The 72,089-nt window shown below is 39.9% G+C and overlaps 2 protein-coding genes across 7 annotated transcripts; one reads left to right on the plus strand and one right to left on the minus strand.

Annotated features, from left to right (window-relative positions):
* The first annotated feature begins 5,091 nt into the window (after window positions 1-5,091).
* LOC127434971 (interferon regulatory factor 5-like) lies at window positions 5,092-18,169 on the plus strand. 5 transcript variants are annotated; one of them, XM_051688042.1, is made up of 11 exons: window positions 5,092-5,332; window positions 8,150-8,289; window positions 8,724-8,846; window positions 10,201-10,387; window positions 10,897-10,922; window positions 11,019-11,046; window positions 13,761-14,204; window positions 14,940-15,329; window positions 15,894-15,946; window positions 16,373-16,491; window positions 17,660-17,824. In XM_051688042.1, exons 2-11 carry the CDS (start codon window positions 8,239-8,241, stop codon window positions 17,685-17,687), a joined length of 1,449 nt encoding a protein of 482 aa, XP_051544002.1. In that variant the 5' UTR covers window positions 5,092-5,332; window positions 8,150-8,238; the 3' UTR covers window positions 17,688-17,824. The 5 variants fall into 5 exon arrangements, 4 of the variants coding, with proteins under 4 accessions (XP_051544002.1, XP_051544003.1, XP_051544000.1 ...); XR_007896110.1 differs by lacking the exon at window positions 17,660-17,824 and having other exon boundaries at window positions 14,940-15,794; window positions 16,373-16,464; XM_051688040.1 differs by lacking the exon at window positions 15,894-15,946 and having other exon boundaries at window positions 5,093-5,332; window positions 17,660-18,169.
* Window positions 18,170-19,182: 1,013 nt separating this feature from the next.
* LOC127434959 (transportin-3-like) lies at window positions 19,183-49,788 on the minus strand. 2 transcript variants are annotated; one of them, XM_051688019.1, is made up of 23 exons: window positions 49,361-49,788; window positions 47,592-47,792; window positions 46,771-46,844; window positions 46,505-46,661; window positions 44,034-44,177; window positions 43,763-43,938; window positions 43,087-43,225; window positions 42,562-42,708; window positions 40,595-40,702; window positions 40,309-40,400; window positions 39,112-39,251; window positions 38,807-38,998; window positions 37,985-38,076; window positions 37,822-37,898; window positions 37,238-37,298; window positions 36,991-37,131; window positions 36,743-36,859; window positions 34,232-34,326; window positions 33,992-34,148; window positions 33,689-33,856; window positions 22,869-22,981; window positions 22,138-22,230; window positions 19,183-19,897 (listed from the first exon to the last, which is right to left on the minus strand). In XM_051688019.1, exons 1-22 carry the CDS (start codon window positions 49,487-49,489, stop codon window positions 22,170-22,172), a joined length of 2,781 nt encoding a protein of 926 aa, XP_051543979.1. In that variant the 5' UTR covers window positions 49,490-49,788; the 3' UTR covers window positions 19,183-19,897; window positions 22,138-22,169. The 2 variants fall into 2 exon arrangements, with proteins under 2 accessions (XP_051543979.1, XP_051543980.1); XM_051688020.1 differs by lacking the exon at window positions 49,361-49,788 and adding an exon at window positions 48,810-48,963.
* Window positions 49,789-72,089: the final 22,301 nt, after the last annotated feature.

Raw genomic sequence — 72,089 nt, forward strand, 5'->3', positions numbered from 1 at the left:
CACCGCGAGCCCCTCAATCCCTATGAAGTGCATGTTTTCCGATATGCTATGGGTGAGACGAACTCCGGCCTTCTGAAAGAACAGGCGGCCTCGTCTCATTCAGCGGTTCTGACGCTGGGGGATAATAATGACAATGTCATGTCTCTCGCTGCATCAGGCAAGTGGTCAGTGGATGATGCTGCCCCCCCAGCGAGGATGAGGAACATGCAAGCGCCACTGACAGGGAGATGCTCCACATCCTTACAAGGGCAGTCGATGGAACCTGAACAGTCTCGCCTTGATGAATGGTTCCAGCAGTCCGAACGCCGTCAAATGGCAGTGTCCTGCAAATCTGCCCCATTTTTCCCGAAGTTCATAATGAATTGTCCTGGCACGTGCCCTTCTCGGCGTGTTCACGCAGTGATGCCATCCTCTCTAATGTGGATCACGGGGAAGAAAACGGTTATACCCATCTAACCCCTGTGGAGGAGGCGATAGCGGCACACCTCTGCCCAGCGAGTGACAGGCTGTGGAAATCACGGCCCATATATCCTTCCAAACCGTGTCAACAAACGTCCGCACTGGCGGGAAAAGCTTACTCAGCAGCAGGACAAGCTGGATCAGCACTCCAAGCAATGCCGGTGCTCCAGGTATTTCAAACCACACTGCACGCGCAGCAAAAGCACTACCTTTTGAAGCGGAAAGCAGAGCACACGGTTCCCTCTTAATTTCTTGTCCCAAAGAAAGATGGCGGGCTTCGGCCCATCCAGATTCTGAGACATTTAAATCGTGCACTCACAATGCACCCATTAAAAATGATTACTCAGAAACGGATCTTATTGCATGTACGCCCACACGATTGGTTTGCGTCGATAGATCTGAAGGATGCGTACTTTCATATCCAAATTGTACAACATCACAGGATGTTTTTGAGATTCGCATTCGAAGGAACAGAGTATCAATTCAAAGTCCTGCCCTTCGGACTGTCTCTGGCTCCTCGCACATTCACAAAGTGCATCGATGCAGTTCTCGCCCCCTCTGAGACTGAGCGGCATGTGCATCTTGAACTACCTCTATGATTGGCTCTTACTGGCGCAATCAGAGGCTCTGTTATGCCAGCCTGCCGCCTGAATTACGGTGTGGACCTACTGTCACACCAAGGGGTGATACCGGGCAAATGGAGACCTCATCCTCAAACTGTATTGAGGATTTGGGAAATATTCGGCAAAGCAGAAATCGATCTATTTGCCTCAGTGGGGAATGCCTACTGTCCCCTCTGGTAATCGAAGTCATAAGCCCCGCTGGGAGCGGACGCAATGGCACACAAATGGCCTGCGAAACGCAAATATGAATTTCCCCCGGTATGTCTGATTCACTCTGTCATATGCAAAGTCCGAGAGGACAAGGAAACGATTCTGTTGGTTGCGCTGAAATGGCCCAAACAGCCATGGTTTCCAGAAATGATAGAGATGCTATACAGCTCGCCATGGGAAATACCGCTGAGGAGGGATCTCCTCTCTCAGGTGCAAGGCACAATCTGGCATCCCCAGCCCCAGCTGTGGAACCTGCATGTGTGGCCCCTGAACGGAGCACGCTAAACATGCCAAAATGACACATTCAGTAATGAACACCCTTTTACAGGCCAGAGCGCCATCCACGAGACACATCTACATGCTAAAATGGAAGGTATTCACTGTCTCTCACATAGCAATGACCCAGTAAACTGCCCCATTCATGAAATTCTCATATTTCTTCAAGAGCAATTAGACGCAGGACTCACTCCGTCAACACTCAAAGTGTATGTGGCAATTATATCTGCGTATCACACACATGAAGCCGGTGCCTCTATAGGCAAGCAGGATTTAATCATAAAGTTCCTTAAAGGAGCAAGACGATTAAAACAACCTCGCCAGGCTACAGTCCCAAATTAGGACTTAACTTTAGTCCTAAAAGCTCTCGCAGGGCCCCCCTTTGAGCCTTTGGATTCCACATGATTTGCACATGCTCTCCGTTAAGACCGCACTACTACTGGCTCTGGCCTCAGTAAAGCAGGTCAGTGACCTGCATGCAGTTTGGCCCCAGCCTTTCAAAAGCCACTGTCAAACCCAGAAAAGGCTTCGGCGATCTGGAGAGCAAACAATGGCTGATGCTGTCTAACACTTGATCCTTCACATCCTGTGCCATGTCAGAGATGCACCAACCCACTGTGTTGTCAGAGAGTGGAATAGAATCAAGCTTAGAAGCCTTGGGACTTGTAAAATGTAAAATCTTTGATAGTATTATTATGCCTATTGCTCTGTACGGATGTGAAATTTGGGTCCACTCTGTCTAGCAGATTACTATAGACGGGACAAACACTCCATAGAATCCCTGCATACAGAATTCTGTAGAAACATTCTAAGAGTTCAGAGAAGAATGCCGGGCCGAACTAGGCAGATACCCCCTAATTATACATATTGATAAACGATCCCTCAAATTTTGGACGCACCTAAATTCAAGTTCCCCTAACACACTGCAACATGAAGCCCTTAAAACCCAAGAGTTGAAGCTTAAAACCAGTCCCTTTTGTCAGCTGGCTCTGAAACTCACAAACCCACTAACAACTAACAAACACCAGTTTCAGACCAGCACTGCTGAATAAAACCAAATCAGAATAAACCAAATAATCAAAGAAAGCAAAAATTCATATTTGGACCACTGGGAAAATGAAAGTAAAAACCAAAGTAAATTGGAATGTTATCGGGCCCTAAACAGAAAGTATAATCTAGCAGAACATCTCCACACTGTAATAGATCCAAAACAGAGATGGATTCTCACCAAATACAGGCTCAATGATCACAGTCTGGCCATAGAAAAAGGCAGACAGAGACAAACATGGCTTCCAAAGGAAGAATGAGTCTGTGCTCACAGTGACACTGGTGAGGTCGAGACAGATACACACTTTCTCCTTCACTGTGAAAAATTTACAGAGGTGAGAGAGAAATACCTTGACAAACTCTCAAACCTCATTCCACAGTTTTCCAGTTCAGCAGAAACAGATCAAATGCAGGTGTTACTGGGGGAGGAGAATCATGCATCAGTAGCAGCAAAATTCATTTTTGAAATACACACCCTCAGAAACCAATTACTGCCTTAATGTACTTCAGTCACAGTATTTTATATATATATATATATATATATATATATATATATATATATATTATATATATATTATGTTCATAATGTCTTGTTAAATGCTTATTTTATTTTATATTGTAAAGTGTATATTGTTATTATAGTTTTTATTTTATTCATTACCTGGCACCTTATTTTATTTCTGTTGTTTTATTATAATTATTTGTCTTGTCATTATCTGTTTCATGTATTAATGCTTTGGCAATATTGTATGTAAACACAATCATGCTAATTAAGTACTTTAAATTGAAATTGAATTGAGAGAGAGTGAGAGAGAGAGAGACTGTTCACACACACACACACACACACACACACACACACACACACACACACAAATAAGCAGCATTGACATGTAGCATAATTTATGTTAGTTCAGTCAAATAAAATGTAAAATCCCAGGCCGATTTCTCTTCCCAGTCCGCCCCTGCTGCTCAGGAAGCCTCGGGAGCTGAAACTCGGTTATGGTAAGGGCCGTTACATTTCTGACACACGCTCAAAGCGGTTGACCAATCACAACAGACTGGGCCAGCTGACCAATCAGAGCAGACTGGGCTTTTCGGAAAGGGGGGCTTAAAAGAGACAGGAGCTACAACAGAGCGTTTCAAGACAGAGGGTGAAAAGAGGTGCTGCAGCAATGTACAGTATGAGAAAAATCATGTGTTTTTTGAACATTAAAGCATGTAAACCTATTCTAGTAGACCCCCAAAATAAAATTATCCTGTAAATGAGCATAATATGGGCTCTTTAAATGAATGGGAGGAATTGGAATGCTCAACCAAGGAGCTCTGAGCACACAACAGTCAACGGATGTACAAAGAAACTCCCACCTTAAAGTTAAAAGAGCCAATCACCTTTTAGATACAGTCATCATCTGTCAATCAACTCTAGAACGCGCATGCGCATTAGCTATACAAGCCGGGAAACTTGTGTTTGCGTTACGCCATATAAAAATGCAGCTCTCACCTAGATCCATCAATGCCACAGGGAGCTCTCTCACACAATCCGTCAACGCAAAACACAGCTCTCACATGTGATCTGTCAATCCGTGCATCTTATCACGTGGCTTGCTGTGCGTGACACCGCAGAGACTCCCAGCACGTGGAGGCTCATGCTACTCTCTGCGATCCACACACAACTTACCACATGCCCCATTGAGAGCGAGAACCACTAATCGTGACCACGAGGAGGTTACCCCATGTGACTCTAACCTCCCATGCAACTGGGCCAATTTGGTTGTTTAGGAGACCTGGCTGGAGTTACTCAGCACACCCTGGATTTGAACTCGCGACTTCAGGGGTGGTAGTCAGTGGCAATGCTCGCTGAGCTACCCAGGCCCCCTAGTCAAAAGGTTATTAACCCTGGATGAAATCCCACGATGAGAGCTGCCTGTGACGGTGAGAGGTTAAGTAGCCGAATTCAGTCTTCTGTGACGGTGAGAGGTTAAACAGCCGAATTCAGCCTTCTGTGACGGTGGCAGGTCTCCCTGAACTAAAGTTGGTTAGCAGTTAATTTCTAAAGATTTTACCCCTTCTCCACAAAACGTATACACCACCTAGTGAAAAAAGAAATGAACTGCTGTTTAATGTCTAACCAACTTTATTGCATGTATACGACATAAGAATACAGCTAAAGAATAGACTTTTTAAATAAGTAATTGCCCGAGGTTTGCATTTTTATTGTGATATTTAGTCAATGTTTCCAGTTTGGAGATAGACACGCCATTTCTCCCCAAATGGCACACAAAGACTATCAAACTTCAAGCATAATCAGTCTGAAAGCAATTTAATAATTGAATTGCATTGTGACAGTTTCTTACACATATGTCAGTTGCTTCACACATAATAAACGCTCTGGCAGGTTGTGGATGGTTCACAGGCAGTGCATGTATGAAATGAAACACACCACTTCCGTTTACATTAGCCCCTGTCATCCGGAAGGGTGGTACCTGTTCAACTTCTGCAAATACTCTTCTGTCGCCTCATGCCAGCTCAATCAAAAACAACATGGATATGAGAGAGACTCCCAGTAGAGCGCTGCGATCAACCCGACCGTGAACGTTTGATCTTTTCTTCTTCTGTTGAGGACATAAAAGACGCGAATCAGTATTCTCACCTGGATCTATGCGCCCGTCAGGTAACGCTGGTTTCACGGAGCCAGTCTCGGGAACAAGTTATCTTAAGTAAGTTGTTTAATCCGTTTGCATCAGATATAACGCGTGAAATCTTGAAAGTTTGCGCCTCTGTGTCTGTTTAGGTATATGTCTAATATATATATATATATATATATATATATATATATATATATTATTATTTTTTAATTATTATTATTATTTTTATTTTATTTTTTATTTTTTTTTGTTGCTCTGGGCGCTTTATTTAATATGTTATTTATAGGCAGGTGGGAATTTTAGTACCAAACTCGTTCTTGCGCAAAAAGTTAGGCGCAACGCAACGTATGGAACAGTGCGCAGGTGTCTCGAGACGCGTTCTTTTAAAGTTCCGTTCACACCGACAACGTTTTTGTTTGACTGTGGCTCCGCGTCCAGCTGTTTGTTTGATTTTCAGGTCTCGCGCCGTGTCAGAAAATAACGTAAACTTTTTAAAGCTTGTCTCGAGACACCTGCTTTCTGTTATGTGCGTTGCGTCTAACTTTTCAGCGCAAGGACAAGTTCGGTTTGAACGGCGAGACGCAGCGCAACGGTTAAATACGTCCGTCTCGCGCATGGTTACATAGAAAAATGATTGGGAAACAGCGCGGACGGACGCAAAAACAAGTTCGGTGTGAACGGCCCACAACTTCAACAGTAACGTCAGCAACAGACAATGGATAAAAAAATAAAATAAAAATTACTCTGCTCTTTTGGTTTTCTTTTGTTATGTCTTTGGTTCTAACTTGTACTTTGTTTTCACAAATAAATAGAATAGCAATAATAATCAAAACCCAGAACATTAGTCTTTATATTCAGTATGGATCTCAAAGAATCCCAAACATTATGATGTACAGCAAATTCCTCATATATGACTTTGAAGGAACTAAACACTTTTTATTTATCACCTACTTCTCCAGCTTGACTCAAAATCAACGTAAAATTGTATCATTTGGTCAGTGTTGTTCCTCTTATAAACACACAATGAATGAATTTGCTAGTATTTAGCCTAGAAGAACTTCCTTCATGGGAGTGCAGTGACAAGACACTTTTTTTAACACTCATTCAAGAAGTCTCATGACTGTTGGCATAATGTTAAGTCAGAACAGAAGATGCGTCCCACGAGGTTTCACAGCCCATTTTTCATTTTTGAGAAAAATCAAACCCAGAAAAGCTGTCACAAAAATATATCCTCCTCCCCCTCCCCTCATCACTGAATAGACAGCAATACTGGTAGTGTTCACGTTTTGCTGTCATGGTGCTCAGTCATGTTGTCATTTATTTACAAAGGTAACATGACCTCTCCGCCGCTGAGCTTTTTTTAAAACTGAATACCTGCATGCTTTCTGTTTTCCCACGAACACCTGCTTTGATAGCAGTGATTCGATGACTTGGCAGAGGCCTGGAGGCTCACGTCTTGTTCCATTTATCATTGCACTGCTTTTGTGCAGAAGATTTATTCAACCTTTTGCCCTGATTCTGGGTTGAGGATGCTTTTATTAAGCATTGAAACCTATAACTATAGTTTTTCTCAACCTTCATCAACACCAAAACAGGAAAGTGTTCCATCTACCTCAGAAAATACTGGATATCATTTAGCATTATCAGTAATATTATGTAGTAAAAACAATCAATAGTTATGCATGAAAACCAGATGGGATGTTTAATAAAAGTAATTTGCAGTTGTGCATGGTCAAATTTAATTATCAAAGCTTAACAATATCACTTATGAGTGAACAAAGCCCAACACTTGCCTGTTTTGTTTTCTTTTCTTAAACGAACTGATCAGAGATTAAAAGCCTTGCAATAAAAAAAAAAGGGATTTTTGCTGCTTGTTCAGTTTACTCAATTCAAATGAACTAAAGCATTACAATTGATTTCATTGCGTTCTATTTATTTAAATTCATACAATTGAAGTTTCCTTAGTTAATCCATTTGAGTTGGGACTACATGAATACTTTTTGTGGTGTTAATGTTGCATTTAGGAAACTGGGCCAGGGATTTCCATTTCCCTGCATGATTTGAATGGGACTCGATAGGGGTATACATGTTAAAATTAAGTCTTATTTTATGTGTTTTTGTGCAAGATGAATATAGGGGTGTACTTGTTAGTCTTTAATTTTTAATACTGAGGTTTAGAAGAGTTTCTGTCATGTTGGAGTTTTGGGGGTTACCATTATGGTGAAAAGTGGTGCTTGAGCTAACGATGAGGACAGGTAGATGTCACACATGAAATTGATTGCTTGGTTCATTGAGCAATTTCTGTGTTAACCATAGTATAGTATAAACTACACTCTGTAGTACTTCCAACCAGTATGTATTTAGCATGCTGACTTTCACTGTTTAGTACATAAAAAATGAAAAGAGATTTATTTGAGTTGCATTGCACATCTCATTTTGTTGGGTTTACCATCCATCCATTCATCCATCTTCTATAGCCGCTTGTCTTATGTATGGTCACGGGTAGTGCTGGTGCCTACCCCAGCTGTCTAGGGCCAAAAGCAGGGAAATACCCTGGACAGGTGGCCTGTGTTGGATTTACCCAATTCAACACATTTATTTTTACAAAGTGTTTGTGTTGGGATTACAAAGTAATTAAAAAAAATTATTTTCAAACATGTGGAACCACTGTTTTATAGGTTTACAAAGCAAAATCTTTCTAAGTACACCCTGGGGCACATGTATCCCTGTTTAGGAAATCACTGGACTAGATTGTTAGTTTTTAGCTCAGCCACCCCAACACATCTCTTTGGTTGCGTAAACTTTGCTGATTCAGATTGTATTTATGTGCCTTTCTAGTAGTATCTCCCAAACTGCAACATGCAACTTTCATTCCTCTTTTTGCTCTAGAAATAGCTCACCCTTCCAAGATCAACAGGCTACCAAAAGAATAGGGTTCACCATTACCACCTCCTCCGGCCCCCTCATTTTCCAGCGTCATGAGTGTTCAACCACGGAGGATCCGTCTGAAGCCATGGCTGCTGGCACAGGTGAACTGGATAAGAATCTTATTGATGACACCAAAAAACAGCTCACAATAAAAACCATAGAATAGTTTAAACCGTGATTGTCTGTTTTAAGTAAAATAACTTTTGTCCTTTTGAAGTGGACAGTACAAATTTGTCAGATTTATTGTTGGAACACTTTAAATGATCTTCATCTATTCATCAGTGCGGATCCTTAATCAAACAACCAGATGCCACCTTGCTTTCATCCATCTAGCACTACCAGAAATCATAATGTAATCTATAATTAATATTCTAATCCATTATATCCATTGTTTCTATTAAAATCTTCTTCGCACCATTTACGTTTGGTGTGAAAGGCCTAAAAATGGAGGGAAAACTTAGAGGAAGTTCATTTTAAATCTTTGCAGTGCACAATGGGCTTGTTCTAAATTAGTAATCATTTCTCACTCTACCAGATTAACAGTGGGAAATACCCTGGATTGCATTGGCTTAATCAAGAGCACAGGCTGTTCCGGATCCCATGGAGACATGCCACCCGCCATATGCCAACACTGGAAGAGGAGAACACTATATTTAAGGTAAATATTGTAATTGGTTTTTATTTTGTGGTTAGCGCAAAATTTTTATACAAATTTTTAGGGTATTTAGGTAATGTATTTTCTTACAGGGCCACTTTTTTATTTTTATATTTTTATGCCTGGATCCTTACAGGGGCTGTCAAAAACCCCTCTATATTTCTGGCTCTTCTAAAGTTAGCACTGTCGTTTAGGGGGAATTCTTTGGTTCTTTTAGATTTGGGAGGCACTGAAACACCTAGCAGTTTCACTTTTCAGTATTTATTTATCTATTATTAGCAATAAAATAAAGGTATTGACGATGCAAACTAGGGTGATTAACCTTTAGTTCACTGTGCGCTCATGTCCTTATAAGACCTGTTAAAAATATTGTTAAAAACAGTTTTAAATCATGTCTGTTGCAGAACATTGAGTGCTTTCAATATATAGCTTTATTTAAAAGTCCTAGTGATAGTTTGGAGGATAAGCTTTTCAGTAGAACTTTTCTAACCACGCTTGGAGAACTAAAAATGGAGCGAGTTTCAGTTCCACTTGACTTCATTGCTGTGAGGTTATAAGTAAGAGGAAGTCATGAAAAGTTTAGAGCCGTGTGGCTAAAGACCCCATGACATCAAAATGAAAGTTTTGTAGAAGATATGCGCTTTAAATTTTATTATAAATGTCATCTAGGAAAACTGGCTTATCTTGGACTACAAAGATTTTGGTCCAATCAGATGCTCTTTTGAATGAGAATGTCTCTCCTCCTAATACCACCTGCAGACGACTAGCAAGTAAGCAAATCATGGTTACATGCTATGATGTAACTAATTTTTAATTAAATGTGACTAATTAAAAATCAAATTAAATGAAATTTTATTAAGGAAAAAAAAAAAGGACGAGCCCTTCGATATGTCCCGTCCAGACTTGTCAAGCGATTTCATGGGGTCTTTAAAGTTAAAGTATGTAACTTTTTCAGTGTTAAAATACGTTCTTCTTTCCCAGCTTAATACGCAGAGACAACTATAAGCAAGCCATTCATAGGTAAATTTTCTCAAAACAGTAAACACTGTCTCTGTGTCGCTATGAAAATTCCTGTTTGTTTAGAGTGACTCGCTTAGACCCGCCTCAACAACATTACTCAACCAGTGGTGTGAGTTGGGGGACTATCTGACTGTTTGAACAGCTGAAGGTGAGGGCCATATTCAGAAAGCTGTTTTGAAACCATTGTTTATTTTTGCAATTCCATTCAGTGGCGCTAGTGTCGCAGAAATTTCAGCTTTAAGGCTGGGCACGGTGGCTTTGGAACATACAAATGGTCAAAATGTCTTTCATTGTAGTTATGCTTTTTAGTCCCTTTTATTAATTTTGCTCTCTGCAGGCTTGGGCTCTGGAGACAGGAAAGTATCAGGAGGGAGTGGACGAGCCAGATCCAGCCAAATGGAAAGCCAACCTCCGCTGTGCACTAAACAAAAGCCGAGAATTCAGTCTCCACTATGATGGCACTAAGGACACCCCCGTCCTGCCCTATAAGATCTATGAGGTGTGCGACCAGTCTGTCAATGGAGGTATGGACTGGGAATGTGTGCCTTCAAGCCATTAACATGGCATACAGTACACCTCTTAAACTGTAAATTGGCTCCAAAATCAAAGTAGTTTTGTTTTAATTGTGCTGTATTGAAGCAATTTACATTTTTGGTGGTTGTTGTACTACCACTAATGACCTGCAAGTGAATTTCCAAAATGTAATATTGCAGGGGAAGAATCATTTTTATTCATGGGGATTGAATGAATTAGTACCATTCATCTGACTGAGCAGAAAAAGTATAACCCAACCATAAACTTACCCCTAAACCTAACCAATCAGGTAGCGCTTTCCACATAAATATGAATGAGTGTTCCCCTACTATCCCAAGTTTAAAAAAATTAAACTGCAAGCTGCAGAACTTGCAAACGGCCTGCAAGCTGCAGAACTTGCAGATATAATTTTTAACTTTTGAAAGGGTTATTTGCCCACATTTTCTACAAGGGGAAATTGAGTTCAGACAATACAAATTTTCTCTTTTGTTGATTTTAGATGCAGGAGAGGACGAGGAAGAGGAGGTAAATGTTAATAGCTCGATTTACTGCAGGTCAACAGAATTAAATCCATTGTAAAATGCTGACTTCATATACTAATTGATTAACTTTTTATTTCAGCTGCCAAACTTTGTCAACCTCTCCATTGGTAAGATTTCATTTGGTTGGATTTTGTACTTCTGAATACCAATATCTTTTTGCTTTAGCACTCGATAGCTCTGTTCCAAAACCTAGTGAGCTGCCTACATAGGCAGTTACCTTCTAAGGCAACATCCTAACTGAAATCATTGTAGGCAGCCCTCCTCATGTGAAGCTTGATTCATGACAATTGACTTCAATAGAGTTTGACGTTACCATGTTGCTATGTTAACAACACAAACATTGAGTAAAATGGGCCATTTTGTATAATATTTTACTTTTTTGTTATAAGTGCTTTTTAGTATTGAATGAATTCTATGCATACTTAAAATTGTTATTTCTCTCAATTCGTCGGCTATTTTAGATTGCCTTTTTTACAAAAGATACATGTGATGCTGCCTAACATTATGTAAGCGACTGGCGAAATGAAGACATCTTAGAATGCTGCAGGATTATGGCTACAGTATACATGGTATTTTCGCATTCACACACTCAGTTTATTAAAAGTATACTCTTTAGAACTTTTTGATATGCATTACGACTGCTTGTCATACTCTTTAAACAGTCGACAACACCAGGCGCAAATGCGGACGATGTGCAATGACACGGACTGTCTGCATGTCTACAAAAACTAAGCCGCACACAGACAGTCCGAGCGTACTGTGCAGATGACGAAATCTGAGTCACAAGTACTGTGTGCGAGAAATACCGTCACGTGGAAAACTGAAGTATACTTTTGGTGTGCATAAGTCCTCCAGGGAAGTTTGGACTTCCATAGTTGGAGATTGAAATACGATGTGATGTGCGTTCAAGTGATTTTAGTCAGAAACAATGGACCCGTTTTGCAATTTCATATTTCTTTTAAATCTTTTTCCACTTACTTGCAAAGACCGGAAGCTTTTTAGCACCAGCGCAACTAAATGAAGAGCTAGGCTGTGCATTAGGTGTGTAAATAAAACCTCTTCAACCTGCCGACGGGTCCAAAAGGGGGCGCTATGTCACGAAAAAAGTTTACAATAAACGTTAAAATCCCTGGATACGTGAGTCAGACATATGTGGTATCCTCTGAAAGCTTAGAATCTGAACTTTTCATAGATAAACATCACTTCTGCATTTGTTACATTTATTAACAAAATAAGGCCTGAAAATATCCGTGTCACAAATAAGTGCCACCTAGAAGTATATTAATATAACATATATCAAATGAATGCTCTCATTCTCAGGAATGCGTCTGTAAAAAAAAAAAAAGAATCACAAAGTGAAATGTGATACAAGCAAATACAAACTTCTCTTTTATGTGCCGATTACTGCTGCTGTAAGCCCCAAATAGCTACAAACTTTATATCTGCTTTTACTTTAGGCAGTTTTCTACAAAATGAGCCATTTTTACTTGTCTGTGAACTTGCTTGTGTGAATAATCCAATGTTATATCTTAGATGTCCAGAACAAAACATGCAGTCTGTTGATGATAAAATGTTAAATATCATTGCAAAGCAGAGGATCTCCACTTTCTAATGACACTTAGACTGTGCTTCTAGTCCACTCAGTTAGACTGAATGTCTATGGCGAGCACATCTGTGAGGGCTAAAATGCGTTAGAGCGCTACCTACATTTTATATCTGCATATTGTGATGGATAGGTAATGAGAGGAAAAATACAATTCTAGTACTTGCTGCCGTCTAGTGGAATAAAATAAGACATTTTGGTGGGAGATGCCCCAGAGTTAAAGAGGTTTATGCTTTGTCTATCTATTTTATCATTCTTGTGCGGCATCAAATAATGATGGGAAATTTAGTTTTGTTGCACAAGCCTGTCGCTCAATAAACCAGCTGAATAAGGGGCATGGGTAGCTTAGCGAGTATTGACGCTGACTACCACCCCTGGAGTCGTGAGTTCAAATCCAGGGCATGCTGAGTGACTCCAGCCAGGTCTCCTAAGCAACCAAATTGGCCCGGTTGCTAGGGAGGGTAGAGTCACGTGGGGTAACCTCCTCGTGGTCGTGTTAAGTGGTTCTCGCTCTCAATGGGGTGCGTGGTAAGTTGTGCGTGGATCACGGAGAGTAGCATGAGCCTCCACATGGAGTCTCCGCGGTGACATGCACAGCGAGCCACATGAGATGTGCAGATTGACGTTCTCAGAAGCAGAGGCAACGGAGACTTGTCCTCCACCACGAGGACCTACTAAGTAGTGGGAATTGGGCATTCCAAATTGAGAGAAAAGGGGATAAAATAAATAAACCAGCTGAATGGGTCTTTTTTTTTTATTGCAAGCATTTTTCTTCATTAACAGTACAAAAACTATATACAAACTAAACTGCACAGTTAAATTCCACAAGTAAAACTGAGTTATTAACAATAACAATTTGCTTCTGCCATGATTCTTAAATCGACACGTCCCCAACATGGAATGTCTGGGATCAAATAAAATCCAGAGTTTCCCACTCATCATTATGAATTCTTGTTGGTGTTCATCTGCGCTCATCCTGTAAATACGATCATTCTGACATGACCTGAATGGACCATTAGGCCTTTATGCTTTCTACCTACCAGCCTTTATGTTGGGAGCACTATGGTGCCTTAAAATGCTGCCTATATAGGAAACTCACTAGGTTTTGGATCACAGCTAAAATGTAGTTGAATACTATGTATATTTTGGATTTAAATTGGATTTAGTAACTAACCTATTCTTTTTGCGCTGTATGTATGTTGCTTATTTTAACAACAGATCCGAGAGCTGGTGAACCTCCCAGTTACCCTGCATACCCTCCTAGAGTTGATGTTCCATTCACCTCTCCTATTGGCGACAGCTTTAATCCCACTCATCATAACCCTCCAATGAACATTTTAGAAGTAGTCCATAATAACACAAATGGAGGTGCTCCTATGACCACTCATCTTACCCAGCCTGGTAATGCCCCTCATGAATTTCCCAGTCATGGTCCAGTCAAAGTGGAGCAGGGGACATATCCTGTTCATGGTGGAGGACTTCTGAATGATTTGGGAATGGAGACTGGAGTCATACCCCCTTCTGTCCTTCAAGATGTAGTTTCTCATTCTGTTGGCCCTCCAGCCATAGTGGACAGCCCAATGCAAGAGGTGCCAGCCCAAGTGGAAAACCAGATCCATCCCTGTATCTCTGAATTGCTGAGCAGTCCTCACATGTTGCCCTGTAAGCCTCTAATCCCTTTTGCAATCACAATTATTGCCATCCTGGATTAACAACGCAATTTATTTTGGATGAAAACATACTTAAATCTCATAAACAACCTAGTCCCACCCATCTATTTTCAGTAATGTTGATGTTAAATGACCAAGAGGTGTGTATGGAGTCACTATAACCAGGCTTTACTCACGCTTAGCTATCAGTGCACACCTTAGCTGTGTTAATGTGAGAATCTGGAGTGGTAGTCTGTTATTAAAGGGATCGTTCACTGAAACATGAAAATTCTGTCATCATTTACTCAATCATGTCATTCCAAACCTTTTTTTTTTTCTATTAATGTTTTCTTTTGTTGGAACAACAATGGAGATGTTTAGCAGAATGTATGAGCTGCTCTACTCCAAACAGTAACAGTGGATGGGGACCAGGGACTGTCATGTTCCACAAAGGACAATAAAAGCACCATTAAAGCATTATAAAGCGTTATTTTCCAAGTCTTCTGAAGCCAGACAATAGCTTTGTGTTAGAAACTGGCTAAAAGTAATTATTCTTCGAAAATCTTGCATTACAGCCAAGGTAAAGTGCAGCTTGGAGATTCTGCAATAAATGACTATTGTTTGTCTCATGGAAGACAAAGTGATATTGTTTTGGGACAACATAAGGGTGAGTAAATGATGACAGTTTTCAATTTTGGGTGAAGTATTCCTGTAATTCTGTTTTTCCCCTTTCTTTTGTCATCTCTAGTAACTGATCTTGATATCAAGTTCCAGTACAGAGGTCGGATAGCTGGTTCTTTGACTGTCAGTAACCCTCAGGGTTGTAGACTTTACTACGGTAACCTGGCACCCACTCCAGAGCAAGTGGAGTTGTTCGGTCCAGTCACACTGCACCAGGTGCTGTTTCCCGGAACCGTTGAGATCCAAAATGAAAAGCAGAGGTTCTACACTGATCATCTGCTGGACGTGATGGATCGAGGGCTGATTTTGGAGATCAGGGGACAAGATATATATGCCATCAGGTTGTGCCAGTGTAAAGTGTTCTGGTCTGGGCCAGGTGTACTCGAGCAGGGTCCGCCCAATCCAATGGAGCGGGAAAAGAAGATCAGGGTGTTCAGTCTGAATAACTTCCTCCAAGGTGAGTGAAATCTATCTTTTCCTGCCTTGGATTATTACGGTTTCCAATCGTAGGCAATGACGTAATGTGTGTTCAAATTTTGGTCTGAAAAAAGACCATGTTTTGGGCAATTTCATATTTTTTTAAAATCTCTTTCACTTCCCGATAAAGACAGGAAATGTTTTTAGCGCTAGTGCAACAAAATGAAGAGAAAGGATGTGCTTTAGGTGTGTAATTGGTGCATTCTTGTGCTGTCATACAGAATGATGGGAAATGGAGTTTTGGAACAAAGTTGCCACACAGGCCAGTAGAAGCTGTTCACAATGAGTGCATTAGTGCATCTGTCTGCACAAGATGGTCTTTGTCTTTGTCTGTTTTTTCTTTTAAACTGTTATTTTCAGCATCTCGCACAGTAGTGCCACCTTTCGAGACACCTGCATTCTGTTCTATTCATTGCGCCGCAAAAATAATCAGTCATATTTTATGGTAATCTTAATCACTTCATAAAGTTACTAAATGGTATCATACACATTCACACAATTTATTGGGATTAATATAAAAAAAGCATCTTTCATGATTTTTTAGCGCAAGAACGTACTCGGGTTGAACAGCCCCTTATAAATCAGCAAGATTTTATGGTAAGCTTAATCACTTTATAAAATTACTAAATTGTACCATACACATGTCACACAATTAATTGGAATTCATTTAAAAAAAGTATCTGCCATCATTTTTAGTGCAAGAACATGTTTGGCTTGAGCAGCCCCTTATAAATCAGCTAAATCGGTAATATTTTATGGTGAGCTTTATCACTTCATAATGTTACTAAATTGTACCATACACATTAACACTTGCAATTTATTGGGATTAATATAAAAAAAGCAGCTGATGATTTTTTTTTTTTTTTTTGCTGTTATTTGACACACTCTCCAATTAGGAAAGTCAGAGCTCATTTCAAAAATTCAATTATTACAACATGATTTGAAGGCAGCAATTGATTACAGTGATCAAACTTTGTTTTTATTAAGAATTTCTCATACTGAAATGCTGTGTATTTTTGGCAGGTCTTATCACGTATCAGAAGGGGGAGGCGCCCACTCCACCTCCCTTTGAGATCTACTTCTGCTTTGGTGAGGACTGGCCGGATAGAAAGCCCAAAGAAAAGAAGCTCATCATTGTCCAGGTGTGGAGATGAGATTAACCTTGAAACCCACTTTTATCAATTTAAAGGTATAATTCTCCCAACAATCTGGGAGAATTTTTATCTGTGGAACCCAAAAGTAAATGTTAGGGTAAACGACAGCCTCAGTCACCATACACGGATCAGCCACAACATTAAAACCACCTGCCTAATATCATGTAGGTCCCCCTCGTGCCACCTAAACAGCTCTGACCCATCGAGGCATGGACTCCACAAGACCACTGAAGGTGTCCTGTGATATCTGGCACCAAGACGTTAGCAGAAGATCCTTTAAGTCCTGTAAGTTGCGAGGTGGGGCCTCTAGGGATCGACTTGTTGGTCCAGAACATTCCATAGATGCTCAATCGGATTAAGATATGGGGAATTTGGAGGCCAAGTCAACACCTTGAACTATTTGTCATGTTCCTCAAACCATTCCTGAACAATTTTTGGAGTGTGGCGGGGTGCATTATTCTGCTGAAAGTGGCCACTGCCATCAGGGAATACCGTTGCCATGAAGGGGTGGATGTGGTCTGCAACAATCTTTAGGTAGGTGGTACGTGGTATGTGTCAGAGTAACATCCACACAAATGCCAAGACCCAAGGTTTCTCAGCAGAACAGAGCATCACACGCCAGCCTTCCTTCATACTATGGTGCATCCTGCTGCTTCCCCAGGTAAACGACGCACACGGCCTTTCACATGATCTAAAAGAATATGTGATTTATCAGACCAGGCCACCTTCTTCCATTGCTCCATGGTCCAATTCTAATGCTCACGTGCCCATTGTAGACACTTTCGGAGGTGGACAGGGGTAAGCATGGCTATGCAGCCCCATATGCAGCAAGCTGCGATGCACTGTGTGTTCTGACACCTTTCTATCATGGAGAGCATTACGTTTTTCAGCAATTTGTGGTACAGTAGCTCTTCTAGCAATCACAATTTGGCCCTTGTCAAAGTTGCTAAGATCCTTACACTTGCCCATTTTTCCTGTTTCCAACATATGAAATTCAAGAACTGACTGTTCACTTGCTGCCTAATATATTCCACCCCTTGACAGGTGCCATTGTAACAAGATAATGAATGTTATTCACTTCACCTGTCAGTGGTTTTAATGTTGTGGCTGATAAGTGTATGCTCTTACCATGCTTTCATTCTTTGTCTCTTTTCAGGTTGTTCCAGTGGTCGCAAGAATCCTGACTGAGATGTTTTCAGGCGAGCTCTCCTGGTCTACAGACAGCATTCGGCTCCAGATCTCCAACCCCGACTTGAAAGACCAGACGGTGGAGCAATTCAAAGAGCTCCATAGACTGTTGCAGAGCCAAAATGCTCATGCCACCTGGGCTCAGAACATCCACTAACTGGGGCTTCACCCAGAGATCATTACTTAAAGCTTCTCTACTGAAAGTTGAAACCGTTTCAGCTATTTCCACGACCAACAGTCTTATTACACGGCATTGAACCGATCTAGAGAAAAGTTGGTGTAATGCCTGCTCTTTGAACACTTGTGTATATATAGGTGCCCTCACTGCTGCCTTAATGAAAACATAGCCAAAATAATTTCCATTGGAGAACCCTTGATGTCTCATGGATTTTCCTTCATGAACTATTTTTGTTGTTTTCTCTGTAAACTGGTCTTTTAAATATTTCAATAAATACCAATGCAGTATTTTTAATAGTCACAGGCATGATCTCAGGTTGCTTCTGTATGATTACTTTGCCTTTTTCAGTCCCATTAAATCAGAATTGTGCATTTTAGTCCACTTGAGGCCATCTATATGCCAGTGCACTCCTAGCTGACAACACTATCGTTACCCAGAGATATATATATATATATATATGCACTTAAAATATACAGTCTCTTGCAAGAAAAAGGATACAAAAATATTGATGACTTATCTTGCTCTGCACAGAGTTTTGTCCAATCAAATGCTCTCTAGTATGAGAATGTCCCTGCTACCTAATAGCTAGTTCATGTCTCTTGGTTGTGGTGTCACAAAAGCATTAAAAGGGGGGAGGGGACATATATCAGTATGTCCTGCCCAAACTAAAGTGTTTAATGTGAAATCACACTAGTTTTGTGCACAAATCTGACCATGTTGTACCTTGAAATAAGCTGTGTCACGCGAAGTTTGGTGACTCATTTATCCGAGTGACTCATCTTTCATGTGAGCTCTTTGTAAACATTGGCCATGTTCGTAGCTGCAAGATAATATCAGCTGACCTCATCCTATAGGGTCTGTGCCAGTAATGTGAACCTGTTGGACTTGAACGCACACAGCTACGTTTTGGACTGTATAATGAACAATGTTACAGAAGCTCAATTAGTAAATAGGAGAGGGATGGGAAAGGCAGGGTTACCTAAGGGATTACACATGCAATTGTGAGAAACTCATGGTTGTAGAACCTCGAAAAAAACCCAGACAATAGAGGAGGATTAAACTTACTCTATTACTCAGAAAACAAGACCTGAAGGACTGATGTAACTTCTTTAAAATGAAACCTGGTCAAACAGGTTCTGAGACTTGGAGAGTATAAATCTGTCTTCAACCACACAAATGCATCTAAAGTGATATTAGAAACAAAGATTTGTTTGTTCCTCACATTATTTGATTTATTGTTTGCACAATGGCTGCACACGCTCAAGATGATCACCTCTGCGCATCTAAAATGCCATGTGCTGAGGTGGTGATAGAACAAAAAAAAAAAAAAAAAAAAAAAAAGCACCTGCCAGTCCACTTCATATTTTACAGCATAACCTGTACTGATAAAACTCCAGCCAACTTTAAAAAGATCAAAGGTGAAGCCAACTCTCCCAGGATTCTCCATTTGCCGTTTCATAAATTGTCCCACAGGCTGATGCTTGTGACAATCTTTCGTTTGGTAATAATTTTTATGGCACTGGCAGCAAAGCCATGTTTTGATCTCTAAACAGACATCCATGAAAATAAATCTCCATTTGTTTTTAAAAACTTACAAGTCTTTCATATTTTTAACAATGCATTATGATTTGCAACCAGGCACAACCTTTTGTTTTTGTCGATGGATCCCACACAAATCTGATGCAGACGTTTATCCATGTTTTGAAATGGGTGTAAACGCTTTAAATGTCCAAAACTTGGCCCGCCCAAGTCGACGTCCCTTCTGAAACCCCCCTCTTGCTTCAGCTGGCATCAGTGTGCTTGTAGGGGTAAAGGGAGGGGTTGGGGGTCCTGTCTTTTGACACCCACAAGGCAATTTGCTTTTTCCTGAAACCCTGCCACGCCAAAGCTCCAATTCGATTGGTTGGCTTCCCATGGTGCCAAGTCCCACAAATCCTTCATGCAAGAGTTCCCTTTAGTTTCTGAACAGTGGTCAACATGGCTCCCTTTGCACCTACTGCCGAATGTTCGCAAAACAAAAAATCTGACCTGCAGAGAAAACAATTATGAGATGTTAATAATACTGAAACAAACTACACTGGTGGCCAACGGTTTGGAATAATGTACAGATTTTGCTGTTTTGGAAGGAAATTGGTACTTTAATTCACCAAAGTGGCATTCAACTGATCACAAATTATAGTCAGGACATTACTGATTACTATTTGAAAAAAGTCATTTATCATCAAATCTAGACAGGCCCCATTTCCAGCAGCCATCACTCCAACACCTTATCCTTGAGTAATCATGCTAAATTGCTAATTTGGTCCTAGAAAATCACTTGCCATTATATCAAACACAGCTGAAAGCTATTTGGTTCATTAAATGAAGCTTAACATTGTCTTTGTGTTTGTTATTGAGTTGCCACAGTATGTAATAGACTGGCATGTCTTATGGTCAATATTAGGTCAAAAATGGCAAAAAAGAAACAGCTTTCTCTAGAAACTCATCAGTCAATCATTGTTTCGAGGAATGAAGGCTATACAATGCTTGAAACTGCCAAAAAACTGAAGATTTCATACAATGGTGTACACTGCAGTCTTCAAAGACAAAGGACAACTGGCTCTAACAAGGACAGAAAGAGATGTGGAAGACCAGATGTACAACTAAACAAGAGGAGAAGTACATCAGAGTCTCTAGTTTGAGAAATAGATGCCTCACGTGTCCTCAGCTGACAGCTTCATTGAATACTACCCGCTCAACACCAGTTTAATGTACAACAGTAAAGAGAAGACTCAGGGGTGCAGGCCTTATGGGAAGAATTGCAAAGAAAAAGCCACTTTTGAAACAGAAAAACAAAAAGAAAAGGTTAGAGTGGGCAAAGAAACATTTTTTTCTGGACAAACTGACAGCTAGAATGCCAAGGATCTGCAAAGCTGTCATTGCTGCACGTGGAGGACTTTTTGATAAGAACTCTTTGAAGTAGTTTAAGAAGTTCTGAACACTTTTTTCAAATTGGAATAGTAATTTTTCATGTTATTAATGTCCTGACTATACATTGTGATCAGTTGAATGCCACCTTGGAGAATAAAAATAAGAATTTCTTTCCATAAGAGCAAAATCTGTACATTATTCCAAAGTTTTGGCCGCCAGTGTATATATAGAACTATTTGCAGGGTTCCCACCCATTCAATCAATTTCAATGAATTTTCCAAACATGTGATTACACAATAAGTATTTTTTTAAATATTTTTCCTAAAGATTGCACTCACCATGAGCTATTTTAAAGGATATTCCAGGTTCAATACAAGTTAAGCTCAATCAAAAGCATTTGTGGCATAATATTGATTACCACAAAAAATAATTTCGATTTGTCCTGCCGTTTCTTAAAAAAAAAAAAAACAATCGAAGTTACAGTGAAGCACTTATAATGGAAGTGAATGGGGCCAATCTGTAAACGTTAAAATACTGTTTTAAAAGTATAGCCACAAGACAAACAATATACATGCTAACATGATTTATTGTGAAAAAATTGCTTACTAACCTTGATGTAATGTCAACAAACCCTAAAACGACTGTAAAAATTAAGATATAAATAGTACATATATATCCCAAACTATACATGTTTTAACAGAAGAATTAATGCAAGTGCTTTTATACAATAAGCTTCATATTTCTGCCTTTAACCCTCCAACAATTGGCCAAATTCACTTCCATTGTAAGTATCTCACTGTACCTTCGATGTTTACTTATTTTTAAAGGGACAAGTGGAAATAATTTGTGGTAATCAACATTATGCCACAAATGCTGTCGATCGCTTTGAACCCAGAATATTCCTTTAAGTGATGAAACCTTTTAAAGCCAAGAATTACTGCAAACATTATATCGACTAAAGAAACTTCCATGACATTTTTAGTCCTGGAGATCACCATATTAAAATGTCCTGATATTTCAGGTTTTCCATTGGAGCCTTTTATTTATAAACTTTAAAAGGAATAATTCACCCAGATATAAAAGAAAAATTTGAAATTATTTACTCAAATTCATAAGTCACACTCTGTACAAGATTATCAGGGAATATTGACAAATTCCAGACCTATAGTATAGCATAAAATGTTCTACTTTTGAGATTTATAGAAAAAAATAACAGCATACATATTTGGAACAAATTAGAGTGAGTAAATCATAACCAAAATAACGTATTGGTGAATTAATCATTTAAATTTCATTAATGGAAAAGATAGTTTCCATGGTGTACTCAATGACATCATTTGTTTCTTATGTGCTCTCACCTGGTCTTGCAGCATGAGCTGGTAAAAGACAGCTATCGGTACAGCCGGGTAAACTCTCTTATCGCCCAACAAACCTGTTTACATTCCTCTGCACTAGGGTGTGAGAGAAATATATAGATTGAAAGATGGAAAGAGAAAAATCACGGCATAAGGCATCAATCTAAGACAAACTAAAACACAATGAGTGGATTTATTATTACTAATCATAGCCAAATATCTATTTCTAAATATGCCAAGAGCATGGGCGAGTAACAGAATGGCCTTATATCTGTCCTTATATCAACCTTTTCCACTTTAAGTTGTGACTCATGCTGTTTTGTCAGAATATGTATTTGAGCATGACACCATGCAGGGAGGGTCAAAGGCTGTTGTTACACAGGTTGAGACTTGTCAAAGCATCTACCCGTGTGCAGAAGAGTATGAGATACTTCAATCTCGACTGGTTATGGGTGCTTGTTTAGGCTTGCTGCACAGAGTTAACCTCAGGGAAAACTGGATGTGTACCAACTTGCAACACCTCAAAAGATAAATCTTGTTTGTGATATGTACAAGTGGGTACTGAATAGATTTTCATTGACAAGGACAAAAGCACTGTGCTTTTAATGAGGGAGCAGGTACATTTCTCTTTGACTTCCAATTATAATAAAATCATCCTAATAGCTTTGATGTTTACTGACATTTCTGAGTGCTTCTTTAAAGGATAGGGTGATGGCAAGTACAGACTAACTCACCTCGTGACCTGCTTATGGAAGTCAGTGAGCTGTTTGTGTGTGACTGTTACAGCGCCTCCTGCTGTTTCTTTTGGAAGACCCTTGAGTGCGGCCTCCAGCCAGCGGCAAAACGTCTAGAGACACATTCATAAAGACATGCAGACAATGTGACAGATGTAAATGTGATTTAAGCATAATTGTTTTTTAAAAAACAGGAAAAAAGACTGATGATCTTTCTACATTGTAGAGAGATTTTAGAATCTATAATCTGTAATGATGCTAGAAACAAGTTGTTTTTAATAAATAAACTAAACCTCTTTATCACCCTTTATTAATACAATAAAACAAGCAGTCTTAAAGCTTTGTATTTTACTAAGGCATATAAGATCACAACTGAATAAATGCATGTTAATGAAGACAATAAATTATACAGAATAAATCAATTATACTACACTGAGATATCTTGATCAGCCACAACATTAAAACCACCTGCCTAATATTGTGTAGGTCCCCCTCGTGCCGCCAAAACAGCGCCAACCCGATGCTATTCTTCTCACCACAGAACTTTGTCAGTTCAAACCAGTCTGGCCATTCCCTGTTGACCTCTCTCATCAACAAGTCGTTTCCATCGACAGAGCTGCTGCTCACTGGATGTTTTTTGTTTTTGGCACCATTCGGAGTAAATTCTAGAGACTTGTGTGTGAAAATCCCAGGAGATCATCAGTTACAGAAATACTCAAACCAGCCCATCTGGCATCGACAATCATCCATGCAATTATCTAATCAGCCAATCGTGTAGCAGCAGTGCAGAGCATAAAATCATTCATATACGGGTCAGGAGTTTCAGTTAATGTTCACATCAACCATCAGAATGGGGGAAAAAATGTGATCAATGATTTGGACCGTGGCATGATTGTTGGTGCCAGATGGGCTGGTTTGAGTATTTGTGTAACTGCTGATCGCCTGGGATTTTCACACACAACAGACTCTATAATTTACTCTGAATGGTGCCAAAAACAAAAAAACATCCAGTGAGTGGCAGTTCTGTGGACTGAAATGCCTTGTTGATGAGATCAACAGAGAATAGCCAGACTGGTTCAAACTGACAAAGTCTACAGTAACTCAGATAACTGCTCTGTACTATTGTGGTGAGAAGAATATAATCTCAGAATGCGGAGATGCGGGTTGGTGCTGTTTTGGTGGCACGAGGGGGGGGGGGGTCCAACACAATATTAGGCAGGTGGTTTTAATGTTGTGGCTGATCTGTGTATATAGTTTCTCATCTCCAGATAAGCAGTTCGTTACATTCGCCACAGGGGTCGGCAAACTATGGCACATGTGCCAGCATTGGCACGCGGAGGGGTAATCACTGGCACGCCAGCAATGGTGAGAGAGGAGTAGACTATTTATATAAATTCAGCACCTACAATTTCAATCTATATCATGATGTAATCCTTCTCATGATCACACAGTGTGTTTTCATGAGCTGAACGGGAGGCTAAACAAAAAGTTAAAATGTGACAAGACTGCAATATACCCAACAGACACGTGCAAACCATTCGCACATCACGAACCGGCAGAGCATCACTTTCGGTTAATCATGTGAGTAAATGCGCCCGATATGCTTCGGTTAGGCTGCGTGGAAGACAGCCTACATTTCGTGTTTCATTTGTTTCTTTTTGCTTTCAGAACAACATGTGACGTAATAACACCACTATTAATCCTTGAGATTTCGCATACAGATTCACCCTCCTTAAACCATGGTCACACTCAATTACATTAAACGATTAAAAGAGAAAATATAAACCCACATCCTGGGGTTCAAAAATCTGAGTCTATTCGAAATATAAATTAAACCTGGAAAAAAAAGTTTTAGGATTTTGCAGGAGCGATTCACCAAAAAGGGCTAAACAGATGATTGCTTGTAATGTGTGAATGGCTTGCACACGCAGCGTGAGTCTCGTCACACTTTAATAGTGTTTAGTCTCCCATTCAGCTGATGAAAACACACTGCGTGATCATGAGGAAGGATTACATCAAGATGTAGAACTGAATGCAGGTCAAGTGTGAAAAGCTTCATATAAATAAAGTAGACTGCTCCTCTCTCGCTGTTGCTTGTGTGCTAGCGATTACCCCTGTGATTTTGAAAAATGTATGACATAATATAATAAATATTTGAGGGGGTTAGCACAGCCATTGATCAGAAAAAAAAAGGTACTCCATGTCAAAAAGGTTGCCGACCCCTGAGCTACATAATTAAATAAATACATAGTCCGCATGTGCTGCGCACTTCAGAGAGCTCTGCTCTCTATCATCTCAGACACACAAGAGGGCGCGTGATGATCAGGATGAGGTGTTTTCGGTGTACAAGTGGCTGGCTTAACACATTCATTTTGAAGCACACATCACTTGCAGATTATATACAGTTGAAGTCAGAAGTTTACATACACTTAGGTTGAAGTCATTAAAACTCATTTTTTAACCACTCCACAGATTTCATATTAGCAAACTATAGATCTGGCAAGTCGTTTAGGACATCTACTTTGTGCATGACACGAGTAATTTTTCTAACAATTGTTTACTGACAGATTGTTTCACTTTTAATTCACTATAACATACACCAAGTTAACTGTGCCTTTAAGCAGCTTGGAAAATTCCAGAAAATGATGTCAAGCCTTCAGGCAATTAGACAATTAGCTTCTGATAGGCTAATTGGAGTCAACTGGAGGTGTACCTGTGGATGTATTTTAAGGCTCACCTTCAAACTCAGTGCCTCTTTGCTTGACATCATGGGAAAAATCAAAAGAAATCAGCCAAGACCTCAGAAAACAAACTGTGGACCTCCACAAATCTGGTTCATCCTTGGGAGCAATTTCTAAACGCCTGAAGGTTCCATGTTAATCTGTACAAACAATAGTACGCAAGTATAAACATCATGGGACCACGCAGCCATCATACCGCTCAGGAAGGAGATGCATTCTGTCTCCTAGAGATGAACGTAGTTTGGTGCAAAAGTGCAAATCAATCCCAGAACAACAGCAAAGGACCTTGTAAAGATGCTGGAGGAAACAGGTAGACAAGTATCTATATCCACAGTAAAACTAGTCCTATATTGACATAACCTGAAAGTCTGCTCAGCAAGGAAGAAGCCAATGCTCCAAAACTGTTATAAAAAAGGCAGACTACAGTTTGCAAGTGCACATGGGGACAAAGATCTTACTTTTTGGAGAAATGTCCTCTGGTCAGACAAAACAAATATTGAACTGTTTGACCATAATGACCATCGTTATGTTTGGAGGAAAAAGGGTGAGGCTTGCAAGCCGAAGAACACCATCCCAACTGTGAAGCATGGGGGTGGCAGTATCATGTTGTGGGAGTGCTTTGCTGCAGGAGGGACTGGTGCACTTCTCAAAATAGATGGCATCATGAGGAAGGAAAATTATGTGGATATATTGAAGCAACATCTCAAGACATCAGCCAGGAAGTTAAAGCTCGGTCGCAAATGGGTCTTCCAAATGGACAATGACCACAAGCATACCTCCAAAGTTGCAGCAAACAGGCCTAAGCATGTGCGAGCAAGGAGGCCTACAAACCTGACACAATTACACCAGTTCTGTCTAGAGGAACAAGGCAAAATTCGAGCAACTTATTGTGAGAAACTTGTGGAAGGCTACCTAAAACGTTTGACCCAAGTTAAACAATTTAAAGGCAATGCTAACAAATACTAAAAGTGTACGTAAACTTCTGACCCACTGGGAATGTGATGAAAGAAAGAAAAGCTGAAATAAATCATTCTCTCTCCTATTATTCTGACATTTCACATTCTTAAAATAGTGATCCTAACTGACCTAAGACAGGGAATATTGTCTACGATTAAATGTCAGGAATTGTGAAAAACTGAGTTTAAATGTATTTGGCTATGGTGTATGTAAACTTATGACTTCAACTGTATTTATTCAATTACAGTAAAGCACAGACTTTTGTAGTTTATCACACCAGGACATAACGCAATTTTAATTTGAATAATTGTGCATTCAAACATTAATTTTTGTCCAAATATGTTGTATTTCATGACATTCTGCGTTTTATAGCCAATGCCATTTTTATGACTAAATTCCGTGATTCTGTCTATGTTTTCTGCATCCTACATGAGGTAACCGCAGTATAAGCAGACTCCGATCATTGAATTATTGAACATTAATTCACATCTCGAGCTGGAAGGCCAAATCACCACTCAGGGTGTAAATTCGTAAAAAAAACAAAAATATTCATCAGTGGTCTGACCATCAAATTTTTTTTTGTGGTTAACACAATAGCAATGTTGGAATTAAAAAAATCTATTAAACTATTTAGTCGGAGCAAAGCAGAGCTGACAGCAGATGAGCATATAAAGTATGTGATAGGGATTCATTTATGACCGTTAACCGTTGACGTTGCTTCACAGTGCGCAGCTGCCGGCAGTGACAAAATGATACAAAGTTATGTATTTGACTCCTACTCATCCAGAGTCCAGATCATTACATGTTTTTGTACATGTAACAAAATTGTTAGCAACACATTTAAACAGTTCCTTTATACTATATACAAACAATTATTTTCTAGGGCATATAGGTATTTTTCTAATTTGACTGGAAAACTACATTGCAAAATTCCAGATTTTCCATGATGCGTGGCAACCCTGCATATAATAAAATAGGGATACATGTAGGATTTAATTTAAGGCTTTAAAAACGTATTAATGAAATGAAAATATTCGAAATATTAATATTTCAAAATACTTACTTTTTTTGGGTTTTGGTCAACTATATTCTTGGTCCATTTTACATGTATACTGTTTTTGGAACCCAACCAACCTGAGTAACTATTATATTACATATAATAAATTAGTCGCTTTCACACATTATTTTAAGGCTCTCCGATTAAACAAGCTCTTATTTCACATTAAGGAAGACCTTTGAGACTCTGTTTATTTGAAAATACTGTATTTATCAATTCAGTCATGAATGCTGCGTCATAGCTGATGCTATGGGGTTATCCCAGCAGATGTAGCCAATCTCTGAAACTCTAAAATCTTGACAAATTTAATTGGCAGCGTTTTGTGCTACGCCTCCCTCGCGCGAATATCAGGTGTGTATATAGAGGTGGTGCGTAGTGCTATCGCTTCAGAATTTTATCCTTCAAGGTGCCGATAATCTCGCTTTCGTTCTCTGCACGGAAAATTGGATATTCTTCTAAGAATCGCCGTCAAGATTTGCACCTCTCACAGCGGGTGGACTAGAGTTTCTTCTACCCCCTGTGGTGCTTCGGCGATAGCGGATACTAACCTTCACTGTTGAACAGCAGTGTTGGAATTTTTCCTCCTGTGCACAGCAGGCAGACGAGACATCTGGGATTATTCTATGGCCTGTGGGCCTTAATGGAATATATCCTTCGATTATTCATTTATTTGGACTGTATTGGATAGTCTTCTGCAAACACGTAACAAGCAATACAGCCTGATTGTGTATGTGTGTATCTCTATACTGTGCACATCTAAAAGAGTCGTTTACTTAACTGACATCTTTTTAAAGATGGCGTTTCATAAATGTTTCCCACCGTGTGAACGGTATCTCCCCTTATCCAACAGGCACCAGCGCTGTGTCCTCTGCCTGGGTCAGGCTCACACAAAGGTGGCGCTCAGTGGGTCAGACTGCGCTCACTGCAAGCGCATGACATTCAAAACGCTGCGCTCTCGGCTCTCCCTCATTCTGAGGGATGAGTCCGGTCCCTTCCCCTCCCACCATGCTCCTTCTATGGCTCCTGAGGGACCACACGAGGGAGACGTGCGAGGGCGGGATGAGCTGGATGAGTTTGAGGTGGAGATTTTGCCGGCGCAAGCCTCGCATGTCTCCTCGCCTCATCTGCAAGCGTTTTCGCCTGTGGAGTATGCCCGTGATGACCTGTGTCCCGTTATCGGGGTTCCATTACATTTTGCACTCACTCCAAGGATAAGGATGATATGGTGTCAGAAGGTGAGCCCTGAACTGTTTCAGGTGCTCGCTTTGGGCGGTTGAGAACCTCAAATTGGATTGGCCCACTCCTAGTGCGCCTAAGCGTTCGATCCGAGCCGGCACGACTCAGTGTCCCGCCGCCCAGTGCCGCTCTTCCCCGAGCTGCATGAAGAGCTCATGAGGATATGGCATTTGCCATACTCGTTGTGAACACTCGTCTCAAGAGCACTGAGGAACAGAGATACACATTGATTCCCCCGGTTGAAGTGGTGGTAGCTACCCACCTGTACCCCTCCTCGACCCCAGCGTGGAAATCCAGGCCCGCTCACCCATCCAGGCCCTGTAGGATGACATCCACTCTACTGGACAAGGCCTACAGGTCTGCGGGTCAGGCTGAATTGGCTTTGCATACCATGGCGGTGCTGCAAGCCTACCAGGCTGATATGCTGAGAGAAATGGACATGAGCAGGCCAGATCTAGAGTCCTTCACGGAGCACGCGGTGAGGTCCCAATGCCCCTGGCCCAAGCACAAGATTGTGATCCCGAGGCGCCCTCATACCGGCGGGAGGCCTCCTGCCAAACCGGAACAGTGTTCCTGACGTTACTGGCATGAAGTGGGGACCAGAGCCAGCGGATGCGTTTGTTTCGGCCACCAAGAGAACCCAGATCGTCCAGCCGAGTCCCCGCAAAGCTTCAGTCGTTCTTCTGGACGGTTCCCGGGACCAACAAGAAAATTGTGTTTATGTTTCCAATGTTGTTGGCTTCATGCCAAGAGTGTGTCATGAACCAATAAAGAATGCAAGCCCCGATGCGACTGCTCGGGGCACAAACATATTCAAAATAACGAGCTCTTTTCCAATTCATGCATCAGTACAAACACACACACATACACCGCATCCACTCCCCAAGGGTGAGCGGTGCGCAATAAGACACAGAGAGGCTCCTATATCATCTGGCCCATTACGCGGATGCATGGCACCATCTTCCGGGCATTTCCAGTTGGATGCTGAGGACGACAGAACAAGGGTGTGTGTTATAGTTCGTGAGGCGGCCGCCTTACTTCAACTACGTTATTTCCTGCACCGTAACGATGCGGGACACGCCGATTCTCCACTCAGAGATATTAAATCTCCTCGCAAAAGATGCAATAGAGATGATATCAGCAGATGATGCCCACAGCTGATTCTACAGCCGCTATTTTCTATTCGCCAAAAAGGACGGAGGATTACAGTACACCCCATTTGGATCCGAGACACCTGAACCGAGCACTCACGAGGATTCCATTCAAAATGATTACTCAAACAAATACTGTCTCACATTCATCCTATGGTCTGGTTTGTATCGAATGACCTGAAAGACACTTACTTTCACATATACAGCCCCCTCATCACAGGCCATTCTTGAGATTCGCCAGAGGGAACTGCTTACCAGTTCAAAGTCCTGCCTTTCGGCTTTTCCCTGGCTACTCGCACATTCACAAAATGTGTCAATGCAGTGCTCAGCTGAGGCTGAGCGGCGTTCACGTTATGAATTACCTCAATGACTGGTTGCTCTTAGCACAGTCAGAGGAACAAGCTTGCAACCACAGAGACCTGTTACTTGCACATTTGGAATGTTTGGGACTGAAAGTCAATGGGTGGAAGAGCATGTTAATGCCCAGCCGTCAGATTTCATTCCTGGGCATGAATCTCCACTCAGTATCTATGACAGCGTGCCTGTTGGAAGAACACATTCATTCCATTCACTGGTGTTTGCACACTTTCAAGCTGGGAAAAACGCTTCCATTGAAACTTTTACAATAAGCTTTGGGCCTCATGGCCTCTGCAACAGCGGTAACTCCACTGGGCTACTGCGGATGAGACCACTTCAGTGCTGGCTTAGATTGAAGGTACCTCATCATTCATGGCGACACAACCGTGTATGTCTTTTGGTGACACGCCGCTGTCTAGCCGCGTGAGATGTTGCTTTAATATATCTACATAATTTTCCTTCCTCATGATGCCATCTATTCTGTGAAGTGCACCGGCCCATCCTGCAGCAAAGCACCCACACAACATGATGCTGCCACCCCCATGCTTCACGGTTGGGATGGTGTTCTTCAGCTTGCAAACCTCACCCTTTTTCCTCCAAACATAACGATGGTCATTATGGCCAAACAGTTAATTTTTCTTTCATCAGACCAAAGGACATTTCTCCAAAAGATCTGTCCCCCCATGTGCACTTGCAAACTGTAGTCTGGCTTTTTATGGTGGTTTTGGAGCAGTGGCTTCTTCCTTGCTGAGCAGCCTTTCAGGTTATGTCGATATAGGACTGGTTTTACTGTGGATATAGATACTTGTCTCCCTGTTTCCCTCCAGTATCTTCACAAGGTCCTTTGCTGTTGTTCTGGGATTGATTTGCACTTTTTGCACCAAACTACGCTTATCTCTAGGAGACAGAATGCATCTCCTTCCTGTGCGGTATGATGGCTGCATGGTCCCATGGTGTTTATACTTGCGTACTATTGTTTGTACAGATGAACGTGGTACCTTCAGGTGTTTGGAAATTGCTTCCAAGAATGAACCTGACTTGTGGAAGTCCACAGTTTGCTTTCTGAGGTCTTGGCTGATTTCTTTTGATTTTCCCATGATGTCAAGCAAAGAGGCACCGAGTTTGAAGGTAGGCCTTAAAATACATCCACAGGTACACCTCCAATTGACTCCAATTAGCCTATCAGAAGCTAATTGGCTAATTGCCTAAAGGCTTGACGTGATTTTCTGGAATATTCCAAGCTGCTTAAAGGCACAGTTAACTTGGTGTATGTAAACTTCTGACCCACTGGAATTGTGATATAGTCAAATAAAAGTGAAACAATCTGTCTGTAAACAATTGTTGGAGTTTTAATGACTTCAACCTAAGTGTATGTAAACTTCTGACTTCAACTGTATATCAATTGCACAAGGCAAATGCGGCTTTCGGATCAGCTTTTTGTCTGCGTCACAGGTCACTTTGAAGGGTTGGCTGTCTCCAAACAAAGGCTTTCACATTGGATACTGGATTCCATTGCACGACTCGCAAGGCAAACAGTACCCTATTGGAGTAAACGCTCACTCCACAAGAGGCATGGCATCCTCATGGGCATTGTCTAATGGTGCTTCCCTTGAAGACCTAGCTGCAGGTTGGTCTTCCCCTAGCACTTTTTTCCGGGTTTTACAACCTGAATATCTCCTCTCTTCCCAGGTGCTTAATGTGAAAGAGTTAAACTATTAATCCTACCGCTTACTACCAGCTTATTTATACATGGTCATCCCATAATAACCTGCAGTTAGCAGTCACTTACAAGTTTTCACTATCCATTTGGTTAGTCCCTTATTTATACTTAATCACACATGGTAGTGATTTCATTCATCTTGCGATGACTGCACTACCCGATCCGGATAGCGTCATCACCATGTATATCCATCCATTCATCATTCTACTTCTCCCTTCTAATTGCGATGTGAAGAGGAGACTTTGTTGGTGCTTTTTGCTAACCCATTGGCTAGAAGGCATCTTTATGCCTGTGAATAAGTAGCACGGCGTGATGGTATACATTCCCCATTGCATCAGCTATGACGCAGCATTCATGACTGAATTGATAGTGAACGATAAAGTTACGACTGTAACCATGGTTCCCTGAAATTAGGGAATGAATGCTGCGTAAGCTGGCCGTGCTACTGAATCTTCGCTACAAGGGTCGAATATTCTAAAGAGAGAGCGCCATGTACCGCCTCTATCCTGCTATGCGTGCGAGGGAGGCGGAGCACAAAGCGCTATCTGAAAATTTAAATTGCAGAGATTTTAAAGAGCTTCAGAGATTGGCTACACCTGCAGGGATAACCCCATGGCATCAAATATGACGCAGCATTCCTTCCCTCATTTCAGGGAACCATGGTTATAGTCTGAACCTTGTAGCTTCTTCATTCTATCATCACCACAGAAAAAAAGGGGGCATCTCCTCTGTGTCACTGAGTGTATGAACCTGCAATGACCCAGAACATTTGCCATTACACAAAATTACATGCCACTATATTTTTCACAGGAGTTTTGTGCATCACAGTGCTTCCTCTTCACGTGCTCTTCAGAAACTGCTCTAGGTGTGGTCCGCTGTGCGGCTCAGTGAGATGGCCGGAATTCAATTGAACGAGACAAAAACGCATAGCATTTTTCAAGTGTATTTTTAAAGCGCTATGGAGGAAGTCAAACCTCTCAAACAGTAGACAGCAATGAGGAGAAAAAACAACATTGTGCCATGCGCCAAACTAATGGAAATAAAACTTACAATTTTTCTGTAATAACATTAACTGCTATTGACAAACATGTTATAGCTTCATATTACCATAAAGCTATTAGGTAGATTCTGTTAACCCTCACTTTTATTACAACTGTGGCAGTTGTATTTAAGTTTCTTACTGTTTATTCTTCTATTTTTTCATAAATATTATAATGCTGTGTTATTTTTTTTAGAAAGACTACAATGACCTAACCACAGTAATGAGGACCCATCTATGGTCTTATCTGTGCTTATATGGCACTGCACTGTAAATATAAGGGCAAGTACACAATGGGCTTTAAAGTCTGAACCTCCAAAAAAAATAATGTCACTTATACTTAAACCATGAACAAAACTATGCAAGACAACAGAAAATGCAACCCAGGCTACATTAAATACAGGTTACGCTTTTTACTATGTTGGGTCGCCACTTGATGTCCAACATAAAATCTGGGTCCCAAAGCAAAACCAGTTGAGAACCACTGATCTACATTATTCTGCATTGGGGAGAGCATGACATAGACCTGGTGAGTGTGAGGGTGAAAGTGAACATTACTCACCGGCCGTTCAAAGACCATGATCTCCCAGAGCACCTCGGCCACATCAGGCAACGTGTAAGGCGGCAGACAGAAACAGCAAGTGTTGAGGAGCTGAGTGACCAGCTGCTGGCCATGCTGCTCCATCGCCTGACCAATCAGACGCTTCCGCACCTCAAAGTCATCCTCATGCTGAAAGATAAGAAAACAAGATTGTCTTTTTCTGTTACAGAGAGTTTAGACAATAAGATCTGCTTGAGAGTGGAAGAGCATATAAAACATCTTTTCATTGGTGGTTGGTTAAGTATGACTGACAGCGCCACTCACATCATTGGTGACTCCTGTGTGAATAAGGTCTCTGATGAATTTCATAACGCTGCAGTTGGCATCTCGATGGTCCAGGGAGGTGGCAGCAATTGCACACTGGATAATGTGGACGATAATACTGCTGCTTAGCAACGTGACTGGACTGCGCTGAACAAACCTGGACAAAGAGTATAGGGGTTTATCTTCATAGCAATGTTCAGTAGTCTAATTAAATTCCAAGTCATCAAAAACCTTAAGTACCTGGTGGCAAGTCTAAACAGGTCGTCCACTGTGTCAGGGTGATTACGCAGTCCGTTAGGCTGCTCTAACAGCTGGAAGGTGGGCATACAGAGGGCCTGTAAGGGTGAAAGTTATAGCACCATTATTAATTACATATAATCAAATCATCATAGCACAAGACACAGGTTTTTTTAATTGGGAAACAAATGTGTGTATTCAAGCTCCCAGGCTGCTAAAGTGAGTGCTTCTGAGAATAAACTAGTCTGTAGAGTTGCCATAGTTTCAGGGCTCCACACTGTGAATAAAATGGTAACAAATGTGCCAAAAAATAAATAATTGCGACAATTTTCAATCTAGTCACCACTGGTGACAGTTGGGAACACATGCTGTGTGGATTAATATGCGGTTTAGTTTAGATATTATCTTGTGAGTAATTGGATTACATATGTAGAGCGTGCACCAGTGTCTTACAGCGATTTTCAACCTTTGACATTAGCTAGCTGCACACAACAACAAAAACAGCGAGAGCCATGATTGACCGATTCACGAACAATTTACTCCTTTGAAGTGGGTCTTTTCAATGAATCAGCTGAAAATATTCACAAAACAGGGTTAACAGTTTGAATTACTTTCTCAGCTAATCATAAAGTGAATCCAACTGTCAGGAAGTTAACAACTGACTCCCTCACTGAACCGCAAGTATCTTCTGGTTCCATCTTTTTTGAACTGACAGCCATTACTGTGATTATTACTTTAGGTTTGTTAAACTTAACATCAGTCTAATTACTAATTAATTGCTAATATGATAATGTGTAATTTAAGATACATATTCAGAACTGAGTTTTCTTGAAATTAACAATGGTATTTTAAAACATTCTAATATGTTACAAAAACATTACTGATTATTGTTGACTTGAAGGGAGAACTTTGGGAGTTTATATATAATATAATTTATATAACCTTAATTGATGGATTTTATTGAGTTCATCTTGATTTTGTCTGACGCAGTAGTTTTAAAAATACTAGATTACCCGATGTTTAAAAAAATGCGATTGCTGATGATCTATGGTTGATAAATTACTGCTCATTTTGCTATATGAAAATGTTCACTTTGTAGTGTTTATATAGTAATACATTGTAAATGTTTCCCATTTGTTTGTAAGAGCACCTGTGAGCTATTTTGGGCTTTAGAATTAAATATGTACCAAATCTTGTTTTGTTTTTTTCTGGCTATTATTGGGATTTTGGTAGCACAATAAACTGTGACTCTTGTAGCCCCTGTGTCAGCATCACTCCACAGTAAGAAAAGACCAAGAACATTTTAATATGCAAACGAACACACTGCAATAAATTATGTGCCCTCGCAATAGTTTTGCATTCCCCCGCAATAAATTTACCATGGTTTTACTTTAGTAACCATATTTAGGCCCAAGCACTGAAAGAGTGGAGGCCCCATTGTTCTTCAAAGGATTATTGTTCTTCTAAGGATTATTATTATTATTCTTTTCAAGGTTTTCGGTACTTTTGGGGTAATTCACATGTGTGAAAACTCTTGAAATTATGCACACACATCAGAGTCGTTGGCCATTAGTTCTGGGCAAATGTTCAGGCATGGGTGTGTAGGGGGGACTCTGTAGTGCCCCCTTTAAAATGGGTGTGTAAGACAGCCTCTGTAGCACCCCCATTTTCACCTACAGTCACCAAAATTGGTACATATATAGTTCTCATTATGCCGGAGAACTTTCATAATTGTAGTCATTTGGTCCACCCAACAGTAAGTCGGCCATTTTGGATTATTTATCATTACTGAATATTGCAGTCTCTGAACTTTTAAATACTCATCCTAAGTGAGTGATGAGACTGTCACCACATTTAGACAACATTATGCCAAGACACTGAAGATGCTAAATTGTGAACAGATTCTGATATATCGAACGGTTTTGCCATTGCGAGGCATTAAATTAATGGCGAGAAATGGGAAACAGGAAGTGTCTCGTATCTGTGTGCAATGTGTGATTCAGATCAAAATTGAGATGTACGTTTAGTCTTGGGGGCTAATCACATGGATTCCAAAATGCCAAGTGCATGTGTCCACTTTGCATTGTTTTCCGAAAGCCACCGGCTGGAAATAGACCAGTTGTGCTTGGCCCCGTCATTGGTGCTTGCAGCTATATTTTAACCTTGATATTTGTAGTGAAACCACAGTAACCACAATAATTACTATGATTAATCTATAGTAAAACCATGGTTACTATAGTATACAGTATACTGAATCAAAGCCATGGTTTCCACCAAAAAAAAAAAAAAAAAACATGGTTACTTAACATACTTTTCATAGTTCTACAATATTAACTATCCTAAAACCATGGTTTCTGCAAAAACTATGGTTACTACATTCTACAACAGGGGTCGGCAACATTTTTGACATGGAGTACCATTTTTTATTTTCCTGGTCAATGGTTGTGGCGACTTTGTTCCATCAAGTCTGGCTAAATGAGACTTATTTGACTGGAGAGTGTTGGTATGTGTTACCTGTAGCATATCCAACAGTCCTTGTCTGCATCCCTCCTCCATGCCATACTCGTCTACTAGAATGCTGCCCAGGTACAGGAAACACGAGTGAGGGTATACCTGGTACACACTCACCATCTGAAACACAAACGCACACCTTTAGAGACCTGAACCAGATATATATTCCAGAAACACACACAGATCAGGAGTGTATCTTTAAGACATAAACCCATGGGCGAGACCTCTCGTATGCGCACACACACACACACCTGAGTAACAAGTGGCTGTAACAAAGAGGCGGAGCCTTTGCCAACACAACGCACTGCAAACCTCAGGCAACGGCAGCAGCGCTCCACGATCCGGTTATCTCCCTGGTGGGCATTCAACGTTTCAGACAACACCGGCCAGATCTACATGCAAAAAGAAACACAAAGAGATCAGGAGAGAAAAGAAACAATCAACACTTTAAAAAGTTAGACTGAAGTAATATGTTAATCAGAACACAGGTGAGCATACCTCATGGATGACTTTCTGGCAGGGGTGTGTCTGTCCGTTCTCTACGATAGGGTTTGTGTGTCTAATGGAGCAAAAAATAAAAAAATTTAACAATATATGAAAAAATAAACATTTTGCAGAGCAGCTCTGTTTTAAGACGACATGACACCTACAATGAATTTAACTTCCATATTACATAATGTGATGCATTTCTGGAAGGAGAATACTGTTAGGTAGGAATTAATTAATGATGAGGATTGCTTCATTTTAATAATGGTTTGACCAAATCTTTGGTAATATTACAGATTAATATTTTTCCCGCATGTGTGGCCTTGGCTGTGCCAGCAGAAACAAATCTGAAAGTTTTTATATTCTGAAAGATTATTATTAAAAAATAATAATTAAAAAAATCTTTAGTAGGTAATCTGCTCAGGATTCACTAGATTTTTACAATTAAAAGTGGTGCTTTAAAATGTAAAATTGATCCTTAACACTGACTAGATGACTAGTCGTTTAAACAACAGACCAACTAGTCGATTATGAAAATTGGTAGTTTGCACATCCCTAAAATTATCTATCATTGGTGAGGTTGTTAAGAGTCAAACCTGAAGATAACAGCCAGTCTGTCCAGCCAGATGGTGGGGTCTGATAACTTTCCACTACTGGAGTCCTGAGCCAGCAGCTAAACACAGACAACACATATACAATCTTTATTAAGTTCAACAAAGACAGTAAAGTACACAGAACAGACTGTCACATTTATCTAACCTTTTTCAGTGCCATGACCTGTACGGAGCACAGATCATTCAAACACTCTGCGATCTTCTCCAAGGGAAGGCGGGCCAACACCAGTGCTGTGCCTGAAATAAATCAATCACATTACTTGAACCAAACCAGCCATACAACAAGGCCATAACTAAGATCAACAGAAAAAGTAAAACACTACTCAATTTTTATGTATTTTTTTTTATGTAAAAATCCTCCTATACCAGCTTAATATACAGAGACAACAAAGTAATCCATTTGTAGGTTTATTCCCCACTTTGGCTATGTGGCACCAAAGCACTGCATCCCAACCAGCCCGACATAACAGCATTGGCTGACCCTTTGGCATGAGTTTGGGGTGTGAATTTTTTTTCCAACCAATAGCAAATGGGCAGTGTTTGGGAAGCATGTTGGAAAATAGTAATTTAGAAGTATAGGTCTCCGCAGAAAAATAATGGGCGTTTCCCAATCTGTGGCCGTTTTCAAACCAGGATGGGTGTTTTTCAAATATCCAGTGAAGTAGGAAATCTCAATGTAGTAATCAGTTGGCATTTCCAAACCAGGATGGACGTTTCTCAAATATCCAATGAAAGTAGGGAATCTCAGTGTAATAGCAAAATGGTGTAAAGCGGTTGAAAAATGCCCATCAAAATTTGAAAAATGCCACCTGATCGGGAAACGCCCATTTTTGTTCTGCAGAGACATGGGTCTCATTTTTACAATTACGTTTGTTGGTATTAGAGGCAAACAAATTACACACTTCACCGTAAACAAAAACCTAAAAATAATGTAATGTAAGTAGTGTAATGTAAAAGGAGGCAGCACCTTTCAGCAGGCCAACAGCAGCTTCTGTGGACAGGGCGAAAGAGTCGAGGGAGCTAGCGATGTCCAACAAGCCCTGGAAGTGCTGCGCCATGTGGTCTCGACACACCGAGCAGATGTTGTGAATGGCTTTTGCTGCAACAGACGCCAATGGTTTCTCCCTCAAACCCTTCATCAGAAAGTTTAAAACAGGATCTGCCAGCCAAACACAGACGTCAGGAATCCACAGAGAGAAATTAAACGTGATTCTGAAGTGTAAGAAATCGTGTGGTCAAGGCCTGGTTTTCAGTAATAAACTGGAATTTTACCTAACATGCGAGGGTTCCGGTCGATTACTTCACTCATCTCTCCGACCAGCTCGATGCTGGTGTATCGGACGGCAATGTGGACCGTCTCTGGAAGCAACACTATCTGCTCCAGCACCTCCATTAGAGTTGGGTTATTCTCACTGTGAACCAGCAGAGGGAGACGTTTCATTTTCAGCATTAAAAACAACAACTTAGTTTACATGAACACCAGAAAGCGGGTTATTGCAAGAAAGCAGTGTTCCCACTTACATGCACTGTAAAAGTGGCGTACTCTTTACTCCTGTATACATGTGGCTCGGTCAGAAAGCAGCTTTCTCCACAGCAACGTAATTTCACCGCGACGCTTGTGTAAATAACAAACATGGTATCCAAGGAAGATTTCACTATTTTTATTCCCCTTTGCTGCACTTAATTTCCACATATTCCAGAGTTGTTGCTTGTTTTCGTAACTTTTTAATCACAACCTGCAGCAGAATTTCGCTGCAATAGTGGGGTTTCCCCTTTTACATTAAACTCCAGGAATCCCCCAATGTACGAGCACATATACGCAAATGTGAGGGACCATCGATATTTTACACTGGTGTGCATAAATGGGTATAGTTTACAGTGAAGCTTTTCCCACTGTACTCCCAGATATATTGAATTCTTTCCACTTTGTTGACTTATTGTTGGGCACTATCCCATGAAGTTTGTTCTCCGGTCTGTTCAACGCACATGCGCACTCCTCAAAAACCTATAAGAACGCAGCTAATGCATTTACATGACCACATAAGCCGTCCTTAATGGGAGAAACCTGGATGTGTTAAAATATAATAAATTATAATCTATATCGTTAAAAAATTTGAAAAGTTCTCTTTACAATAATACCAAACACTTGACCCTCCTTATTTTGTCGAGTTATTAGCATTTAATTCTGCATATGCCAGTGAAAAATGGAAATTTTTAAAAGCACCTTCAGAGCTTAAAGGGTTAAATGGTTACTAACAAAATTTGCTAAAAGTTGGAAAACGTTTGAGAAACATTTAAAAAGCTAACACATGTAAATGAAAATACTCAAATGTGTATGTATTCAAAAGCAATTTGTACTCTCAGTGGATCACCTACAACCTTTGAAGAAAGTCAAATTTGACTGGTGAAAGTGTTTTGTTTTGAAAAATAGAATGAAGAAGCTAAGTCATGACTGAAAGTGATACTCACGGATCGACACTTTTAGCAATGGCAGCCATGATGAACAAAACAGCCTCAGTCACTTCCCACGGGGGGCTTCCCTCCTTCAGAGTCGAATACAGCTGATGAAAGAATACAAACCATTTAAATAAAGATGAGTTTATAATGGTAAGGTTGAATGTAAGATTGAATATTCCATTTTGTTTCATGGCCAGCTGCTAAAAGCATTTTATTCCTGCAAACATTGATTTTCGAATTACTTTTTCCTAAAATCACTTTCACTTCGTGTTTCGACTCCTAAAACTATAAATTCTACCTGTGAGAAGCATTCCATGGAGCCTACAAGGAAAATTACATCTTTCACAAGATCAGACACTCTCATCCTGAACTCCCCGAAATCATCCGTGTCCTCCGGGACACCATCCTGTACGAGGAGCACAAAAAAAAGCAAATAACCTTTTGTGGAAATGGTCTATTATATATATATATATATATATATATATATATATATATATATATATATATATATATATACAGTGGTGTGAAAAAGTGTTTGCCCCCTTCCTGATTTCTTATTTTTTTGCATGTTTGTCACACTTAAATGTTTCAGATCATCAAACAAGTTTAAATATTAGTCAAAGATAACACAAGTAAACACAAAATGCAGTTTTTAAATGAAGGTTGTTATTATTAAGGGAAAACAAAATCCAAACCTACATGGCCCTGTGTGAAAAAGTGATTGCCCCCTAAACCTAATAACTGGTTGGGCCACCCTTAGCAGCAACAACTGCAATCAAGCGTTTGTGATAACTTGCAATGAGTCTTTTACAGCGCTGTGGAGGAATTTTGGCCCACTCATCTTTGCAGAATTGTTGTAATTCAGCCACATTGGAGGGTTTTCGAGCATGAACTGCCTTTTTAAGGTCATGCCACAGCATCTCAATAGGATTCAGGTCAGGACTTTGACTAGGTCACTCCAAAGTCTTCATTTTGTTTTTCTTCAGCCATTCAGAGGTGAACTTGCTGGTGTGTTTTGGATCATTGTCCTGCTGCAGAACCCAAGTTCGCTTCAGCTTGAGGTCACGAACAGATGGCCGGACATTCTCCTTCAGGATTTTTTGGTAGACAGCAGAATTCATGGTTCCATTCATCACAGCAAGTCTTCCAGGTCCTGAAGCAGCAAAACAGCCCCAGACCATCACACTACCACCACCATATTTTACTGTTGGTATGATGTTCTTTTTCTGAAATGCGGTGTTACTTTTATGCCAGATGTAATGGGACACACACCTTCCGAAAAGTTCAACTTTTGTCTCGTCAGTCCACAGAGTATTTTCCCAAAAGTCTTGGGGATCATCAAGATGTTTTCTGGCAAAAATGAGACGAGCCTTAATGTTCTTTTTGCTCAGCAGTGGTTTTCGTCTTGGAACTCTGCCACGCAGGCCATTTTTGCCCAGTCTCTTTCTTATGGTGGAGTCATGAACACTGACCTTAACTGAGGCAAGTGAGGCCTGCAGTTCTTTGGATGTTGTTGTGGGGTCTTTTGTAACCTCTTGGATGAGTCGTCGCTGCGCTCTTGGGGTAATTTTGGTCGGCCGGCCACTCCTGGGAAGGTTCACCACTGTTCCATGTTTTCGCCATTTGTGGATAATGGCTCTCACTGTGGTTCTCTGGAGTCCCAAAGCTTTAGAAATGGCTTTATAACCTTTTCCAGAATGATAGATCTCAATTACTTTTTCTCATTTGTTCCTGAATTTCTTTGGATCTCGGCATGAAGTCTAGTTTTTGAAGATCTTTTGGTCTACTTCACTTTGTCAGGCAGGTCCTATTTAAGTGATTTCTTGATTGAGAACAGGTGTGGCAGTAATCAGGCCTGGGTGTGGCTAGAGAAATTGAACTCAGGTGTGATAAACCACAGTTAATTTATGTTTTAACAGGTGGGGCAAACACTTTTTCACACAGGGCCATGTAGGTTTGGATTTTGTTTTCCCTTAATAATAACAACCTTCATTTATAAACTGCATTTTGTGTTTACTTGTGTTACATTTGACTAATATTTAAACTTGTTTGATGATCTGAAACATTTAAGTGTGACAAACATGCAAAAAAATAAGAAATCAGGAAGGGGGCAAACACTTTTTCACACCACTGTATATATATATATATATATATATAAACAAACAAAGCAGCATGCCAAGAAAACAAACATGTGAATCAATGAATTAATAACATTAATTGTGGAGAGGACGAGAGAGAGAGGTGTTGAAGGTGAAGGCTGCTCACATGATCTGGGTCGAGCTGGCAGTGGCGGGCAAGACTGTGCAGTAGCCTCTGTATGTAGGGTCTGAACACACTGTGGAGCGCTGGATCGTTCATTTTATAAAGATGCTCTCCAAGTCGGTACCAGAAGTTGAATGTGATCTCAACCACCTGACAAGTCATGTGGATGGTTAACAAATAAGAAATTGTATTTTGCATATAGAAAATGAAGCCTATTTTTAGGGCTGTTAAGATGACATTTTTTCACACCAACACATTTTAACATCCAACCTCCAATGGGAATTATCATTGAAAACCGTATTGGAAACTTTATGCATTTATTGTATGTAATATTACATTTTAAACAAATTATTTACATGGTAGGTTCATTGTGATTATTAAGCAATATACCAAGTCAGATTCCCTGTAGGTGTAACTTACTTGGCCAATAAACATGAATTTTGAATTTATGTATATCCATCACTTTCTGCAACAGTGCAAACATCATACTTTCACAAATATGTATGAGTATGTGTAAATGACAATCACCTCATACTGGGGGTGTCCGGCACAGATAAGCAGCAGTTCTAATGTACGCAGATCTCCCATGCCCTGCCCAGGACTCCTTACTGTCAACTCCAAAAATGTCTCGCACAATTCAGTAAAGATCCGGCAGTAATTTAGCACCCTGTGGCAGAGATAATGTAAGAAATGTAGTATATGTTTCTATAAACACAAGCCATCGGCTCTGTCCCTAAATCAAGTGAGCTGTCTACGGAGGCAGAATTTTAAGACAAGAATGCTCCCGACAGTAAGGCAGATCCGGTTCCTTGATTACGCTGCCTTCATTCCCATGGTGCGACAAGATCAGTAAAACTCCATTCAAAATGACAAACATTAGACATTTTTAGAAATACTCTTAATACTTTTCATTATTAAATTATAACACAGTTCAACCTAATTTAAAATTACTATTTTACCCACTATTTGTATGCTATGTATTTTCATGCTTAGAGTATTGTGACATTAGTTTAGCAACATGCTAACAATGAACTCTATTGAAACCAAGTCAAGTCGTAGATGTAGAGCATTTCAAATCAATAACTTATGAGGTTAAATTTAATTTAGGCCTATGTAGGCTTTAGAACGCAAACCGGAACAGAGCCATTGTGTTTGATGTCTGCTTGAACGACACACTTTAAAAAATAAACCATGTTTTACATACTTGTCAAGGTCCTCTCGGGCTACAGCCATGTGGTAGGCCGTTTCTAAAGTGAGGACCCCTTGGAAGAGCTGCATGGCCAGGGGCACGTGTGTGGCCACATTCTCAATCGCATACAGTGCTGAACACACACAGTCTGACGCTGCCTCGTGTAGGTTTGTGGATGTCACATCCCTTTGCTGCAACGTTATGGGAAAAAAGGGTATTTAATAAAAACATAAAGAGAAAGTGAGAAGGAAACAGAATGTCTGATCACATTTGCCGGGGTTCTCACTAGCACTTGGAAGAGAATCATCAGCAGTTGATTGCTGGCCATGAAGTTGTTGTCCAGCACACCTAAATTAAACCAGCTTCCCAAACAGCGGAACACCTTGATAAGCATCTTCTCATCATTCCCAGACTTCTCCGCACATGACACCTGGTCACGGAAACAGAAGAGAAATAGCCAGACTTTTAATAGAATCATAAACAATTCATTTAAATATTTATGCACAGTCTAAATATACAGACCTCATTTTGTACAGTCTAAGATCTCAGCTTATCAGAGTCTAAATATACAGACCTCATTTTTATTTGCAGGGATGCAATGATTGCCCAGCATGTTTGCAAGGTAAAAACATATGCAGGCAACAAAGAGCAAATCCATATAAATAGGCATTTTTGCCATTTTACAGACCAAAAAAAGTGGAGAAATAACAGGAAATAATAGTGAGAAGAGGGGGAAAACAGAATCGTATTTGAACTAGGGATGGGCATTTTGGTCATTTTGTCTACTCGAGTACTTGGACCAATTACTCGAGGGGCAATGACATGTACATAACTGTATATATAATAACAGGTCTGACAAACGTCTTTGGCTGCTGCATTACGTCTTGTTGTTCCAGTGAATCGTCTATTGATTATTATTGCCTGTTATAAAATAATCTGTTACAAAATGTACAAAAGATTGCATAATCAAAATATAACGCATCATATTTTGTCAGTATGTGAAGATTCGCTGCCCAACTCAATGAATGTGCACAACGCGCATCTGTCTGTTCTTCCTTCAGGTTTCCTTAGTAATCTTAGTATCAGTAAATCACTGTTGGCTTAGCAGAGGACGCCATAACCATCGCGTTTTTAATATGCATGTTAAGTTGAAGTTCAGTTTTGAAGACGCTGCATTCTGTTCCATTTAGCTGCACTCTGTCTAGCTGTTTGAAACACTCACCTGCTGTATATACGACTGCTTCAGTGTGCTAAGTCCACTGCCACACACCTTGTGGGTGTGTGTGTGTGTGTCCCCAAGTGTTCACTTCTGTGGGGAAAGCCACGATGCTCCATATTGTTGTTGCTGTGATGATTCATGAAGTGCTCCATTCAACTTGGAGAGTTGGAATTTCCACCTTTCAACTAGGGAAAGTGCAACGGAATGACACTATGTCGGACTTCTAACTTGTAAACTCGTGCGGAAATCTTCAACTCCCGTTTCATCGAGATGCAGGTGTGTTTCATCACGCAAACATTTTGGCACCCATAGCAGGGAGGTTTACAGTCAGTGACAAACATTCACTTTTTATTAAATAATATCCATTAATGAGTCAAAGTTCGTACATTAAATGATAATAAAACGTGTTTAGCAAATGTTTTGCAGAGATAGGTGTTTAAAACACAGTTAATTACACCTCTCTTTTGATTATCGTATCGATAACACTGCGTCGTATATCAGCTTGGTTGCTATGAGATGTCTCTGACAATCAGTGTACCCCGTATTCAGATTTTGAGGGGAGGGTCTCTGGTTTTATGATGACATACATCAGTCACTATGCAAGTGTGCTAATGCATGATAATAAATTGCAAAAAAAAGTCATAAGACAAAGAAAGCACGACTAAAACCGGCACGCAGTATCTCACAAATGCAGTTGAAATTCAATCTTAGAATGCAACATTTTGAGCAGAATTATCCGGTGTTTTAGTGGAGTAACATGTATTAACCTGAGCTTCAGATGTGTGTCATATTTGTCAATGCATGTTGATATCAGACACACTGAAGAAGACCAGTGAAGTTCTCGTGATTGTGTATGTACTCGCCTTTTTAATTTTCAGATAGGATGGTTACTTTCTGTTAAATTCCCTTGTAACCAGCAACGTTTAAACTTTTAAACACAGCGGTTGACTGACAGGTGAGGGGTGGCGCTTCACTGCAGTTCAGGATGAATTCAGGAGGAATTAGGCTGGGTTCACACATACTCTGTGTGGCGTGAGTGGTTTGAATAATTTTTAATTGTTATTGTGTCTTTTCTATAATCTCCTGATTATTTTAGTGTTGTACTGCACAGCGTGAGCTATCCGCCCACTGCCGCTTCTAGGACGAGTCACCTCGAGACTCACGATAGCAGTGGGAACGGTGTAATCTGTTAAAATTCACCCCGAAACGAAAACGCACCACTCAATCCACGCTCATGGAGGATGTGTGAACCCGGCGTTAGCATTTACACCTCAAATTGGATGTGGTCACATGCGTTTTTGACTGCCTCCGTATGTGGTTTACATACGGAGGCAGTCAAAACATTTTGCACCCGTTCACATGTGTATTTAACACTGAGCACTTGTGATCGGATCACCCGAAATGCATCTTAATATCAGGTGCAAACAAGGTCGATGTGTCTGGAGCATACTATATGTGCTCACTACTAAGCCACAGTTCTGACAGACCAGGTACGACAGATCTTTAAATTGTTTAGGAGATAGAACAAAAGTCCACACCAGAAGAGTGACCACTGTGGTAGAGTAGTAGGCTAGATCCTCGATGATCTCTGTCCGTCGATTGGCTCCAATCCTAAGAGAGCGGCTGTGCACCTCCTCTGGCAGAACGGTGAGGATCTCAATCAGGAAAGGCATGGAGGCAATATCATTACCGTATCTGGAGGAAGCAAGACAAAGAGTTACAGATAAGGAACAGATTAACAAAATGTAAATGAAGTAAAGCAAGTACAGAAGATTATGTTTGTACTTGAAAAGTACATTATTACTTTTCAATAAGGGTGTGAACACAGCCTTTCCATGAGGCCATCTGAAGAGCCAGATCAGCAATTGCCAGCGCAAGCTTAAAGAGAGGAGAGTGAGAGAGAGAGTGAATTACTTTTAGAACATCAGTGCCACACTCTTAATTGCTCTCACTATGTAGCATTGCAGTGTGGTTGAGATGGACAGTTCTTGTCAATGCATCACACTGCAAGTCTAAAATGTGCTCAGTACAGCGCAGCAGTGCCCGCCCACTTATTCGGCCATCTAGGTTTCCGAAAGTATTTTTCAGCATTCATTTTTCCCCTTAGACTTTCATAAAATCCTTCATAAAATAGTTGTAAGTCATGAACCAAACAAACCACCTCCGAGGTAATTCACAACATCATAAACCTTGATTTGAGAACCAGACTGTTGCACACTATTGTACCAGATGTTTGAGGTCATCAGCTTTAGATTGCATTTTTATTTAGCAAACAAAACACACATCCAATTCAAAGGTTGGGAATCGCAAGGAACTGAACAATTCTAGTTTTGATTCCAATTCCACTTAATGATTCCAGTTCATTGCCATCTCACAATTCTTAACTTTTGAAGAAGCACAAAAACCCCCAGACAAATGTTTTTATTTTGATAACATATTCAAATGTTCTTTTTCCCCCTCAAATTATTAAAGTACATTACATTAAATGTGTATCTTTAACTACACATCACTGGTGACTCATGACTCTAATAACAATGAACTAGCAAATCTATTTTAATGGCCAAGTAAGTTTAGCGACCATACCCCTGGTTTAGTGATCAGGGAAGTGTGCATGCCTAATAATACCTGTGTGACAATGATGGGAGACAGGTCTTTGAGGTTCTGGATGTGAGACAGGAGCGAGTCTCTCAGTGCAGTGTGGGTCTCTGGGGGAAGCTCATAGAACGATGTCTGGATCTTCACCTTCATGGTCTGGGCTGCAAAGTAACAGGATTCCACATCCTGCTTCAGCTGCAGGAGCTGATCCGAGATCTCCCACGCGTACATCTGCAGAGTTCAACATAGGAGAAGAACTTCACTGAGGAGATGCATCTGCAGTGGATTTGCTCAATTAAGAAGCCACATATCTCCTGTATTGGCAGTTGTCTTGACCAATAACAGCATTTGTGGTGTTTAAAAGGTTTTAAAAACCCTTTCCTTTTGTCAGTTTCTCCACTAAAAGTAAAGCTCTACTTAGGTACACATTTACGGCAGACGCTTGCATCCAAAGCAAATGTACGTCTTGCCGGTCCAGTGTTCCTTGGGAATCGAAACCACGACCTTGCCGTTGCTAGTATCATGCTCGACCAGTTGAGTTACAGGTGTAGACAAGTATACTCTCTCACATACTAATCTATTCAGCAGACAAGCGATAGGCTGATATATTGCTGAGGCCAATAAATCGGCTGATATTTGGCCATTTTGAGATTATCAGTCACTTGGCCGGTTCCAAAGTCTACCAAAACCCCTGTGAATGGATTAGGCACAATTTGAGTAAATATTGTAAAGTTGTCTTAATTCAATCGTATTAATCCATATCACATATTTATCTCTCTTTATATCGGCCACCCCACTCTAAAGTTGTCAGTATCAGCACTGGCCATCGAAATACCAATACAGTAGCCGTTGTTATTCTTTAAAGCAGGATGTGGTTACTACACCAGGTTGAACCAGTTGCATTTTGCATAAAAAAGAAAAAGCGGCAATACAAGAACAGTAGACCTGTCATACGGAGACAAACATTACTCAAGCAAATAGATAGAAAGCAACCAAGCACTCATTGTGTGTTAAGCGTCCTAATGCATAACCTCAAAGGAGTCACGGTCTCATTTGACTAGTATACACGAGGACATATAGACCACTGCAAGAATTGCCAATATGAGTTGCATAGAGAACCTGTTCAGCTAGTTGGCTGGTCTTAGCTGGTCGCCCAGCCTGGTCAGTTGGCTGGTTTTAGAGGGATCACTTTATAATCTTAAACCAGCTAAAATTTAATAGAAAAAAACATGCATTACCAAATCTTACCCATTGCAATGTGAGGTTTGTAGTCCCAACACTTTCCTTATCAACAATCTGACAGTTTGCTGAAGAGGAACTGTGCGAAGAACCAAGTAACCCAACGCAGAAAGGCGGAAACTGTCAACTTCTGGTGGTTTTAAGAGGAATTACTCAAGGTCTCTCTCGTTTGGGCACCTGTTTATTGCTCAACTCTGCCTCATCAGGTTTTGAGACACAACTATGATGATAAACCCTGTGCGACGAACCTCGACAGGTCGTATTATGTTTATAAGGCCTACTTCCGCTAAACTAGTTGACCGATTTTACCCTTGATTAATCTACCCAAACCACAGACAGGCTGGATGGATTTAGCAGTGGCTGCAAAACAGACCCCCGCAGAAATCCAAACACATGTGTCCACTTCGTCCGCCTATCTACAGCTGCTGTTGCTTTTTTAAAACGCCTCAATCCTTCCACAAAGGACACTTTTTATTCTTCATAGCAAACAGCAAAGGCTCATTCGTGAGTAATGAGTGCTGTGGCGCAGTAGGCCCGCTCTGGATCGCTCTTATACGCACCGATCTCTGCAGCTCTCCCAGCCAGACCGAGGCGCGTTCCTTGCCGGATGGGTCCGGGTCGTGATACAGCGCCTGTACGGCCTGGTAAACCAGCGGCAGGGAGGGTTTCCCGCCTTCCATGGCGCTCATTTGTTTCGTGATGGTTGAAGATAAGTATGTTTGTATGACGGGGTTTGAGCTTCTCGGAAGGTTGCAGACGCGCAGGTTGGATGTTTATTCTGCCCTCGCGTTCTCCGTTCTGGCCGCCATCTCGAGCAGACACAGGGCGCTCCTCCTGAGTGTCAGTCAAACAAGTCCGTGTGGAATCTGAGAGACGGGAACTATAATGAGTCCGGCCCAGAATTATTTTATCATACGAATTCACTATTCCTCGAAAGATGTCCACATATAATGAGGAATTGCCCAGGTTTAAGGGTATTTAAATGTTTATTAGTATCAGTATCACTAGTCATTGTAAAAAAAAAAGAAGGGGAAAAAAAGACGTGAATTCATTGGAGAGCGGAGACACACCCACTGCTGCATTCATTCATAAGCGTCACTCTAAATGGTCTCATTTGTCTGCCATGTTTGATCCTACATTTTATTTATACACTTATTTATTATTTCAAAGTGTTAGGAACTAGTGAAATTGTTGAAGCTTTCTGAAGCAATGGAGCTTTCATTACAAATGTATTGAAAGTGGGTTCATAACTCGAAGTGTCTGTTCACGATTCCATTTACTTCCATCTGGTGGTCAAGAACACAAAGCGCACCTACTCGACTGCTTTATGACGTGTGCTTTGAGAACACATTTGATTTCGAATCGATAAAAGTTATCAACGCTGTATTGTCGTGTAAGTGCACCGTTTATAAATGAACCGAGTAAATAGGCTAAACTTAATGGCTTATGTAATGTATGAAAATAATGAATTGTGTAAAAAACAATTATAATATACTGGATTAGACTGTGAACTAGATTACATTTGTATATATATATATATATATATATATATATATATATATATATATATATATATATATATATATATATATATATATATATATATATATGTGTGTATTGTGTATTCTATATATACTTTATTTTATTTTCTATATATATATATATATATATATATATATATATATATATATATATATATATATATATACAGGTGCATCTCAATAAATTAGAATGTCGTGGAAAAGTTCATTTATTTCAGTAATTCAACTCAAATTGTGAAACTCGTGTGTTAAATAAATTCAATGCACACAGACTGAAGTAGTTCAAGTCTTTGGTTCTTTTAATTGTGATGATTTTGGCTCACATTTAACAAAAACCCACCAATTTACTATCTCAAAAAATTAGAATATGGTGACATGCCAATCAGCTAATCAACTCAAAACACCTGCAAAGGTTTCCTGAGCCTTCAAAATGGTCTCTCAGTTTGGTTCACTAGGCTACACAATCATGGGGAAGACTGCTGATCTGACAGTTGTCCAGAAGACAATCACTGACACCCTTCACAAGGAGGGTAAGTATCCAAGCATGTTAACAGAAAGTTGAGTGGAAGGAAAAAGTGTGGAAGAAAAAGATGCACAACCAACCGAGAGAACCGCAGCCTTATGAGGATTGTCAAGCAAAATCGATTCAAGAATTTGGGTGAACTTCACAAGGAATGGACTGAGACTTGGGTCAAGGCATCAAGAGCCACCACACACAGACGTGTCAAGGAATTTGGCTACAGTTGTCGTATTCCTCTTGTTAAGCCGCTCCTGAACCACAGACAACGTCAGAGGCGTCTTACCTGGGCTAAGGAGAAGAAGAACTGGACTGTTGCCCAGTGGTCCAAAGTCCTCTTTTCAGATGAGAGCAAGTTTTGTATTTCATTTGGAAACCAAGGTCCTAGAGTCTGGAGGAAGGGTGGAGAAGCTCATAGCCCAAGTTGCTTGAAGTCCAGTGTTAAGTTTCCACAGTCTGTGATGATTTGGGGTGCAATGTCATCTGCTGGTGTTGGTCCATTGTGTTTTTTGAAAACCAAAGTCACTGCACCCGTTTACCAAGAAATTTTGGAGCACTTCACACTTCCTTCTGCTGACCAGCTTTTTAAAGATGCTGATTTCATTTTCCAGCAGGATTTGGCGCCTGCCCACACTGCCAAAAGCACCAAAAGTTGGTTAAATGACCATGGTGTTGGTGTGCTTGACTGGCCAGCAAACTCACCAGACCTGAACCCCATAGAGAATCTATGGGGTATTGTCAAGAGGAAAATGAGAAACAAGAGACCAAAAAATGCAGATGAGCTGAAGGCCACTGTCAAAGAAACCTGGGCTTACATACCACCTCAGCAGTGCCACAAACTGATCACCTCCATGCCACGCCAAATTGAGGCAGTAATTAAAGCAAAAGGAGCCCCTACCAAGTATTGAGTACATATACAGTAAATGAACATACTTTCCAGAAGGCCAACAATTCACTAAAAATGTTTTTTTTATTGGTCTTATGATGTATTCTAATTTTTTGAGATAGTGAATTGGTGGGTTTTTGTTAAATGTGAGCCAAAATCATCACAATTAAAAGAACCAAAGACTTGAACTACTTCAGTCTGTGTGCATTGAATTTATTTGGTACACGAGTTTCACAATTTGAGTTGAATTACTGAAATAAATGAACTTTTCCACGACATTCTAATTTATTGAGATGCACCTGTATATATATATTGTGTATTCTATATATACTTTATTTTATTTTCTATATATATATATTATTATTATTCAATTTTTAATTATTTTTTTAAAAGTCTTGTTGCTGTTTTGTATTGTTGTGTACTGGAAGCTGTCACCAAGACAAATTCCTTGTATGTGTAAGCATACTTGGCAATAAAGCTCATTCTTCTTCTTCATCTTAAATGAATGAAATCGTGCTCGTGATTTGGGCAGTAGCATTTTATTAACAGGCGAGTGTACATATTTTTGTTACTGTATTCACAGTAGCGACATCTTTGATTTTTGACGGAATGACAACGAAATGTGAGGGATATACAATCTTTTCAATGGGTTTGTGCAATTAAGTGTTTTTGGATCATTCCGTTGATGAAACATTGAAAAACATCTTTCCAAGACATTTCAATAGACAAAAAAAAAAAAAAACAAACAAAAAAAAAAAATCTTAGGACAACAAATTGTGGAGAATTAGATGTGATCTAGGAGCTTTTTGATAGCTTTATTCACAATATTTTCGGCGAGGCATCTGTATTTGCCATAGGTGGGCGGAATTTCCGGTTGGCTAATGGAAGTCAGATTGGTTGGTGTCGTCCGTGTAGCAGGTAAAATTTAGCTAGCGTTTTATACTGTTATATTTTCACCTTTTAATCGCTGAAAATAGTATTTGAAAAGTTCTGGAACAATGTGTGCAGTTCATGGAGGTCACAATAGTCCAGCGAAACTAAATCTGTGGCTAAAACGACAGTGTTATTGATTTGTGAAAGTAAAGTAAAGGTAGGGATAATTTCATTTACTCCTCATGTTGTTCTAAACCTGTATGACTTTCTTCTGTTAAACACAAAAGGGAGATGTTAGGCAGAATGTTAGGGACTGACAATTTCAGTCATCATTCACTTTTATTGTATGAGGCTGTCAGTCCCTAACATTCTGCCTAACATCTCCCTTTTGTTTTCAATGGAAGAAAGTCATACAGGTTTGGAACAACATGAGGGGGAGTAAATGAAATTATCCCTACCTTTACTTTACTTTCACAAATCAATAACACTGTCGTTTTAGCCGCAGATTTAGAATGATCCCTACATGTAAATAATTACAAAGTTTTTATTTTGGGTGCACTAACTTTTTAATATAAATTATACAGAGTCTTTGCTGTGTACACTAATTGTATTTTAACTACATACTGGGAAAAAAAACCCTCATTTGTCAGCTGATGTTTTTTCAAAAACCTTTTAAATGCTTTTTACATTTGTCTTTTGAATAAAAATTGAAATTGGTTGAAAGAATCTAGCATATTTCATTTACACACTATTATGACTTTCATAATCACCCTAGCCTTTTTTTTTTTTTTAAAAATAGGTAATCTAATCTGTCTTCACATTCTCACTCCTTTTTCATCAACTGAATATACTTTTTGCACAGCTGTAATTTGCCTGACCCAAAGTCATCTACAATTTTGAGCAACATTTGTTAAAAGTAAAACTGTCTGAGATGCTTCACCTCAGATTTTGTGTATGCTTTATCAAAGGGAATGTTTAACACAAGGTCTTATTTGCATGTTTGAATTTTGAGGCACAGCATGGTCAGCTGGCTTTGGAGGTAATACCCATTTGGACCATTTGGTTGTATTACAAATTGCCCATCTCCCATGGATTTGACGTCTCCATTCGGCTGGTGAAGAAATTCTGCAAGTGATTTAGATTTGAATGAGCACTTCACCTCTAAAATGTGTGTAGCATCAATGATACCGTCTGGGCTGGTTGCTAACCATGGCTCATCAAAACAGACTAAAAGACCTCTCTGCTCTACAGTATGCCCTCTGTCTTGTAGCATTTCAATGGCTTTTACCTCATTATTGCTGCCATACTTAGTAGCTGAGTTTCCTTTAAATGTAGGGAACAAGTGTTCATCCAAGTATTTTGAGGGTCAGTTTTGCTGCATTTTGGTACCCTCTTAGCTGTACTGGCTGTAATGAGACAATGTAAATGCCAGTGATAAACAGGAGAAAATGATGGAAGAACAGCAGTTGATGTGCACTTCAAGAGCGCTTGTGTGAGGAGATACCCGTATTTGTATCTTTCATCTCAATAATAATAGAGAAAGCAGTAGCTAAACAACTGTTGGGGGTAGTGAAGGATAACAATATTTATGATAAAATTTCAGTCAGGTTTTACAGAAAACCACAGTACAGAAACAGCCCTTCTTTGGGTCACAGTTGACCTGCTAATGGCGGAGGACCCTGGAGAGTGCTCCATTTTAGTGTTGCTTGATTGAACTGCAGCATTTTATACAGTTGATCATTCAGTTTTAATTGATACATTGAAGAGATGGGTGGAATATCTGGGGTGACATAAAGACTGGTTTGTCCCCTACTTGACAAATAGGAAATTTGTAGTGTCTGTTGGAGATGAGATGTCCTTGTCTTCAAAAGTTAATTGTGGTATTCCGCAAGGATATCTTTTAGGACCAATATTGTTTTCATTATATATGTTATTGCTTGGTTCAGTGATTTGTAAATACAACATACATTTTCATTGCTATGCAGATGACCTGCAATTGTATTTATCGTTAAATCCCAATGATCTGACTAATTAATGTACTTCAATCTTGTATAGGAGATATAAAAAATTGGATGGCATATAATTTTCTTCAGTTAACTACTGACAAAACTGAGGTTGTTATAATCAGTCATGATTCTGAAAAAAGTCAGCACTTAGACAGGTGGTCCCAAATAATCAAAAGGTGGTGAAGAAATTGGGAGTCTACTGTACTTTGATACTAATTTAAATTTTGAATAATTCGTCCGGAAGTTAGTTCAGTCTTGTTTTTATCAGTTAAGGAACATTTCAAAGGTTAGACATGTTTTGAGTTTCAAGGATACAGAGAAGCTTATACATGCTTTTAATTGTTCTAACCTTGATTATTGTAACGGACTGTTTTCAGTTTTAAATCAATGCACTTTAGCACGGCTACAATCAGTGCAAATGCTGCAGTTAGACTTTTGACATGAACTAGGTCTTTTAATCATATTACTCCGAGTTTAGCTTCTTTGCATTGGTTACCAATTTATTTTAGGGTTGATTTGAATATTTTATTAGTTACATATAAGGCATTAGAATATTTAGCAGAACTTTTAAGACTTTATGAAACAGTTAGACCTCTTAGATCTTCTTGTCATGAACTGTTGGCTGTTCCAAGATCCAGATGTAAAACTAAAGGTGACAGCGTTTGTAGTGAAGGCCCCACGATCGCCTGCCCTGGGATATTAGATCTGCTGAATATGTGTCTGTTTTTAAGTTTCATTTAAAAACTCATTTGTATAGACTGGCTTTTATTACTATATGAATGTGCTGTGTTTTACTGTGTGTGTTGCATTTATTATGTGTTGTGAATATGTAATATCTTACTGTGTGTTCTTTTTGATTTTAAGTTCTGTAAAGCACTTTGTACTTAATTATTAAAAAGTGCTATATAAATACATTTATTATTATTATTATTATTATTATTTGTTTTACAGAAGCTTACAAGCGTCAGTGACAAACATCACATCACTACTAGAAACCCTGTTGTTATTGTCATAATCTCTTTTAATACAAAATTTGTTTTGTTTTGTTGTTGTTGTTTTTTTTCTTCTTCTCTTAAACTGATATTGGAGCCTAAAATGTAAGGCTTAGAGACTTGAAATGTAGTGCAATGGTAGTAGGCTACTCTTGCTCGCTACTGATGCGAATGGCCATGCGGGGGCGCTATAATAAAAGCAAATGCGTTTCGAACTCCAGAACCATGTCAAAACCTCAAGAAACCTCAAACTGTTGGAATCCTTTGGTGAGTTGGGTCAAAACAAACCAAATGTATACATTTGAGTGATATCATAAAATACTGATATATCGATTATTGATATTACGAATATATATTAACATCAGTCAACATTTAAAGGTGCACTCAGTCATTTTTCCCTCATTAAAAAAGTTTAACCTCTAAAGCAGTTAATTGTAATTTTGCAATATATGTAGGAAATCATGACCACTCACATTAAAATGAAGACTCTAGTCATATCAGTAACCTTATAAAAGCTGTTTTATTCTACATGGAGAGGGTCCCCTCATGGGGGCTGCCATGTTAGAATCACATGACCAGCCGAATACAACTCGCTTAATCTCAGTAACCGTACTGTTATTTGACACTTTCACTCATTGATTAAAGTAATCATGGCTGACTGTGAACACTACATTTCCACAATGGCACCTGAAACTGAACACTATTGATTATAAATTATGCTGCATTCAAGCCGCTATGTGTCAGTGTAAGTCCAAGATGACACAAAGACAAAAGTTACTGAGTGCACCTATAAATTAGAAGCCTAATTTGTGTGCTTTCAATTAGCTGCCAGTTGCATTTCATTTATTGTAGTCTTATGCAATAGCTTTTGTAATAGAGGTTTTGGCTAATTTATATGACCAAACTTGTGACCTCACTGAAATAAATCCTTAAGTGCAGTTTCTTAAATGAATTACAGTCTCCACAGGTTGTCTGGCAAGAATGAGAATTGAGATGTCCAAAATGATTGTTTATTTACATCCATGCCACTCTTAGATCACAGTGAACAATGTTAACTGTCTTGACAGAAGATATGTGTGGTTTCTGGATTAAACATAAAGATAAGATAATGGAATCATCAACTACTTCTATGAATAACAACTACAATGGATATAATATAATTAACACATTTTAAATGAAACATTCGAATGTCATTTTGCTCCGTAATAAACATATACTATAAATATATAATAGCTCCCAAGTTGTATTATTACAGAAGTATGTGAAGAGGGCATTTAAATATGAACAGTATTTACACATTATTACTTACAGCCTGAAGGACGCATAAAGTTGAAGAAAAAGGTTGTTGGGAATGATTAAATCCACTGAAGATCAAATAACCCTTAAAGAACAAATACTGAAGTCAATAATAATAATCCAGCCAGTGAAGCACAGCAACAATATCCACACTCTGTTAAGAAAAATTAAAGGTTGGGGCCTGGGTAGCTCAGCGAGTGTTGGCGCTCACTACCACCCCTGGAGTCATGAGTTCGAATCCAGGGTGTGCTGAGTGACTCCAGCCAGGTCCCCTAAGCAACCAAATTGGCCCAGTTGCTAGCGAGGGTAGAGTCACATGGGGTAACCTCCTCGTGGTCGCTATAATGTGGTTCTCGCTATCAGTGGGGCGCGTGGTGAATTGTGCGTGGATGGTGGATAATAGCATGAAGCCTCCACACGCGCTATGTCTCCGCGGTAACGTGCTCAACAAGCCATTTGATAAAATGTGCGTATTGATGGTCTCAGATGTGGAGGGAACTGAGATTTGTCCTCCGCCACCCGGATTGAGGCGAGTCACTACGCCACCACAAGGACTTAGAGCGCATTGGGAATTGGGCATTACAAATTGGGGAGAAAAAAAAAAGAAAGAAAAAAAACTAACGGTTGAATGTTCTAAAACGTTCCGCATGATAATTAGGTGAGCAGAGTTACATAGAACAATTCTGATTGGTCAGATTGGAAGACTACTGATTCATAGTCCACACTGACTGGCTCATCGGAGTTGGTGTGAGGGTTTGGGGAGACTAGAGACAGTTCATTGAAAAAAAAGAAAGCTCTCAAGAGAAAGCTCTTGAGCAATATTTATTTACCTAGGGATGCAATAATGTGCAGTGATGTTAACAGTAAAGATGTGAAGCATGGTCTGTATAATGATGTAGTGAGTGTCCTGGATGAATGTAGTAAGCCCTATTGTAAGCTTAAAAATAAGATACAGAATATCAGGCCAGGCTGGAGTAAGTATGTAGCTGAGTACCATGCTGAAGTTCGAGAAGCTACTAAATCATGGGTTATGGCAGGTAGACCCAGACAAGGGCCTGAGGTTGAGTACAAGAAACGTACAAATGCAAGATACAAGTATACCATTCGTTTCATTTGTAAAAATGAGCAAGCTCTGAGGGCTGATTCTATGGCTAAGAAGCTTTTAAATAACAATATTACTGATTTTTGGAAAGAAGTAAGAACTCTTATCTATTATCTATAGCTGAGTATTCCATGTACTGTAGATGGAGTCTCTGGTGCTGATAGTATTGTAGAGTTATGGAGACAGCATTATTGCAATTGATTTAATTGTGTCCAAAATGATTTGTATAATGTGGATTATATTGAGGGTGATGAACCAGTAATGATAAATTCACATGAGGTGCACCAAGCTATAAGCAAGCTATCTGATAACAAAGCAAGTGCTGAACATCTCTCTGCTGAACATCTTAAATATGGGAGTAAGAGGATAGCCCCTCTTTTAGCTATATGTTTTACTGGTTTTATGATACATGGTTTATTACCAGACTCAATGCTGTCTGTATTGTTAGTGGCAGTTATTAAGGACAAAGCTGGTAAGGTAGGTAGACTAGATAATTATAGGCCCATAGCTTTAGCCAGTATTTTGTCAAAAGTTTTTAGAAAAGATTTTGCTGGATAGGATAGTAGTGTTAATTAATTCTGCAGATAACCAGTTTGGATTTAAAGCTAAATATGGCACTGATTTGTGCATATATGCTTTAAAGGAAATAGTAAACAATTATAGAGATAAAAACTCATCAGTTCTTATGTGTTTTATTGATGCATCTAAAGCCTTTGATCGTGTAAATCACGGAAAGTTATTTCTTAAAATGAGACAAAGAGGGATGCCTAAATACATTGTGAGGATTCTGGCTTACTGGTATGCTCATCAGACCATGCAAGTAAAATAAGGTTGTAAAGTTTCAGCCCCATTTGGGGTCAGCAATGGTGTTAGGCGAGGGGGGATTTTGTTCCCAGTTCTCTTTAATCTCTGTATTGATGATCTGTCGAAATGTTTGAAAGCCTGTAATACTGGGTGTATGACTGGACATATTTTAGTGAACCATATTATGTATGCAGATGATCTTGTGATCTTTAGTCCTAGTAGTGCTGGTCTTCAGCAGCTCCTCAATTTATGTTCTGTGTATGGTTTTGAACATGATATCATATATAATGCTAGTAAGAGTGTTGTTATGATTTGCAGAACTAAAGAGGATAAATGTCTAAACTTTCCTGTTTTTAAATGGTCTGAAAAGAATCTTAATGTTTGTGTGAAGGAAAAATATCTTGAACATTTTATTACTGAGCAGATGACAGATGATGAGGATATTGAAAGGCAACGCCGCATGATGTATACACAGGCTAACATACTTTTACGCAAGTTTAGTGCATGTACAGATGAAGTGAAGATGTCTTTGTTTAAAGCATATTGTACACCACTCTACACTGCACATTTGTGGTCAAACTATAGGATAGCAAGCTTAAAGAGACTTCAAGTAGCTTATAATGGTGTAATGAGAATTTTATTGAAGAAACCTAGATGGCATAGTGCGAGTGAAATGTTTGTGGCTGCAGAGTTAAAACTTTACATGCTGTTTTAAGAAATGTTATATATAAGTTCATTTGCTGGCTCAACAAGTCTGAAAATGAAATTATTGTGGGCTTATCAAATATAAGGGTCAGTACTGTACGCTACCAATCCAAGCTGTGGAGACATTGGTACCGTTGCATCATTGTAACACTGATTTGTATGAATTATAATTATTTTGTATTTTATTTTATTTTTTTAAATGTATGCTGCTCATTTTATGTATTGTCTTGTTTTTTAATTGGACCCTGAATCTGTAGTAAAGTTTTGAAGTTCAGTGCTCATTGATTTAAAGACACTATTAGAGGGCAGTCACATATAAGAGAACACCTGCCTGAGGGTAAAGTGATGACCTTTTGAACAGCTTTGGGAGACTACAAGTGGGCGACTTCACATTTACTGAAGCCGGTCGCAGGTAGGACAAGGCACAGGTATCACACACACATTACGAGATGATGGCAGTCCAAAGTTACGAAGGTTTTTGTACTTTTTCAAGAATTAACAAAGTGACGTTGATGAGTTTGCAGGTTAGTGTATGAAACTGGTGTAACTGTGCAAACTGAAAGATTAGAAATTGCTACGTTCATAATGCAATTTCCCTGTATGTAGCATTGAATAGGTCTTTCGTTCAAGCAACCAAATTACAAAAAGACAAACTTGTAACTGAAAATACGTTATGTAGACTGTATGAAAGATACCTACACACAATATATCATCCACTGATGGCTAGAGAAAATAATATTTGTCCTTTGATAATGATTTGGGTTGAATTTAATGGAAAATTATGCGAGTTGAGCTCCGAGGTGCTCCTACCGGAGACAGCACGCCTGCGGTGTGTTCACGTACCCTCATAGAAAATAATTGTTTTGAATTTTAGAACACGCCATGTGGTCCGCCAGATGCATCCGGTGTGCGATCCTCCTTAACCTGTTGATGTGCATGCCCCAGGCCCCCCACCAGAACTGATGTCACATTGCTTAAATTAGTTCACATTTAATATATAGTCTAGTAAAAAAAAAAAAAAAAGTTAATAATGTAGACAAATTATACAGATGGATAATTTGTCAACATTATGATGTCACATTGCACACTTTACCAAAGTTGTGTTGAGAAATATGTTTGAAAACACAAAGACTGTTGTGCAACGAGCAGCCCTGTTTATATCTGAAAAAATCCTGATATATATCGATAATCAGGGTTGGGAGGGTTACTTTTTAAATGTATTCCACAACAGATTACAGAATACATGCTGTAAAATGTAATTTGTAACGTATTTCGTTAGATTACTCAAGGTCAGTAACGTATTCTAAATACTTTGGATTACTTCTTCAGCACTGGTAGATTTTTTCACTTGTTTTGACTATAAAAACTCTGCCAGTACAATAAGACAAAATACACATGTTAAAAATACATTCTCTGAAAAACCTAAATATCTTATGCAGTGTTGTTTCTAAAACAAGATAAATCAAATTGATCTTGTTTTAAGGATTTTTTGATATTTTTACAGGAAAACAATAAAAAAAATTATCAAGAATACAATTTTTGCCCTAATATCAAAGGTCTTAATAGAAAAACAGAAATTATGATCCAATGTGAATTTTCTTGATAAAAAAATATGATCGTGCCTGGTAACGTGCATGTAAAATGGCTAGAAATAGCATTTAGCTTAGCGTAAAGCTGACATTTCTTTTGCTCCAAACTTACTTCAAACTTATTTGCAGGAAGATTCACTGGAGTCCCAATATCAATAATTATCAAAAACATGTTGAATTTATTCAGCATGGCTACACTGGGCCAAAATTATATATATATATATATATATATATATATATATATATATATATATATATATATATATATATATATATATGTGTGTGTGTGTGTGTGTGTGTGTGTGTGTGTGTTTTATTTATTATGACTAAGTGATAATATCAGCATTTACTCAAATTTAATTTATTGCATAACCTCAACCTTGCAGCCAATCAAGACTAAGACAAGAAGACTGTCCAAGATCGTCCAATTCTATAAAGATGGTTTAATTCTTGATTAGTCAGATACTTTTTATTCAATTACTCAAATTATGAAGAATTAACATGTCAATTTTGAAAAACGAGAGTCTTTTATTTGAATTTAAATCCAGTGAATTTACACGTGATAGATGCTATTTACACTAAGTGCAAATAGCAGTAAAAAGCATCTTCTTTGCTCTGAGTGCAAATAGTGTTAGATGCTGCTTGCATTTTTAGAGTCCAACAGGCACTCTACACCAGCCCCTACCCCTACACCTAACCCTAACCTTACCTTACAAAAATGTATCTTGGTTTACTACAGTAACTATATAATCACCATGTTATTTTGTAGTAAAATCATAGTAAACCACAAAATTAAACATGGTTATTATATTAACACTATGGTTAATTGCAATAAAACAATGGCCAAAAATCATGGTTACTACCTACTATGTCCATGAACAAAAGAAAAATCAACTTTATATACATTTTTATTTATTATTATAAGTAGTATTGAAGCAAAAATTACAGTAAGACAGGAGACAGGATGGGAAAAAGTAAGACAAAGGGGGTAATCAAACCTGGGATGTCTGCTTGATAAAAACTCACACCGTCTTTACATACTACAGTATTGCAGCAACACATGGGGATACAGTTTAACTTTAAATTGAGTGCAAAAAGCCCTGCTCTGTGGGAGGTGCAATTTACACCTAGTGCAAATAGTATCTATCTATCTATCTATCTATCTATAGTATCTATAGTATAGTAATAGTGTCAGCTTCACAAACACAACAGATTAAACACAACAGCTTCTGTAGCACCGTGGCCTTCCTTCTGCCAGTCTCTCTCTCCCTGCTGCTGGTGGCGTGGCTGTTTATATGCTGCTCTCCCCATGCTCACTGGAATTAGAGACAGGTGTTAAACATAATCTAGCTCAGGTACAAGCGCCCTTACCGCTTTCTCTCTCTCCGGACTGATGCTTGACCACGCCCCCGCTGCCACATATCCCCACCGCCCAACTCAGGCTGGGGAGGCATCCGGCCTGTCTACCACTCCCCCCCCATTTCTGGAAAGGAAGTCGGCGACAGCCATCTGCGCTCCCGGTCTGTGGACCACCTTGAACTTAAATGGCTGAAGAGCCAGATACCAACGGGTGATCCACGCGTTGGTATCCTCCATGCGGTGAAGCCATTGGAGTGGGGCGTGATCCAAGCAGAGGGTGAAGGCCCACCCCAACAGGTAGTATCGGAGAGTGAGGACCGCCCACTTGATGGCGAGACACTCCTTTTCCATGGTGCTGTACTTAGTCTCTCTCTAAGAGAGCTTACAGCTAATACAGCACCGGGCGCTCCTCCCCCTCCACCACCTGCGAGAGTATGGCCCCCAGCCCTCTGTCTGAAGTGTCCGTCTGCAAGACAAAAGGGAGAGAGAAATTGGGTAAATGTAAAAGCGGCTTTCACTTGCATAAACGCCTGTTGACACTGCTCCGTCCACTGGACCGGGTCTGGAGCTCCCTTTTTAGTGAGATCAGTCAACGGGCTGGTGACGTCCGAATAATTAGGCACAAATCTCCTATAATAGCCAGCCAGCCCCAGGAACTGTCTCACCCCCTTTTTGGTCTTGGGCCTCGGGCAGGCCGCAATCGCCGCAGTCTTGTCAATTTGAGGATGCACCTGCCCATGGCCCAAGTGGAACCCCAGATACCGTACCTCCACCCGCCCAATCACGCACTTCTTGGGGTTTGTTGTGAGTCCGGCCCGTCGCAGCAATCTCAGAACCGCCCTCAGATGTTGCATGTGCCGCTGCCAATCATTGCTGTAAATGATGATGTCATCCAAGTATGCAGCGGCGTAAGCCAAATGCGGTTTTAGGATTCGGTCCATGAGACACCGAAACGTAGCCGGGGCTCCAAACAAACCGAACGGATGCGTCACAAATTGGTGTAATCCAAACGGTGTGGAGAAAGCTGTTTTTTCATGGGAAATTGGTGTCAAGGGGATCTGCCAATAACCCTTGGTCAAATCCAGTGTCGAATAAAATCGAGCAGTGCCCAACCGATCGAGCAACCCATCAACGCGAGGCATTGGGTATGCGTCAAATTTAGACACCGCGTTGACTTTTCTATAATCCACACAGAATCGTACAGACCCGTCACTCTTAGGAACTAGAACAACTGGGCTGGACCAATCGCTGTGGGATTCCTCTATTACCCCCATATTGAGCATAGCATCCAATTCTACCTGGACAATTTTCTTTTTGTGCTCAGGCAATCGGTAGGGATGGCTACGTACCACCACCCCCGGCTTGGTCTCGATGAGCTGTATGAGGTTCGTACAACCTGGAAGAGGGGAAAACACGTCTGCAAACTCCTTCTGCAACTTGGCAACCTCTGCGAGTTGATACGGTGAGAGGTGGTCTCCGCAAGTGACTGGGGTGAAATGATTGTGTTTTGTATTCACCTCTGGCCCGAGCTCTGGCCTCTCTGGGACTACCGTAGCCAACGTCACAGGGACCGCCTCGCTCCACAATTTCAGGAGGTTGAGGTGGTATATTTGATGTGCGTCCCCTCTATCGGTTCCCTTTACCTCATAATCGAGATCCCCCACTCGTCGTGTGACCTCAAAGGGTCCTTGCCACGTGGCGAGTAATTTGGAGCTCGATGTGGGAAGTAATATGAGTACCTTATCTCCTGGTGCAAATTCCCGCAGCCGAGTTCCCCTGTCATCCAGTCGGCGCTGTCGTTCTTGAGCTTGGAACAAATTCTCCTGTGTTAGTTGCCACAAGGTGTAGAGTTTTGCTCTAAGATCAAGAACGTATTGAATTTCGTTCTTTCAATGCCAAATGGTCCTCCGCAAGACGAACGGCTTCCTCCAGCGATGCCGGGTGGTGGCACTGGACCCACTCCGCCGTTCCTCTTGGCAGTCGATGGATCAGCTGCTCCAGTACCACCCAGTCGACAACTCCCGCGACGTCGCGATTCCCCGCCAGCAGCCATTTCCGGCACGTGTCTCGGAGCCGTTGGGAAAAAGCAAATGTGCGGTCGGTCTTACCCAGCTTCAAGGTCTGGAACAGCTGGCGATACTGTTCCAGGCTACGACCCACCCGCTGCAGGATGGACTTTTTCAGGTCATCATAGGCCAGGAGATTAGTCGCCGGCAACTGTTGGGCGGCAAGCTGAGCTTCCCTGGACAGCAAGGGGAGGAGCCTGGCCACCCACTGATTCCGTGGTTCTCTCGAATAAGTCGAGGAAAGCCTCGGCATTGTCGTCGGCTCCCATCTTCAGGAGTGTGGGGGGAGGCAGTTGGCTGCGGTGGTCCGGGGACATGGCTCTCTCTTTCTTCTGGCTGAGGAGGCTCCGGATCGCGAGCCGGTCCTCTGCTTGAGCCCGTAGGATCTCAAAAAAGTGCCGTTCCTGGTCTTGGCGTAGCTCAAGCAGTGCTTGCTCGTTGGATTGATGCATACTGGCAAGGGACTGGAGGATCTCGGCCACCTGGGAGGACTCCATGAGGCGTACTTCAGTTTTAATTCCGGGTTTCGGCACCAGTGTAACACTATCTCACAGGCAGAAGGGAAGGAGAACACAGGGAAGTGAAGTTTCCAGATTCAAGTACAAGTTTTAATTGGCCACCTCAGTGCTTTACAATTTCACAAACTCATCAGTCTCACAGGCACAGAGTTACTTAAACACATCAGCTTCACAGGCATATAGTTACTTAAACACATCAGCTTCACAAACACAACAGATTAAACACAACAGCTTCTGTAGCACCGTGGCCTTCCTTGTGCCAGTCTCTCTCTCCCTGCTGCTGGTGGCGTGGCTGTTTATATGCCGCTCTCCCCATGCTCACTGGAATTAGAGACAGGTGTTAAACATAATCTAGCTCAGGTGCAAGTGCCCTTACCGCTTTCTCTCCACGCCCCCGCTGCACAAGTATAGAATTTGCTCAGATAATTATTTACTTATATGCTGCTGATAAAAGTTGTTAATCTTTGTTACTCGCAGGATGTCAGTCACCTTCCTGTAACCCAGGTTGTATCATACCCATACAACTCAGATGTATAGCTTGGTTACAATACAACCCTGGGTCACTGGAGGGCTTCTTATTTGCCAAAGGACTTTCATGAATTGGATCATTCAACACTCAAATGATGACAAAACATTAACACATTGTTCAGAATGTGCACCTCCCCAGTAAAAGATTTAATACAAAATTACATTTTTACATCATAAAATAAAATATAGTGCTTCTCAAAAATATAACGTATTTTCATTATAAATAGGATTCAAATAAATAGCCAAACATGCATCATGTAGAAATATTAAGACACTCTCTTTTATGTGTACACAAAGATTATAATGTTTCTTTCAGAAAGTAAAAATAAAAGACCTGCAAATAAACAATAACACATTTAAAAATGTAATTGCAGACAAATAAGCATTATATTACCAATTATGATCAGAACTCAAACTAAACAAACAAAAGTAAAAGACTTAGCAACAAAGATTAGCAACAAATAAATTCCTATGTATTAATGAATTTCTACATTTTATAAGTTATAATGAATTGGTAATAACAGAAATGGCAAAATTTAAACCAGCCTAGAAGAGTATACTTACCTGCTGAAAGCTGAGAAAAGATAGGCAAGTATATATATACAGGTGCATCTCAATAAATTAGAATGTCGTGGAAAAGTTCATTTATTTCAGTAATTCAACTCAAATTGTGAAACTCGTGTATTAAATAAATTCAGTGCACACAGACTGAAGTAGTTTAAGTCCTTGGTTCTTTTAATTGTGATGATTTTGGCTCACATTTAACAAAAACCCACCAATTCACTATCTCAAAAAATTAGAATACATCATAAGACCAATATAAAAAACATTTTTAGTGAATTGTTGGCCTTCTGGAAAGTATGTTCATTTACTGTATATGTACTCAATACTTGGTAGGGGCTCCTTTTGCTTTAATTACTGCCTCAATTCGGCGTGGCACGGAGGTGATCAGTTTGTGGCACTGCTGAGGTGGTATGGAAGCCCAGGTTTCTTTGACAGTGGCCTTCAGCTCATCTGCATTTTTTGGTCTCTTGTTTCTCATTTTCCTCTTGACAATACCCCATAGATTCTCTATGGGGTTCAGGTCTGGTGAGACTGCTGGCCAGTCAAGCACACCAACACCATGGTCATTTAACCAACGTTTGGTGCTTTTGTCAGTGTGGGCAGGTGCTAAATCCTGCTGGAAAATGAAATCAGCATCTTTAAAAAGCTGGTCAGCAGAAGGAAGCATGAAGTGCTCCAAAATTTCTTGGTAAATGGGTGCAGTGACTTTGGTTTTCAAAAAAACACAATGGACCAACACCAGCAGATGACATTGCAGCCCAAATCATCACAGACTGTGGAAACTTAACACTGGACTTCAAGCAAATTGGGCTATGAGCTTCTCCACCCTTCCTCCAGACTCTAGGACCTTGGTTTCCAAATGAAATACAAAACTTGCTCTCATCTGAAAAGAGGACTTTGGACCACTGGGCAACAGTCCAGTTCTTTTTCTCCTTAGCCCAGGTAAGACGCCTCTGAGGTTGTCTGTGGTTCAGGAGTGGCTTAACAAGAGGAATACGACAACTGTAGCCAAATTCCTTGACACGTCTGTGTGTGGTGGCTCTTGATGCCTTGACCCCAGCCTCAGTCCATTCCTTGTGAAGTTCACCCAAATTCTTGAATCGATTTTGCTTGACAATCCTCATAAGGCTGCGGTTCTCTCGGTTGGTTGTGCATCTTTTTCTTCCACACTTTTTCCTTCCACTCAACTTTCTGTTAACATGCTTGGATACAGCACTCTGTGAACAGCCAGCTTCTTTGGCAATGAATGTTTGTGGCTTACATGATTGTCTTCTGGACAACTGTCAGATCAGCAGTCTTCCCCATGATTGTGTAGCCTAGTGAACCAAACTGAGAGACCATTTTGAAGGCTCAGGAAACCTTTGCAGGTGTTTTGAGCTGATTAGCTAATTGGCATGTCACCATATTCTAATTTTTTGAGATAGTGAATTGGTGGGTTTTTGTTAAATGTGAGCCAAAATCATCACAACTAAAAGAACCAAAGACTTAAACTACTTCAGTCTGTGTGCACTGAATTTATTTAATACACGAGTTTCACAATTTGAGTTGAATTACTGAAATAAATGAACTTTTCCACGACATTCTAATTTATTGAGATGCACCTGTATATATAGAGAGAGAGAGAGAGAGAGAGAGAGAGAGAGAGAGAGAGAGTCTCCAAGGAGAAATGAAGGAACTGAAGTGAGGTGTATAAAAAGAGGCTGGACATATAGGATTTGCAGTTTAACCCTCTTTATCTCTCCCCAGATTATCAAAGTTGACCCACAATCTAAGTTTTAGCTAACAAGATAAACTGGCAGTTTGGACATAATCCCTCTGTTACATTAATATGGTTTGTGGGGATTTTTAGGGATTGGTTTAGTTAAATCTTGTTTCTAGATTATGGCTCATCCTTGTGCTTGGGGACCTGAAGAGTTTGGTTTGTCTTTCACCTGCCGCTCAAGAAATGGAAGCCAAGATTTAAGAAGCCAGATCAATTTAAATGTGACAATTGTTGGTTTGGCCAAATAAAAACACTAGTCCAGCTTTTACTAGGGGTTTCAGTCACATATATTAGTGTATATCACCTTTAATGTCATTTAGCCTTCCTAAATCAATCTATTGAGATCCAAAGTTTTGGTACAGTCTTGGTTACTTGTACTTAGTCAACAGAGAAAAGTAGCAGCAAGGAATCAGTAGATTTTAGAAGCTCCAAAACTTTTAAAGCACAACCTAAAGCCTTCAAAGGATCAGCTTCAGGATACAGTTCATAAAATTCACAGAATTTTCACATTTCTCATCAGATCACCAAACTAGTGTCCTCAAAGCTGTTTTATCGATTTGCCACACTGTAAACCCAAAATTTGTCATTACTCAACATATCAATTTGTCTTAATTATTACTTGAAATGTCAGGTTTTGGGTTCATAACTCAAATATTTTAGTTCATTGAACTTATTTATGTTAAAAATCCATAGACTTAAGATTTTAAGTGTTAATAATTCATACTTTTGAGTACAAAATTGAGGTTATGGGGAATACCTATAATGCTTTGTGCTTGAATTATTTAATTATGTTTCCTTGATCAAAGGGAAGTTATGGAGGCAATTACATGGTTGTAATTAAGCATTTCTAGAGGTTTTTGTTCATTTGTGGTATTATTAATATTGTTTTGTTGCAAATAGTTGTTTCGTGTGGTCACCATTAGTGTGATCAGTGTCCCATTTGGTCAAGTTGGACCCTGTTGATTCTAATTCTCTTTGTGCATATGCAGTTAAAGTGCAGGTATAGATGCATTTCTTTGTAGAATTAACTTTATTTAATGACTGACCTAGAATCAGTTAAGCTCTTTATTTTAGCTGTGCTATTGTTTGATCTAAAATGTAATCAATTCAGTTAAAACTATTAACAACAGTAGAAACAACAAAAGTCTACTTGCATCTAATTACCTTAACCTAAATAGTTAAGTTCATTATTTATGAACACCAGGTTAGTTGAACTTTGTTAACTGAAGTTTTGGATATGCCTGCTGTTCCTGTTCCGGTTGCTGCTGGTACGCTGCACAAGTGTTTGTAGCTTGCTAGCCTGCTTAGCATTGCTTATTCTTATACACTACTGGTCAAAAGTTTTGAAACACTTACTCATTCTTTATTATAATTTTTTTCACATTTTAGAATAATAGTAAAGTCATCAAAACTATGGAATAACATAAATGGAACTATGGGAATTATGTTGTTTAAATTTATTAAATTTGAGTTTTATAATGAAATAAATTAATATGGTGGCACAATTATATTTGTGTCTACAAAACTCATTTCAAACATTTAAGCATACACCTTCAGATCAAAAGATTTTTAAGATCATGAGAAACATTTCAGTCAAGTGTTTCAAAACGTTTGACCGGTAGTGTACATTCATCGTTTTATCCCATTTTACAGCGTGCTTCAGGTTTTTCCACTTTTCTACTGTTTCAACTGCGTGTATTTTACCGCGCACACCCGTTTTCTCTCTTTTTTCTTTTTTCCCCGCTTGTCTACATCTCGCCTCTCGACGTGTGCATATGCTTTCTCCGCTGTGTTTTACATGGATTATTGCATCAATCTCAAACATCTGCTGATTAGGAACCACATCAAACCACATCGATCTCAAACCCTCGCCGCTCAAGAACAACCATAACAACAACAACAAACAACTGCGGTAAGTCATGGCATCCGCTCATGTTATTTCTTCCTGCATTGCATACCACATGTTTACTATAGCTTCTTCCGTTAGCAGTGATTCACATGTGATAAATGTAAGGAATTAGTCAGGCTAATGGAGAAGTTTAATGAGTTAGAGGCACTCATCCAAATGCTAGTGGAGGTCAGTGAGAAAGAGAAGCTGGTAGATACTGTTTTGGATGCGGGTAGTACAGCGAGCAACACACACACTTTGGTTCTGGATGTAGAGCCCCCGCAGCAGGGCGTTTGGGTGACGTCTCGGCGGCATTCTCGCTCACCAAAGCAACAGCACTCTCCCATTTCTGTTAAGGTTTACGATTCTGATTCTCCCCACTCAGTGCTGCAACCACTGAGAATCATGTTGAAAGAGCCTTAATAATTGGTGATTCTATTGTAAGTAACGTGGAAATAGAGACTCCAGCCACCATTGTTAAATGCATTTCCAGGGCTCAAGTGTCTGACATCAGATCAAATTTACAAGTGCTGGCTAATGCTAAAAGTAGATTTTCTAAAATTGTTATTCATGTCGGGACTAATGATGTCCAGCTTTGCCAGTCAGAGATCACTAAAGATAACATTAAAGAGGTGTGTGGACTTGCAAAAACAACGTCAGACATTGTAATATGCTCTGGCCCCCTCCCTGCTCATTGTGGTGATGAGGTTTATAGTAGATTAGTGTCACTGAATGGCTGGATATCTGAGCGGTGTCTGGAGAATAGCATAAGATGTATAGACATTTGGAAGAGTTTTTGGGGTAGACCTGACCTGCTAAATAGATTCAGACTCCATCCCTCCAGGGAAGGTGCTGCTCTCCTCTCTAGTAATTTGGCTCATAGTTTTAATAGTGATAGTATTTGACAAACTGGGGACCAGGTCAGGAAGCAGACAAACTGGTTACTCTGAACATCTGCTAGCTGCCTTGAGATGTCACACAGGTCACATAAACTACAACACATAGAAACTGTATTACCTAGATATCACACAGAGACTGTGTCTGTTCCCCGAACTACCAACCACAAAACTCTCACTAAATCATTTAGAATTGTTTTTGATTAAGGTCAAACTTGATAAAAAAAATAAAAAAAATAAAGGTAGGGCTGCTAAATATTAGATCTCTTTCTACCAAAACACTAATTGTAAATGACATTATTACAGATCATAGTTTGAATGTGCTCTGTTTGACCAGATGAATATATTCATTTAAATGAATCTACTCCCCCAGGTTATTGTTAAAAACATGAGCTTCGTCTGAAGGGTCGAGGAGGTGGTGTTGCTACAATTTACAGTTTTTGGTGTTACTCAGAGGACAGGATATAAGTTTAAGTCTTTTGAACTAATAAGGCTTAATTCGACACCATCAGATATAAATAAAAAATCTCTGTTGTCTTTTGCCGTTGCTACAATATATAGATCACCCGGGCCGTACTCCGATTTCATTGGTGAATTTGCAAATGTTCTATCAGATCTAGTAGTTAATGTAGATAGAGCTTTAATTGTTGGTAACTTCAACATTCACATAGATAATGAAAATGACACATTGGGATTAGAATTTATCGATATTCTCAACTCTCTTGAAGTCAGACAAAATGTGGCAGGACCAACTCATCACCATAATCATACGCTAGATTTAATTCTGTCATATGGAGTTGATGTTGATACTATAGAAATTCTACTGCAGAGCGATGACATCTCAGATCATTACCTTGTTTCTTGTTTGCTGCGATCAGCTAATGTCACTCAATCTACACCACGCTATCATTCAGCTAGAACTATTCTTTCGACCACTAAAGATAGCTTCACTAATAATCTTCCAGAATTGTCTCACATACTCAGTAAGCCAAAAAGTCTAGAAGAACTTGATGTAATAACAGAAAATATAAAGACAGTCTTCGCTGGCACTCTTGATAATGTCTCCCTCCTACGATTAAAGAAAATTCAAGAAAAACCTCATGCTATATTCCATCACGTTCATTATGATCACAAAATTCTGGCTTGTTAATAGTTCCTAGAATATCAAAATCCACAAAAGGAGGTAGATCTTTTTACTATTTGGCTCCTAAACTATGGAATAGTCTCCCTAACACAGTTCGGGACACAGACACACTCACTCAATTTAAGTGTAGACTAAAGACTCATCTATTTAGCCAGGGATACATCTAATTTATCCATCAACTCACAATTAGGCTGCTTTAGTTAGGTCTGCTGGAACCAGAAACATCTATCACGATCTATAACTCTGCATAAAA

The sequence above is a fragment of the Myxocyprinus asiaticus genome, chromosome 45 (assembly GCF_019703515.2).
Source record: "Myxocyprinus asiaticus isolate MX2 ecotype Aquarium Trade chromosome 45, UBuf_Myxa_2, whole genome shotgun sequence".
NCBI lineage: Eukaryota > Metazoa > Chordata > Actinopteri > Cypriniformes > Catostomidae > Myxocyprinus > Myxocyprinus asiaticus.

What these genes read in the sequence shown, in the direction of transcription:
- LOC127434971 (XM_051688040.1), top strand. Translation starts at nt 8,239, where the DNA reads ATGAGTGTTCAACCACGGAGGATCCGTCTGAAGCCATGGCTGCTGGCA. An exon ending in CGACCAGTCTGTCAATGGAG is followed by an intron (nt 10,388 to 10,896) that starts GTATGGACTGGG and finishes TGTTGATTTTAG; the next exon opens with ATGCAGGAGAGGACGAGGAA. An exon ending in AGAAGCTCATCATTGTCCAG is followed by an intron (nt 16,492 to 17,659) that starts GTGTGGAGATGA and finishes GTCTCTTTTCAG; the next exon opens with GTTGTTCCAGTGGTCGCAAG.
- LOC127434959 (XM_051688019.1), bottom strand. Translation starts at nt 49,489, where the DNA reads ATGAGCGCCATGGAAGGCGGGAAACCCTCCCTGCCGCTGGTTTACCAG. An exon ending in GCCCGAGAGGACCTTGACAA is followed by an intron (nt 43,226 to 43,762) that starts GTATGTAAAACA and finishes TCTCTGCCACAG; the next exon opens with GGTGCTAAATTACTGCCGGA. An exon ending in ATTGCTAAAAGTGTCGATCC is followed by an intron (nt 39,252 to 40,308) that starts GTGAGTATCACT and finishes GCTGGTTCACAG; the next exon opens with TGAGAATAACCCAACTCTAA.